Source organism: Homalodisca vitripennis, unplaced genomic scaffold (genome assembly GCF_021130785.1).
Source record: "Homalodisca vitripennis isolate AUS2020 unplaced genomic scaffold, UT_GWSS_2.1 ScUCBcl_758;HRSCAF=3428, whole genome shotgun sequence".
NCBI lineage: Eukaryota > Metazoa > Arthropoda > Insecta > Hemiptera > Cicadellidae > Homalodisca > Homalodisca vitripennis.
The window spans coordinates 147,870-219,958 of record NW_025776925.1 but is presented as its reverse complement, the minus strand read 5'-3'; the positions used below and the strand labels follow the sequence as shown (position 1 = coordinate 219,958).

Here is a 72,089-nt window from a genome sequence, read left to right as displayed (position 1 = left end):
ATAGTTTTCAGTCGCGAGATGCTGTGTTGCTGAGAAGCGGAACTGAAGGAAGAGTTAAAGGATTCTCTCGTCACTGATGTGGTGAGAATAACGAGGGTCGAGAATGGTGTACCAACACCCACACCAGGTCACATTTTGACCTTCGCCCTCCCTCACCCACCAGCCACGATTAGAGCAGGATACCTTTCTCTTCAAGTTAAACCTTCAGAAATCCCCAAAAATGTTTCAGATGCCAACGTTTCGGACATTCGAGCAAAACATGCACCGGCTTAGAGACATGTAGCCGATGTGGTCAAAGTGGCCACAATGACAAAGATTGCACAAGCGGAGAAGAGCACTGTGTGAACTGTAAGGGCAAGCACTGTTCAAGCTCTCGCAGTTGCAAGATTTATTTGGAAGAGAAAGAGATATTAGTTAGTAACATTAGAAAAACTGTCTTTTGGCGACGCCCGTAGGGAGTATAGGAGACGACTTGGACAAACTGCAAGAAAAGACATCTCCTACTCTCAGGCCGCTTCTGCACCTCCAGCCCAGCCCGCACAGTGCTCCTCCTGCTCAGCTCTGGAGGGCATGGTGCGAGAACTCACTCAACAGGTCGCTGTCTTGGTGCAGCAGTTAAATGCCAAGGCCTTGCCGCAAACACAAGCGAGTAGTCATACGACTTCTGCCCCCGTAGCAAAGGGACCCCCGAAACAAACAGGAGCCATTCCCAGGCCAGTTTCTGTGTCTGTGGCACCCGCTAAAGGAAAAGAGCGACCATGTAACCATTCCAAAACGGCGGAGGAAAGGAAGTCTCTCCAAGAGAGACTTAAAACCCAAATCCGATCGAAAGCTCAGGCGAGATCAAAGGGAAGCACTGGTTCACCCCCCACTCCCTGCTCCTCTCAACTTTCCATAGTTGATGAGGATGAAATGGGAGATGACCTTCTGCTTCGATCAGAATTTCAAACAACTCAAGGTACATTTAAACTTAATAAAAATAAAAACAGACAGAAAATTACATATAATTAAATAAAACATGAACGAATTTAAAATTATCCAATGGAATATTAACGGTTATCGCGGACATTTGGAAGATGTAAAACATCTTTTACAAACCAAAAAACCTCATATAATTAGCATCCAAGGGACTAAACTCCACCCGGGATGCCAAACCCCCTTGAGGGGATTTGACATCTTTCGTAAAGATTTCCCTCACGACGGGCATGCCTGTGGTGGTGTTGCTCTATTCGTGGATGAATCCCTAGGTGCCTCTGAGGTGCCCCTCCACTCCAATCTCCAATGTGTTTGAGTGTCAATCCAGTCCCGATTAAACTGTATATATGTACCGTCTACTTTCCACCAATCCCAGTCACCCTCTGTCAAGGTGATCTCGAGGCACTGATCGGCCAGTTACCGAAGCCTTTTCTTCTCCTAGGCGACTTCAATGCCCACCACAACATTTGGGGGTCAGACCATTCCACACCAAGGGGAAACTTGGTCGCAAGAGTCCTCGGAGATCAAAATATCTTTGTCCTTAATGACGGATCCCCAACGTACCTGTGTCCTAGGACGGGAGGTTGGTCTGCTATAGATTTTTCTATATGCAGTCCAGAACTTCCTCATAGATTCGATTGGGAGGTCCTCTCCGATACATTCGGGAGTGATCACTTCCCAATTCAGATCAAAATACCTGATTCTTCGTTGAATATCACTAGAAGACCAAAATGGATCCTCGACAAAGGTGACTGGGATAAATTCCAAAAACAATTTATATTACTAGATATAAATACTCCATTGGACATAAATACTGTAGTAGAACTTTTTACAAACTCTATAATAACTGCAGCTCAGGACAGCATTCCAAAGACATCACCCGAACCAAGACGAAAAAATGTTCCTTGGTGGACAGAGGAGTGTTCGAAAGCATTGCGAGAGCGAAGACGCGCCCTGCGAAGATTCAACAAACGGCCAACCCAAGAAAATCTTGAAAGCTACCGGTTCCATAGAGCAAAAACGCGACGAGTCTTCAGAAATTCCCGAAGAACCACATGGCAAAATTTCGTGACCACAATATCTCGAACAACTCCAAAGGGCGAAGTATGGAGAAAGATAAGGTCGGTGTGCGGCAAACCCCAACCTTTGCCAATTTTGGGACTCAAGTCGGGCGGAGACGTTGTGATTGATCCCCGGGATGTTGCCAACCTGTTGGCCTCCTCCATATCGGAGGTCTCAAAAAGTTCGTCTTACTGTCCTGAGTTTTTGAGATACAAGCAATATTCTGAACAAACAGACATATTACTCAACAATCCAAATCCATGTCCCTTAAATATAAGTTTTTTCGATGCAGGAGTTGGACTCCGCACTGTCATGTACTTCCAACTCTGCTCCTGGTCCGGATGACGTGCACTATGCCATGCTTAGACATTTGCCCTCAGAGGGCAAGGGGGCCCTCTTAGCGCTCTACAATAGAGTGTTTGAGGAATAGGAATGAACCTTCCCACTAGCATGGCGTAAATCCCACGTCATCCCCGTATACAAACCGGGACAGGACAAACTATCTCCGTCTAGCTATCGGCCCATCTCTCTTACCAGCTGCCTTTCTAAGGTGTTGGAGCTGATGGTAAACCGTAGGTTAATCTGGTTCCTCGAAAAGAACAATCTCCTTTCGAGAGAGCAATGCGGCTTTCGCCAAGGACGATCGACGTTGGACCTCATGGTTTCCCTTGAGACAACCGTACGTGACGCATTCCTTGAGCGAAAGCAAGTAGTCGCTGTCTTTTTTGACCTGAAAAAGGCATATGACACAGCGTGGCGAAGAGGCATCATTAACACTTTCTAGGCATGGGGAGTGAGTGGTAATATGCTCGCTTTCATTCAGGGGTTCATGTCTGACCGTACATTTCAGGTAAGACTAGGGACAAACCTTTCCAGCACAACCAATCTGGAGAACGGGGTACCACAGGGAAGCGTTTTGAGCTGCATGTTATTCGCCGTCGCCATAACGGCATAACGGCTTGTGTTCACCGTCCTGTGCGCTGTTCTTTGTTTGTGGACGACTTCGCCGTTTACGTCTCTGCAAGAAGACTTGCTGCGGCGGAGCGTTCCCTGCAGCTAACCATAAAGCGACTGGAGGAATGGAGTAGGCGGACGGGATTTTCGTTCTCTACTTCCAAAACCCAATGTATAACATTCTCCAGACTAAGGAACTATTTAGAACCGTCACCTTGAACAGATCCCGAATAACATCAAGTCGGAATGTGAGATTCTTGGGCCTTACATTCGATTCCCGACTTACATGGATCCCTCACTTAAAATCCCTCAAGGCAAAATGTTTACAAAGAATAAATATGCTTCGAGTTCTTACTGGGACCAAGTGGGGCGCGGACAGGACATGTATGCTGCGTTTCTACAAAGCTTTTGTCCGTTCGTGCCTTGACTATGGTTCTCAGGTTTATTCTTCTGCCCGGCCAAGCGCGTTAGGAATGCTTGACTCGATTCACCACTCTGCGATCAGGTTGGCTACTGGAGCTTTTCGTTCAAGCCCTACACCTAGCTTATTAGCGGAGGCTAGTGAACCAATGCTGGATATGAGACGCAAGCAACTTGCCATAAATTATTTTCACTCCCTTAAAGCCAAGCCCGAAAATCCGGCATATGAACATGTATTTGAAAGTGACTTGCTCGACGTCTATGCTAATCGCCTTAACATCTCAGCTCCCTTTGGAGTAAGGGCTAAAGCGCTCCTCTCGGACCTTGGTATCGAGGAGTACCAAGTAAGTCAATTCTACCAGAGTGATATTCCTCCCTGGTTAGTATTAAGTCCCGAAGTTGTCCTGTCACTTCACAAGTACAAGAAAGAAAACACTTCTAATTTAGTGTTCACGCAGGCTTTCCGGGAACTCTTGAGTGCTCGGGCACCTTGCGACATAATTTACACTGATGGATCTAGATCTGAGGATGGCACCGGATGTGCGTTTATAACGGCGAGTCGTGAGTATAGATTCTGTCTGCCCTCTGTAGCGTCAGTCTACACGGCAGAACTGACCGCTATTTTTAAAGTATTGAACATCGTCTGCCCCAGGACCAGAAGACTGGTCATCTGCTCCGACTCGCTTAGTAGTCTGCAAGCAATCAAGGACGTGTATCCAAAACATGTAGTGAGGGTGGGTCCCTTTACAACCTTATTTTCACTAACTTACCTGGTTTTAGCATTAGATTGTTGTTATATTTATATCGTTATTATTTATCTGACATATTTTAACTATTGGGCCCCTTTACAGCCTCTCGGCTATTTTTGTTATTTAGTTTTAGTCCTCTGTTCACTGCTGTTGTTTTTCTTATTGTCTTAATGTGATAATTTTCTTTGACACAGCGATCCGCTGTCTATTCTTTGTACTGATAACGTGACACCATATTGTAAAGTGCAGGTGTCCGTTAACCCTACGGGCATTGATAACCTCCGTGTTTTATGCCCTTATAAATAGCAAATAAAAAACAAAATGGGCCGAGACGACGATGCGGCCTGTTCCACTGAGACAGAGAAAGTTCTGTCTGCTAGGTAAGACTGGAGAAGTCGGAACAAACTGCGAGGAAGTGGATTGTGGGCCAACTTGTACAGGAGCCCTTGATGCCAGACGCGGTCGAAGGCCTTGCTGACATCCAGGGAGACTGCGGTGGTGACCAGTCCCTGGTTATGGGAGTCAGTGAGGTCTGAGAACACTCTAGTCAGTTGGAGGGTAGTGGAGTGACCCCGACGGAAGCCGTATTGCTCTTTGCGGATTTCCGTGTGGAAGTCCTCGGGGAAGCGGGCCAGTATGAGTCGCTCTAGGATTTTCGACAAGGAAGGTAAGAGGAAGATTGGGCGGTAGCTGTCTGGTAGAGTGAGGTTTTTAAGAGGCTTTGGGAGTAGGATAAGCTTTGCTTGCTTGCAGGGTTTGGGAAAGTGTTTGAGTCGGAGGCAGAAGTTGAAGAGGGAGGTTATCCATTTCACGATCCATTCTGGCAGTCTTCTGAGGGCTGGGGTGCCCACTCGGTCTGCTCCCGGGGCCTTCTTCGGTCGAAGTCTAGCGAGGGCGCCGGCAACTTCAGCCTCAGTGATGTTGGGCAGTTCGTCCGGTTCCAGCAAGTCGTCTTGGTCGGTGGCTTCCAAGAAGCCCTCCACTGTACTAGAATGTTCTGGGTCGTCAATGTCGTGGCTGGGAGAGAACTGAGCCTCCATGGTGTCGGCGAAGACTTCAGCCTTCTCCTCGGCTGTGTAGACCAGTCCGCTCTGTCCTTGGATGGGACAGACAGTCCTCTTATCGCCTCTGAGGGTTCGGGTGATCCGCCAGATAGAGCCGTCATCCGTGTTGAGAGTGTCAACAAACTCCCTCCAGTGGCTCTCTCCATGTTGTAGCAAGTTGGCTACTCTGTGTGATTGGCGATTAAAGGCTGCCCTGTCTCCAATGAACCTTGTCCTCTGCCATCTCCGTCTGAGTTGCCGTCTCAGTCGGATCTCGTCCATGAGATGACTCGGGAGGTTACGGCGGTAGTCCGGCCGGTCAGTGGCCGGTCTGGCAGAGCGATCCATGGCTTCTTGTAGGCAATTGTGTAGTCTTGAGACGCCAGGGTCTAGTTCAATGTCAGTTATGGGAGGTCGGGGAGAGAGTGGTCTGTCGGCCAGATAGTTGTACTATCTGGTCCAGTCTACGGTCTGTCTCTTCCTTGGGGGTAGAAGTCGGTCAAAGTAGTCGGTGAGGTGTATAGTGATTGGGAGGTGGTCAGATGACAGATCCTTCACAGCAAAGACGTCGAGTGGGGCGGGAAGATTGCAGTGAAGTGCAAAGTCTAGTATGTCTGGGCGGTGTTGTTGTTGGCCGGGGAAATGAGTGGCTTCCACCGGTGCAGTCAGGGAGACGTGGGGGCGAATGTCCAGGACGTTTAATAGTTGGCGGCCAGCGCAGTTGTTGGCAACACAACCCCAGGATGTATGTTTGGCGTTGAAGTCGCCAGCTCCGGTCGGAGAAGTTGGTCGAGCTCGGCGAGGTCGAGCCGTGTTCTCGGCGAGCTGTACACGGAGGATAGTTCCATCTCTGGTCCTCCGAAGCAGGCCGCGATCGTAGTAACCTCCGTGGACCATCCGAGGCGTGGGAGGACCCAGGACCCAGACATGACGTCGGTGAGGGACCCGGCGGTGAACGAGTATGGCTGTTCCACCAGCCGGGCGGTGGTGTAGGGGGTGGGCTGGTCGGTCTGTTCTGTAGACAAAATAGTTGGGGATTCTGAATGGTGTCTGCGGTGTCAGGTGAGTCTCCTGCAGCAAGGCGATGTCAGTGTCGAATTCGCCTAGGAACTGCAGAAGCTCGTGCCGCTTCCCTCGGAGGCCGTTGCAGTTCCAGGAGACATTGGCTCCGTCCCTAGTGACGTCTGCCCAGGACCGGGCGGTCGTGGCCCAGTTGGCTGGTGTGCGAGGTGGCCGGTGTCTTCGCCTGGGCGCCGACTCGGTGAACTCTTCCTCGGCAGGTGGGCTCCGGCTCCTGGGTTGGCTGGCGTTGGAGTGATTTTTTGTTTGTTAAGCAGAGGGAACCTTCAAAAGGTACCGGCGTCCCGGTTATGTGGGATTCTTACCGCACTAAACCACTCTGCTGCCACGACCTTCGTGGCCGTACAGCACCTGAACTCTAGGTCCACTGGCTGTAGATTGAAGCGCTGTAACATAAAATTTTCTAAAGTCGCCTAATTAGAAGTCGTTGTTTTTGAAAACAAAGTAATAATTTAGAAAGAAAAAATTGAATTTAACAATTGCGTCTCAATTTGGGATCGCAGGCTCTCTCCTATGGTTGAATTTTACTACGGTGGGTCGTCCAGGATGGTGATGGGGCGCCGCCTGTAGTCGTCCGGACCATCGTACGGCGCTGTGATTGCAGCTATGTGTTGATGTTCCGATGCTGTCTGGAAGAACTTCTCAGCCGATGTTCTCGCAACACTTCTAGGGTTGGAACTTCTAAGGATTTTCTTATGGTTTCATTTCGCACGAACCATGGTTGACGGGTGATGGATCGGAGGGCCTTGTTTTGGATGGTCTCGAGTGTCTTGCGGTTAGATCGGCTGCAGTTGGTCCACCACGCTGTGGAGGCATACATTATGACCGATCTAACCACAGTGAAGAAAATTGTGGACTTGACGCTCATAGGGAGGGACGAGCGACGGTTTATTAGTGGTCCTATTGACCCTGCTATTTTCTTCGCCTCCTCTGCCTTTTTCTTGGCGTGGGGTCCAAAGTTTAATTTAGAGTCTAGTGTTACTCCTAGATACTTTGCATGCGGTTTCCATGCGATTGGATCGTCATCCAGAGTCACGGGTGGCGGGAGTCTCTGTGGCATTTATTCTGCGCTTTCTGAACCAGACAGCTGCACTTTTCTCAGTGTTGATGGAAATGCGCCACTTTTCCAGCAAAGGTGAGATTAAGTCCATTTGTTGCTGCATAACATCAGCGGCTCGTGTCGGCTGAAAACTTCTGCAGAGGAACGTCGTCTGCGTACAGGGACAACGTTACCCTAGGTACCAGTGGCATGTCGTTGGTGTAAACGAGGTAAAGTACTGGTCCTAGGACGCTTCCCTGTGGTACGCCTGCCTCGATCGCCCTTTCCGTTGATAATTCGCCGACCACGCGAAGGTCCTTCCTGTGAGGTAGGAGCGGAGGAGATGAACTATGGTAGACAGAACTGGTTACTCTGCAAGCTTGTACAGGAGTCCCTCGTGCCAGACTCTGTCAAACGCTCTGCTGACATCTAGAAACACCGCAACTGAGCATAGGTTGTAGTTCATATTGTCAACTAGCATGTTCACAACACGAACTAGTTGTTGTGTCGTCGGGTGATCCCTTCTAAATCCAAACTGTTCTGGCCGGATAAAGTCATCTAGGTAGGGAGCTATTCTGGACAGGAGAAGCTTCTCGAAGAGCTTAGAGATAGTGGGGAGGAGTGGTATGGGGCGGAAGTTCTGTGGGAACAGGCGGGATTTCCCAGGTTTGGGAATGGGATGACTTTGGCCACCTTCCAACTAGCCGGGAAGTGATGCAATCGGACGGCGTTGTTGCATATACTAACCAGGCAAGTGGGGGCTGTAGTCGCTCCCTCAGGAGGCTACTGTAGCGTTCCCAGTCCGTCCTAATTGACAGGCCAGTGGGTGGGGTTCTCGAGACTGGGGATGTTGCTATTGCCGCCAGTACGGGTACGTGGTCAGATGACAGGTCATTAGCTACACGTAAATCCACCTGGTGTTGGAGTTCCTTGAACAAGAAGAGGTCTAATACGTCAGGGAGGGCGTTGAGTCGCGGTGGGTAGTGCGTGGGGTCCACAGGTGCTGCCACCAGCGTATCTCCCTGCTGATCCACATAGGCTCGAAGGCGTCGTCCCTTAGTGGCCTTCTGCTGTGCCACGATGCGTGTTTGGCATTTAAGTCCCCACCAATGATGACGGAGTCTCCACAACCAAACAGAGCGTCTAGCTCGGCCGGGCGAAGCACTGAGTTCGGAGCGCCGTAAGCAGAGAAGATACATATCTCGGCTCCACTTGCATTGACTGCTATTCCTGTAGATTCGAGGTCAGTAGTGGCAACGGTGATTGGTCTGTGGACAACTCTCCGGTGAACCAGGATGGCAGTGCCTCCGCCAGGGTTTCTTCTTCCACGCGGTGGCCTGTCCGTCTGGTATGTTTGGTAGACTGGAACGTTGAACACAGAGCCGGGCTGAAGGTGCGTTTCAGTCAGGAGCAGCACGTCCACGTGGTGGTCGGTAGCAAACAAGTGGAGTTCATTTTTACGGGACACCACTCCATTCGCGTTCCAAACAACCAATCTTAATTGTCTATCCATAGACTAGGAGTTCCTGGAAGGAGACGAGAATGGCTGCAAGCAGCTCATTCGGTGTTTTGCTGGTGTCGGTCACGATTGTCACTAATGACGAGATCCACTTGAAAACTGCCGCGTGGGATAAGTATCCTGGCTGTTTAGGTGGCTCATCAGCAGTGCTACTCCGTTGGGTGGGTTGGTCTGCGGTGTTGTGTCGATCTGCAGGTGCAGGCTGGTTTTTTATTGTCCGCTCTTCTGCCTCTTTGGGCTTCTCTTCTTCGCGGTTTTCACGGGTGATTGATGGTTTACGTCGGCCGGAACGACCTCTATTTCTCCTCCTCTGCGGTTTGGGAGCTTGGGGGATGGCCAGATCCAGTGGTGCAGCTGGGGCTGCAGTAGATTGGGGGGGGGGTTGGTGGCAGTTGAACTCTTTGCGGCGGGGATTGAGGGCTCTACCACAGATTCGGGTGCTACATTTTCGCGGTTTTGAGGTGCCGGCGTGTCAGGGCGGAGCCGCGGGCTGGCTAGCACTTCCACGTACCTGCGGCCTGAGACGTAGTTTTTAGGACGGGTCTGTGGTTTTCCTGTAGTCGGGCGTGAAGCTGGACCTCTCTGCTGGCGTTGTGGTGCCTCTCGGCGGTGTAGCGCGCCCAGGGCGCGTTTGTGCGCCGCGCAGCCCCTGTAGCTCGCAGGGTGGTCGCCTCCACAGTTGGCGCATTTGCAGCGGTTTTCCTTAGGCAGCGTGCTGGATTTGACCTCATGGCCTCCTCCACACCTGACGCAGCGTGCTGGTAGGTGGCAGTTCCTGGAACTGTGATTAAACTGTTGGCAGTTGAAGCACTGCGGCAGACCTTGTCTTGGCGCAAATTGACTTACTGTAATTCTGACGCCCAGCAGTTGAGTCAGCTGCCAGATCTGTGTCCAGCTGCCAGTCTTCCTAAAACGAATGTAAAAACTATTAGTTTGGTGGCGACCAGCCTGGTCACGGCGCTGGAGTGGTGCGACATGAGTTGGGGTGAATCCTAGATCGCGGAGCTTATCCGCAATGTCTTCAGTGGCGGTCCAGGCAGGCAGCCCCCTGACAACTGTCTTGAGTTCCTGCTCCTCTTTTAGGCTAAAGGTGTGAAAGGACAGTTTGGAGTCCAGCAGTTCCCTCTGAGCGGTCCTGAAGCATAGCTCGCTGGAGCACAGGATATGGAGGCGGGTGCCTACATATTTGGCTTCAAACTGGCAGCCGGCGTCTCTTAGTCGGCGAAATAGCGGCATCCATGTGGTTACGCCTTGGACAACTAGGGGAAGAATCCTTTGTTTACGGCACTTGCCGACAGCAGGTTCGCGTGTCTGTGGTAATGTGCAGGCGTTTGATGAACTAGAGGCGTTTGAGGCGCGTCTCCCTCTCTTTCTGGTGTGTACGGCCTGCTATTGCTCGTCGCCACCGTTGTGCGGATCGGAGGTGGCCGGCGTGTCTTCGCTAGGGTGGGGTTCCACTTCCATCTTGGAGTACCGCAGTTAGTAAGTCCCGCCAGGCAGGGCAGCGGTGTGGGTAGGCGCTGAGTATTGATCGGTGGGTGGGTGGGCGTTCGGGAGCCCCGCCACAAGTTCCGTTAGCTTCCGCTGGCTCCGGACCACGTGGCGACCAAGAATGTTTTACACACTAACAATTGATATAACACATAACAGTTGATATAATGGTTAATCTTACAAACTATTGTATGTACACAAAGCTTAACATCACTTTTAACAATTCTTATGCGGAAAACAAATTACAAGATTACAATATTAAAATATGTTGATTAATAAGAATAATAAATAAATAAAGAATAATAAATAAGTAAACATATTTATTTTTTTACTTATACTTTTAGGCGCTTCGCCAAAAGACAAGTCTGATGTTATTACACTATATTAACAATATTATAATATGATAATAGAGTTTCTTGCTGCATTAAGAAATTATTTAGGCCATAATTTAATTGTCTTTCGGCCAATGTCTCGGATGCAAGCAAACTGTTTCACTGGGTTAAGATATTTATAAAACAAGTTTTTAAATTAACACTTTTAAATTAACACGCCGGCAGGGCAGCGGCGCGGGTGGGCGCAGAGTATTGATCGGTTGTTGGGCGGGCGAGCGGGAGTACCGCTACAAGTTCCGTTAGCTTCCGCTGGCTCCGGACTACGTGGCGACCAAGAATGTTTTGCACACTAACAATTGATATATTGGTTAATCTTACGAACTACTGTACTGCACACAAAACTTAACTAACATTGTTGCGAGGCGGCCGGTGTCTTCGCCTGGGCGCCAACTCGGTGAACTCTTCCTCGGCGGGTGGGCAGGTAGGCAGACAGACAAGCAGGTGGGCTCCGGCTCCTGGGTCGGCTGGCGTTGGAGTGACTGGGCGGCTCGGCGGCAGTCACCTCCTTCGGCTCACGCGGGGGGGGGGGGGGAGCGCGGCACGTTTTGGGCTTTTAGGCGTTTGAATGCGTCACAACCCTTGTAATTTGCATAGTGGGACTTGCCACAATTGCACCAAGTCCCCTTTTCGCCGGCCGGTTTTTGGCACATTGTCGCATTGTGTGGCCCGCCGCATCGCATGCAGCGTTGCTCCCTGCCGCAGTTGTCACTGCCGTGGCCGAAATGCTGGCAGCGGTGACACTGTATCGGCCCGGGTGGTTTTCTGTACGGCTTTACTTCAACTTTCACGTAAAGCAGTGATGAAAGTTTATACAGGGTGAGCCAGTCAAACCGGCGATTTTTAATGAGGTGTAATGACTTGACCTGCATATTGGAAAAATCATTTAATACTAAAAATCTAAAGTACACAACTGGAAATTTTGTTTAAACTCACCCAAACGTGATTTACAGTTTACCTTTTAAAAATTGTGTCACTTAAGTTATGCCCATTAGAATTTAGACATTGATCCAGTCTTGAACGAAAGTTATTCATAGTGTCTCGGAGCATTCTCAAAGGAATAGCATTCACTTCATCACGAATTCGTTGCTTCAGATCCATTACAGATGCTGGTCGGGTTTCAAAAACTTTTGCTTTTAAATAACTCCACAGGAAATAATCGCATGCGGAGAGATCTGGCGATCGTGGTGGCCAAGAAATGTCCCCATTCCTGCTGATAAGACGATTCGGGAACAAAGCTGACAGTTCATTCATAACCACTCTTGCCGTATGACTGGTAGCTCCATCTTGTTGGAAAAACGTTTGTTCATTCACTGGAAAGTTTTGAAGTGTAGGAAACAAAAAAGTGTTGCAGCATATAAAGGTAACGCTGTGAGTTAATTGTAATTGCATTCCCATTATCGTCCTCAAAGAAATATGGGCCAATTATTCCTCTTGACGATATCGCACACCACACAGTGACCTTAGCTGAGTGGAGAGGCCTTTCATGCATGGACTGAGGATTTTCTGGTGCCCAATACCGGAAATTTTGTTTATTTACAAACCCGTTCAGATTAAAGTGCGCTTCATCACTCATCCAAAGATTATGGATGAGCTCTGGTTCATCCTCAATCAACTGTAACATTTGCTCACAAAAATGCAACCGAACACCATCATTTTGTACGTTTAGAGCTTGCACAATTTGTAATTTGTAGGGATGATAATTCAAATCTTTATGCAAAATTCTTCTTACCGAAGTGAAGGAAATCCCTAATGCTGTGCTATGGGCGTCGGGCAGATCGACGTGGACTTCTTTCCACTGCTGTGCGCACTGCATTCACATTCTCAGGTGTTCGCACTGTTTTCATTGATCCGCCTTTTTTTGGTTGTTGAACCTGACGATTCAAAATTCTGAATCCAGCCTTTAATAGCGTGGGCTGATGGCACAGGAGCACGAGGAGGCAGGCGGAAATGACAGCGAAAAGCACGTTGAGCACCGACGTAACTTTCACCGCCAGTGTAAAAGGCTTTAACAGCGAACGCACGCTCTTCGCCGGACCAACGCTGCATGGCGCGACTCCCTTCCCAGTAGGGAGGACAAGAATAGCGGTGACCTTCACTTCTCCCCCCTCCCATCACGCAGCCGGACTCGTCTACAAATCGCCCGTTTCACTGGCGCACCCTGTATATGTCCGCGGGGGTATTTGATGTTTCAATGTCCCGGTCACTGTCTGGCTGGAGTGTGACCACCCACAGCCTGGTTTCGCCTATGCTGGTTTTAAGCTTGAAAACATCGCCCACGGCAAAGTTCCTCTCAAACAGAGCATCGGCGATGAGCTCCGGTGTAGTAAATGGCGGTAGGCCTGATATTGTCACTTTCAGGGGGCGAGTACCAGGTAGGGACCGCGTGAAAAAATTCACTTTATTATCTAAAGATATTTCTGAATGGAACGGAAATTGTCTATGGTTTTTGTTTTAACAATTATTTCACCTTTTGAACTACGGGCGTTTAGGTCACCATTCACAAGTTGGTGAATGGCAGTCGCGTGAGTGTACCAACTTGGGGTAAAATAAATATAAATAGGGGGAATGTGGGGCAATTGTACGGGGGGAATTTCCATGTCTGAAGCCGATGAGGCGTTAAGCCCCCCACAGACTGACGAGCATGTTCGCGAGCATGCTGGCGTACATGCTCGCGAACATGCTCGGCGTTGCCCACACACGACCGGACATGCTCGCGAACATGCTCGCCGTCGCCGCTCAGTACTGTTGCTTCTCTACGGTGTGATAGTCAAGTTTTGCAGTGCGGGTGCGAAATGGATGCAAACGCTGTGGTGGCCCTTTGTGGGGGTTTCGTTTGTTTGGAGGAGAAAAAAAAAACGCAAGGTACGTAAAATATGGTGCAAGAATTGGCTTAAAAATAGGAACCAGTTTAGCCACATGTCACTGTTGCAAGAATTAGCATCAAATGAACCAAATGATTATAAAAATTACCTGAGGATGACTGAAGATTGTTTCGAAGACATTCTTAGACGTATTTCTCCAGATATTGTGAAACAGAATAGTATTTTGAGGGAGCCGATCAGCTGTAAAGAGCGCCTTGCAGCGACACTTCAGTTTTTAGCAAGTGGCAGAACCTATGAAAACCTAAAGTTTAGCTGCGCCATTTCGCCTCAGTCGCTGGGAAAAATCATACCAGAAACCTGCACTGCAATTTATAATGCTCTACGTGAGGAATACCTGCACGTAAGTTTAACATTTGTTTTTTAAATCTTATACCGTATACGAATTGAAATGCAGCTAATAATACAAGGCCTAATAACTATCGAAGTGATCAGTTGAGTAAAACGGTGTGAAACGGGTGCAAGTAAAATGACTTAAAACAAAGTTTAATAAGCAAATTTATTGAAACAACTTAAAAAAAGAAATAGTATTACTCAATATGAACTATAACATTAAAATTAACGTTCAATAAGTAATTGGTTGTGAACTTTAGTTGAATTTTAAGAACTGTCCTAAATTTTCTTCATCTACTTCAGTGGTAGTAGACCCCTTGGCGGCAGTAGATTCATTGACAAACATTGCATTGTTTGCGGCCTGTTGTTGTTGTGGTTGTGGTGGTAAGTATCGCTGGGGAAAAAGGGTAGTTCTGTTGCCCGTAATTGTATTCCTGGAATTGATAAGTGGTAGGTTGTACATTAGCGAATCCACGTGAACAATTTGGTCCGTAATTGTCAGGGTTCTGTATGTTGTTTAAGTGAATGACTGAGTTTTCATTTAAATGTCCTAATTTACCATGAAAAAGTGCATCTGAAATAAGTTTTTGTGCAAATATCTTTTGGCGTCTATCCATGTCTTCCAGCTGGAAGGCGATACTGTTCCCAAATGCTTGATTTTCATTAACATGTTGATTCAAAGCGTTGGTTGCTACGTCCAAAAATGATTCTTTCTTTCGATCATACTCCGAGACATTTTTTCTTTTACGCTGGCGCCGTTGTACATTGCTCGCGGAGTCTGATGTTTGTGATCTGATGTTCTGAGCAGGTGTTTGTGAGAGCGAACTAGTAGGCGTAGCAGGGGTGGATGAACCTCCGTCTGGACTGGCCAGGATACTGGGCGAGTTCTCGGCCTCCTGTGAAAGAACAATGGAAATAGTACACTTATAACGACACATCTTCAAAACATAGTAGTATATATTTTTTTCTTTTTCAGTTGCCTGAGAATGAAAGCGACTGGATGAATATTGCTACAGATTTTAAAAAATACTGGCAAGTAGAAAACTGCGTGGGGGCTCTTGATGGAAAGCATATTGCCATCCTTCAACCTCCTGGAAGTGGTTCGTATTTCTTCAATTACAAAGGTTTCTTCAGCGTTGTATTATTGGCTGTGGTAAACGCAAACTATGAATTCATGTACGTAAATTGTGGAGTGAATGGACGGGTGTCTGAAGGGGGAGTTCTCTTTGAAACCGATTTTGGGCAACAGTTGGAAAAACGGCCAGTTGAATTTGCCATCACCAACGACCTTTCCAAACAACAGAGATGTATGTTTACCTTTTATTTTTTTGGGAGATGAAGCTTTCCCCTTAAAAGAAAACCTAATGAAGCCATACCCTAATAAGGGAATCACCCACGATGAAAGGATTTTTAACTATCGTATTTGCCGTGGAAGAAGAGTTGTTGAAAATGCCTTCGGCATTTTAGCAAATAGGTTCCAAGTATTGCAAACAACAATCAGGACGAGCTTGGAAACCACTGAAGTTATTATTTTAGCTTGCTGCGCACTCCACAATTATTTACGAAGGAAAAGCTCAACTTATTTGACGCCTAGTTCGGTAGACTGGGAAAACACGGAAACTGCAGTTCTCACTGAAGGCGAATGGAGGAAGAATGTTCGCCAACTTTTAGGCATGAAGCAACGCAATCGGTCCGGGAAAGAAACATCACTGGCTGAACCAATCCGAAAATACTACAGGGACTTCTACAACAACGAGGGACAAGTAGAGTTTCAAGAGCGCATGATAAATCGCCGCTAATGTTATACATTCTAAAATAAACAACAGATGGGCGTAATGTATATGTTGTAGCCAAGGGTAACCCAATGCATTACCTCTTTAATGGTCCACTGTAAATAATTGAAATGGAAAATAATGACGATGTGCTTTGCTTTTAATATGTGTTTAACTATAAATATATGCACATTTTACTACAGTTGGTTGTACTTTCTTGGTAAGTATATGTTTCAGTTTTTGTTTGTAAAATTATTTGAGTCAAATCTGACATTGTCAATAAAATAATAAAGTAGTTCAAATGTTACTTTATGAATTTAATTGCCCTACACTACAACTTAAACTAAACTAAACTACAACTTACGTTTTCGTCCGTCATCTCAGTGTTATCTTCTGAATCTTCGGGCGGGGCAACTATCTTTTGCAGCGAAGATAAACCTTTCCTCGCCGTTTCCACATCTGTTGTAAACATAAGTAACTCGAAATACCACAATGATGGTTCATACACTTCGTCAAGTCCCTTCCCTGTGCTTTTCGAGGCATTTAATTTTTTTAGTTTTCGTCGAAACGACGCACGCAAAGAGTCAATTTTCGCTTTGACGAACTTCTCATCAGCTTTCACAAATACTTCCTTACATTTATCTATTAACACGTCAAAACTTTACTTTCGTAAATGTTTGTTACAATAATTTGGACTTTTCACGTCCCACAAACACCGCTGTTCCCTATACAGTTCTATAAATTCAGTCCAAAATGGTTTGTTATCGCTGAACGACATATTGTCAACTAGACAAATAAAAAATCACCAATACTGCACTATAACCGCACAAGCTACACTTCGCCACCACTTCCTCAACAAGAACAATAGCCTACAGCACACTGACCTCTTTCTCCCGCCCTCCGACGCTCCGACTGACAAACATCAGTGTTGCCAACCGAAATAAACAACAATTCCCACCAACAATTCCCACTGACAACATGACACCGAGACTTCCAGCTGAGGGTGACCGGCGAGCATGCTCGCGAACATGTTGGTCATCACCACAGACGGCCGAGCATGTTGGGCTCGGCGCTCGGCTCGCCTGTTCCGACGAGCCGAGCGCCGAGCCCAACATGCTCGCCGGTTGGAATGCTCGTCGACCCCACACACGGGCGAGCATGTTCGCCGCCAACACCGTCACGAGCATGCTCGCGAACATGCTCGTCAGTCTGTGGGGGGCTTTAGACATGCTGCTCTCGGGCCTAGAAGCCGCGGGGGAATTGGAAATTGTTGGCCTCATGCGTTTAGGCGGCCGGAGCGGTGATGGTGATGGGTGGGAGGGTGGCGGGGCGATTCCCGCCATAATTTTGTCGTTAACAATGGCCAAAGTTCTTAATTAAATTAATAAAGTCTAATATCTTAATAATATAAAAAGTCACAAATACGGTAATATAGTCTAAACAGTCACATGTACTCATATAGCACAGTCACAGCTCACATAAACACTTAAAAGATTCATACATATTTGAAAAATAACGGTCACTCTATAGCACAAAGAAGAAACAAGATGGCTAAATTGCCAGGAAAACAACAAGCGTGGTTTCCCCTGGCAACTAACAAACAACACTACTGAAGGAATCAACTCCTGCGTATTTCAAAGAAATAAATTTAGTGGTTGCGAAGCAACGTCAATATAAAAAATACGACTTCATCAGTAAAGGGACAGTAAATGAGTCGTAATTTATGACTCATATCAGTTGTAGGGCTAATCAAAGGCAGTTAGTGACCCACCTGCCGAGCAAGACATCAGCCTTCAGAAGCTGGGCTGCAAACTACGCACGAGTGTGCTCTCATGCTACATGGAACAGCATTGTAGGCTCCAAGTAGTTCAAGACCTTGCCAATTATACGTCTTCCGAGATTATATGTATATACCCAAGGTCAAGGGAAGATCCACAATTACCAAGCTCATTCCACAGAACAATATAATTACACCGTGCGGGCATACCAACACAGTTCAAAATATCTTTTTTTTTAATAAATGTTTATTTACTCGTTAACTAAAAATTCGAAATATTTCAATTACTTATTTATTTCATGAACACAACATTGATCAGTCTACTAACCTATAAGGGAGCCGGCTAGTCGCAATCATTTTGCAATGCGCTATAAAATATTTTAGTGTGAATTCAAATGAAGTCCAAATATAATGAAACTTTGCAGGTATGCTTAACACAGGTCTTAGTTATTTTTAGAAATATTTTGGAAGAATAAACTTTTTTTAAGTTTTCATAAATTTATAAATAAAGTTATAGTTTATAAAAAAACATATTTCCGTTTCCCTAATATTTTCTGGAATTCTTCTATAAAGTGAAATATGCAATTATATTCTTGTTCCTAGATGCTTATTGTACAATATGAACTATTTTTAATAAATTTCTTATAATAAATAAATTTTTAAAATTAAAATTTGAAAAAGTATCAATTTATTTTAAAATGCTGTTTATTATATAAACATTTTTTTACTCACCCTTATGATTGTAGTTCACATTGCAGCTATATTTGTCCTAGTAACTCGCAACAATTTTGTAGCTGTAGCACAAATAGCTTTTGAGTTATGAAGGAAACGGTAATGTAAATCACAGGTTTCGGAAAATCGCTGTCAAATTTTTTTTAACACTAATATTTGCACTAAAATTGTTTAAAATTCACCAGCAGCATATCTAACTCCTTCTCTTTCCTTGTCTTTTTGTTCTTTTTCAATCCTTAGCTTCCTTCTTCCTCTTCTTACTTCCAGTGTTCCCAATTTTACCTTTTTCTCCGAGTATCCGATTCAAATGTGGTATTAATTTTAGAAAACCATTAAACTTGTTTTATGTTAGTTCTAACGAAGAGGGTGTAGTTTTTTTATGTGTTACTAGATGGCAAGGTAAGTTCTTTCACAAATTGAAGATTAAACACTTACTATAAAGTAATGTTTTCGTCAAAATAATACACCTAGAATACTTATGTGTAGTGGTGTATGAGGTTAAAGATGTTTCATCGTCATATTGAAATTATACGAGTAATTAAAAAATAATTACTCACATTTGGGTAAATATCAATTACCTCAGTTAAGCACAAATCAAACTTTTAATTTAAAAGTAATTCTATAAAATCCAAGAAATAATAAAACACAGTGTACGAAAATAATATATCCTATTTACTGTTAATTTTACTACATTTTTCTTTAGTAGCAGACAATTTGACCTCTAAGTTTTTGTACCTATCTTAAGTAGCTTTCTTATTTCACCTAACGTAAAGTGTAGTAATACCGTTAGCGGGGGGAGGAGTGTGGAGCCAGGCGATTGTGATCTACTGTCGGCAGTAGGAGGAGCCTAGCAGCTATCGCAACCTTGTATCCCTCCATGACTGCCCCCTCCTCACGATTCGGCGTTGACGGAATGGGCTGTTTTCGACGTTGGCGGACGAGCTGATTCGGCTCTGGCGGACTGGTATGAATTCGGAGTTCGTGGACAGTTGAAGATTCTACTTTAAAGTTTCCTATAGCGGCGATAAATTCTACTAATCTTCCATCAAAATCGAAGAGTTTCTACATCAGTCCGCGAGCTCCGAATTTATTTGACTAAAGGAATCTTTAACTTTCGGCCCTAAAAGACACATGAGTCCGCCAGAACTGAATAACGAGACAGTCCGCCAACTCCGAATCCTCCTAAATTCCGTTAGTGCCGAAAATTAGAATCGTCCGTGAGCCTCGAATATTTAATGTCTTAGTCCGATAGCTCCGAATAATTTTCTCTCCAGTCCGTGAACGTTTTCGGTCTTAGCGGACGATTTCACTATTCGACCCTGGCGGATTCGGTGCTAACGGACTCCACCCAACAAAGGTCAGATGTTGCGACTACGCAATAGCACACGTCACCATAAAACAAAAAGATATTACAGTACGCGTGCTGGAGGTTCGGCCCTGTCGTTGCCCTACTAACCAAATACAGTAAAAAGCCCGCTAATTCGGCACTTTCGGGGATCGAAGTGTTCCGGATTATTGAAAATTCCGGATTACCGAGCGTCATATGAAAATGCCGGAAAGTTCGGTTTTTAGCCGCTAAAATCGTATCACACTAAATTAAGAGGAGTGAAATCAAGTGATATTGACTCAGAAAAGCTGAAAACCCAGCCAAAATACAATCACTCTTTAAAAATAGTGGCTGGGTTTTCAGTCCCAAAGAGATAATGTACAGTAGCTTGATTTTACTTTTTCTACATCACACAGCAACCACAACTTGACAACAAATCTGTGGTGTTTTTGGGCATATACTGCATCAGGAGATTGTGACATTTGATAAGTATTATACTCTCATCAATAGATAGAAATTTGTTGGGAGTGTAATGACGCTTAGAAATTTGATTCATGTGGTCTATGAGAGGTTGTACACGAGCACAAGGATCATAATCTGGTTCCTTCGGTTTTGGAAGGTTTCTTGTGTCCACCATATGTAAATAAGCCAGTATGTCTTGAAATCGATTTCGGCTGAACATTCTACTAAACCTTTCAGTAAACTGACTGGAGGATGTCCACCAATAGTAGCCTTAATGTGCATTATTAAGATTAATTTTTTAAGAGGTTAAGGGGAGATGGACGTCCCTATCTCGCCTATGTTAAATTGGTAATACAAATGCCCCATTATCTCAGGAAGTATATAATGTAGACAGCTAAGATTTTAACCTAGTATTGTAGGCCTAGTTATACATACACCCTACCAATTTTATCTAAATCACTCAAAAACTTACTGTAAAAAAAATTTTTTTTTCCTACAAAAAATTCAAACTTAAAAAAAATCATTTTATATTTTCAAAGTTTATTATTATATTTCAATAAAAGTGGTAGGGGTTCTGTATTACATCATAAACTACATGCTGTAAAAAATTTCATTACTGTAGCTCTACTAGTTTCTGAGATAATAGGTCATTTATAACAAAAATTGCGTTTTTCGGGAAACTCACGGAAACTGTAAAAATTCAACAAAAAAACAAGCTGATTATGAAAAATGAGTTTAATTTACCAAACATCCCAGGGTTGTAGTCTGTGTCATTCTGGTTTACTTCTTCATCTTGCTTTTTCTTCTTTAACATCCTAGCATGTTTTCTTGCCATTTTCTTGACGGGCTCGTTTGCCTTCTCTGCTTTTAAAACACGCTGGAAATCTAGCTTACTAAGGATGTCAGTGCAGTTTTCCCAGGATTTATACCCATTTTCTCTTAACACCTTAACCCTAGCCTTATTTTCTTCATTGTAAGTCATCACAGCATCATATGTGCCACACTCTAGAGTTTTCAACCCTACAAAATTTGCCTTCGGAATTCTCGTCCATAAAACTGAATTGAAACTCTCGTTGGCATTTTGAGTCTTCCCATGAAGACATTTCTTCAGAAGTTGAGGGTTAGCTAGATGCTGATAAGTTGGCTTGATTACAACAATCACTGCTGGGTCCAAGGAATTGTTGTGGTCATATGTTAGGTTAGGTACATCAAGTGCTTGCAAATACTTACACCACGATTTATCACAGAGGTTGTGTTGCGGTTTTGCATTCGTAGAAGCTTTATGGAAGAATGTCGCCCACACATCTCTTTTCATGCTATCTAAATTGTTTTTATTCCTTCTTATTGCTTGTCCATAGTAATTTTGTAAAGATTCAATTGCAGAATTATTCAACCTACCTTTCCTTCCACCCAAAACTTTGCCATCTTCAAGTTTTTTTCCCCGATAATCACGTCGCAATTTTCTCAGCCAAGACCCCATTCTCTTTTGGACATGGCCAACGCATTCCAATTTTCCAATTATAAAATCATCACCATAAGGCTTTGATTCTAAGACTTTATTAAACCCCTTCGAATCACCGTCCCCCAAGTAATATTTATATCGGACATTCCTCGAGGCCTCAGATCGGGCGAAAACTTTGAGGGCACCTGCTGCTTCCATGCTTCCACTCGCTCCAGTAAAATTCTTACATTTATGGGGAGATTTACTTTTTGTAGCACATGAATGACAGTATTTTGTAAGTACTTCTACATCTAATATCTTACTGGTATCTATACTTGAAACAGAAATAACTCCATTGAGTGACGTATGCCCCCTTTGTTGCCACGTTCCGTCAATCCCTACGCTAAGATCACGACTAGGTAGGCCTACTTCATCTTCATTTTCTGTGCAAAGATTTAGGCTTACAGACTCCTCAGTTGCTGAAATCATTGTTTCAGTGGCTACACACAGCAATTGTTTTGCTTTTTATCAGGAGTTTTTTTTCAAAATACATGGATGATTGATCAGCGTCCCCTCCACCTTGCTTTTCTTGAACAATGTTATTGAAGTCTGCAGCAATCGCGGGTCTTTGTTCTTTGACATCAAACCATTCTTCTGACAAACTATGTACTAAGGTGACTGTAAATTGAAGTCTAGACATAGGATTGACGGTGTTTTCCTTGTACAAAACATAGGAGTTTATAATCATTCTAGATAACACATTGAGAGTAATTTTTTTCCAAAATTTTGCTGACTTACGGTCACCCACGTATTGATGCGACATCTGGTCATGGCTGTCAACTCCACCCATGTACTTGTTGTAATCACTGATTACTCTGGGTTTACTAGTTGTATAGATTTTGTTTCTCCTTTTTTATTGTTGTTGTTATCCAGCCTTTGCATAAGTTGACAGCAAGAGGACAGGTGTTTTCTGAGTTTTCTCTGTCTGTATCCTAGCAACATTATATTTTTTCTTTTATATTTTCTCTGGCCAATTGTATAATTTCCTTTCATTTCTAGAGGAATCCCTTTCCCATTCATTCGGATTGTACCTGTAATATGTGTAAACTTTTCATACAAAGATTTAGCTAGTCTAATGGAGGTAAACAAATTGTCCACAAATAAATGGAAATCTTTCCACAAACACCCTCCAACATCGAGAAGTTTAGTGACAACATTGTAACCAAGTCCCGTTTCTTTGACTTGTCTTTCTGTATTTTTGGCTCCCTTGTAGACAAAATAATGGACACAATAGTGTGTTACTGCATCACACAGCAACCACAACTTGACAACAAATCTGTGGTGTTTTTGGGCATATACTGCATCAGGAAATTGTGACATTTGATAAGTATTATACTCTCATCAATAGATAGAAATTTGTTGGGAGTGTAATGACGCTTAGAAATTTGATTCATGTGGTCTATGAGAGGTTGTACACGAGCACAAGGATCATAATCTGGTTCCTTCGGTTTTGGAAGGTTTCTTGTGTCCACCATATGTAAATAAGCCAGTATGTCTTGAAATCGATTTCGGCTGAACATTCTACTAAACCTTTCAGTAAACTGACTGGAGGATGTCCACCAATAGTAGCCATAATGTGCATTATTATGATTAATTTTTTAAGAGGTTAAATGTAAGAAAGGACCATATGGTCCGAACTTCACCTCAATAAAGAAGTGTTTCTTTCTTTCTTTACCCCTTTTATGAGCGTGTGAATAGGACAGTATATCCTTATACGCCGTAAGGTCGTCATCGTTGTAGTATGTGTCGTAAGGAATACGATGAAAGAGCAGTTCGTTAAGTCCTTGTGTGGGTTTGTAAGTCCTATCACCCACAGTTATGCTACCGTCCTCACCAAACGATAAATTTTATTACCTACCATTAACGCCTGATTCTCATAACGAGGACCGATATCAAGTCTACGTTTACGTCTTACATGTAGGCTGTGGTTGTCATCTCCTTCGTCAGATGAGTCTTCTGATTCTAGGCCTATATGAGGAGGTGGCGGTTAATCACGGGCCTAACAATTTTCAGTATAAGCAAATAACTGTTTCTGTCATCTGTGAAGTAAAAACTCAATAAAACAATTTTATTAAGTTTCCTTTGACTTAATAATTAAGATTTCCAATGCATAAGTGCTAAAACAAGAGTAATAATTTAAATTTACCTTTAATATTGTTGGAATAAGTTGGTTTTGTTTGACTTTCTAGGATTAAACTTTTTTGATTGAACTGGAAATGGATTAAACTTTTTTTTGATTGAACCGGAAATGGATTAAACCTTTTTTGCATGGCAATAAAGATTTTGTGATCAAACTAACTCAACTTTTATTATTTTTACTGTTAGATCTTTTTTACATTTTGAAATTTTATTTTATTATACTTCAAAATAAATAATGTGTATTTTTTTCAGAAAAACCCCTCCTTGAGATCTGAGCATTTTATATGACAGTTTTTCTGGGTAAAATATTACCAGACAACGTAGGCTAATTATTTTGTTTAACACTTTCGCTGCCACAGTAATTTGGCCAATTCGTATCGAAAAACGCAGCGCGTAGTTTGCAGATGTGTGCCGTAAACCGCCGGCGCTGTATCGCATGTTACTCTCCAAAACTGCCGCGTCCGATATTGACAAATTGTAAGGGTTTGATAAAACTTCAATAAATCAGTCAAAAATTTAGATATCTGCGTAATTTTTGTTTTGTTTTGTAGACAATAAAATTCTCCGTAATACTGTGAATCAATAATAAAACAAAACTGTTTTTTTTTAAATCTTACTTTATTCGTTTTTAACTTTGAAATGTTTGTAATTTTTTATTCTACAATTAGATCAAATATTTTTTTTATATATTTTCTGTTATAGTTTATGCGTTTTATTGAAGAATATTATGTTAACATTTCCTGCAAATTTCAGGTAAAAAAAACTAGAAATAGATTTTGTATAGCATTTTAATTAAAGGATCATAATCTGGTTCCTTCGGTTTTGGAAGGTTTCTTGTGTCCACCACACATATTTTACAAAATATAGGCATAGAAGAAATACTAAATGTTTACACTTATTTTACATAATGCTCTTCAAGAAATCCTATACAACAGGTTGACATAATAATAGTAACACTAAATAAATTAAATATACCTAGTAAAAATGAGTTTTATAATGTAATTTTGTAGTAATAGAGGAGAAGGTCCAAATTTCGACTACCACTTTCTTTTTCACTTATTACATATTCAATACCAATTTAAAAGTAGTTTATGACTGACAAGTTATAGCTGATATGGTTATAAATGAAATCCGATCACTTACATAATATAAAAATATAACACTTATTAAAAATATGTTTTTTTGTTACATGCGATAGAACTCTTAGTATTGGAACTGTGGTCTAAATTTCGACTACCTGCTACAAAATGCAAGGAAATGAAAATAACAATGAAAATTCATAATATTTTTATTTATTATTTCACATAACACGAAAACTTTGAACATTGCTTCAAACTAAGACTTTGCATACCGATATTGTTAATGGTAGAATATTATTAATGTAATGAACCTTTCACGATTGACATTTTATTTACAAAAATCACAGACATAAATGTCTTTGTCTGCTCCAGCACATTCGTTATGTGCCCAAACGTGACACATGACGCACATAACCCAGAGCTCTCCTCTGTGGTCATCGGAAAATTGACCTTGACAAAACATACATGTTGCATCATCATTTTTTGGTTTTTTGACTCCAACGGGGAAATCAAAATCACTCATGTTGTCGTCGACAATAGAGACACCATCAGAATCTTCAGAAGAACCGACCTTAACAGGTTTCAGATTTCTCTTGTGACTTTCCTTTGAATTTTGTTGTAAGTAAATCCTTACCCTTTTTGGTTTTATTCTTCTGAAAATCTAAGTCTAATCTCTTTTTAGCTGAATTTTTTTCCGGATTAACGGTTAATGATTGTGTCAGGGCTTCTTTGTACGGTGTGCCAGTTATGATGCAAGCACCTACAGCCTTACGCCCTCTGTTGCTTGCTTTTCGTTTTTTTGATGGCACAGGGGTGATATCATAAGGACTAACACTGCTTTTTGAAGTGCTAGGTTGAGGGTCATTGTAAGGATCAGCAATCAACAATTCGTGTGGCTTGCCTAATGAAGGAGTTGGTTCAAGAGATGAAGATTTTGCTTGAACTTTCTCATTTGGATTTATTGTGTGAGGACTGCAGGTTTTAGCAGATTCTTGAACTGAAGCTAAGTAGTCAGCATCTGTGAAAATATTCTTGTTCATTGGGAAAATGCCTGTCTTTTCGAAACCATTCTTTGCTATCTCCCCAGTTTGCACTTTTAAATATGCCTTTCCAAACAGTTCCATCATGTCATAAGTAGACAATGGTTTGTCTGAGTGAAGTAACCGCTGTCTTATTTCTTCACTATAGTGAGATTTTAGAGGACCCATAAAGGTTTTGTCCAGCGGCTGTAACTTGTGTGAACAATGTGGTGGCAAAGACACAATTGTCACATGGTTGTTTCTGGCTGATTCTATCAAATCAACATTCCTAACATGGCTGTAATGCCCATCTAAGATTAAAAGAACTGGAGATTCTTCAGTAGGTTTTACTTTATCTACAAAATGTTGAAACCAGTTAGTGAAAATGTTGGTTTGAACCCAACCTGATGGGTGAGCAACTCCAACGGTCCCCGGGGGAGCTCCTCTCATTAGCAGATCATTCATATTCTTACGTGGGAATATAACTAAAGGAGGGACAAAATGTCCAGAGGCACTCATACATGCTATGACTGTCACCGTCGCCCCTCTCTCTGCTGACGTAAGACTGGCGATTTGGCGTTTGCCCCTCTTTCCTACTACATAAGGAATTTTACTCTGCACTACAGTCAGATCAGTCTCATCGACATTATAAATGCGGTCAGCTGGATATTTGTGTTTAACATAGGCTTCTTCTAATAGTTGGAAAAAAAGAGTGACGTTTTCTTTATTAAACCCTAAGGCACGTGAAAAAGAAGTTCCACAGGGTTTTCTTAAAGACAGGGTATATTTGTGACGCAGCAAGAATAGATCAACCCAAGAACGGCCTGCTGCTCCTTGCTTGAAAGGATGATTTACTCCATTTTTCACCGCAAGCTGGAATGCCATACGCCGTAGATCCCCTAAGGTAAACCCATAAAACTTTGCTTCCATATGAAGTAAATAATTTACAAGTTGTTTTTCGAGATAATCTCCTAGTACTGGCTTCCTCCCTATTTTAGCAACTACCAGTTTAGAAGGGGACTTGTCAACCTTTTTTCTGAGATCTCGCAATGTACCACGAGGAACGTTGTACGTTTTACTAGCTTTCAGGGTGCCCATCTTTTTTTCCCTAACGGCATAAATGGCTTTTTTCATGTCCTCTTCTTTCCATTGAATCTTTAATTTTTTGGAACATATTTAGGCGTTCTTCTAGGCATTCTGAAACAAAAACGGCGCAGGTTTAGTTTCTAGCCTTGTTTGTCCAAATTTCGACTAGTCGAAATTTAGATCAATACAGTAGTAGTCGGAATTTAGACCACCGCATTGCTCAACTTTTGAGGTTATGTACGAGCTTAAACGAGAGGGAAATGATTAAACTAAAACAAAATTAAAGAGCCTAAAACCTACTTAATACGGTAATTTAACAACTTTACAGCTGGCATTAAAATACTATGAGTAAAACAAATTAGAAAACATACCTGAAAAAGTTTACAACATGACCAAATCGAACTTTTCACTGGTGCACTCCTACTCGTGGGCAGGCGGAACTGATGTCTCTACCAAACAATGACAAGGTATTGGGGGGATGTTTTACATTTTTTCCGTAAGACTGCAGCACTCCCCAGTATGCGAAACCCTGCTAGGCGGAATTTAGACCTTAGTCGAAATTAGGACCTTCTCCTCTAATAAATTACATACGACTTATCTTATAAATGCTTGCTGTACTGTAAAAGCTTGACACAAACAAACAAAAGATTTTTCCACACAAAAAGAAACAAATATTCTAAATTGCACACTCTATATAAATGATATGTATTTACAAGTTTTTTTTTTAAAGTCTACACAACATAAAAAACCAAGTGGCACAAGTGGCATATCTTACCAATTAATGTTTGCACTGGTGCTGCTATAGGCAGTCAAGGTGGCAGCCAAGCTTTCACGCTACGCAGATGGTTTTGATCCTCCTCCTTTTATTTTCAGGATTGTTTTTTTCCGCTGCACACAGAACAGATTTTTTCTTTTGTTCCTTCCAACTTCATGAAACCTGTTCTATATGAAGTTTGTGGGCCGTCACCTCCTCCATCAACATCTTGTGCTGGGATTTTGTTATCAAGCCAGTTCCGTGCTATGTCTTCAATGATGAAAATAATAAATTGCAGTCTTGAAAAAGGTTTGTCTGTATTTAACTTATAAATAACATAGGCATTGAGAAGCATTCTACCAAAAATATTCAAGATTACCTTCTTCCAATGCTTCATTGTTTTCCTCTCATCGAGATACGTGTATAACATCTGGTCTGTCCCATCAATACCTTCCATTCCATGATTATATTGGTATACAATTTTGTGGTTTGCTTTTAATTAAAATTCGACCACTTCTTCTCATTGTATACAATACGTTTTTAGCCTCACAGTTTGATGAAAGTAAAATGAATTGATTTTTGTTAGTGGGTTTTCCCGCATAGCCATCATTAGAATAGGTCCCTTCCTAACGTAGGTTTGTTGACCTACTTTATATTTACCTAAAAACTCTTAGGCATTCCTTGTCTGTTTAATCTGACAGTGCCTGTAACCCAAGTTGAGTTGGCATACAGGTATCTGGCTAGTTTTTTTGTAGTGAAAAGGTTATCCAAGAAAAGATAATACACTTTTTGAAAGAAGTTTCCCATCCGCATTAGTTTGTCCACAACAGCATACCCCTGACCAAACCTTTGTAAGCAGAGACCTCCGTTAAAGATGTGGCTGAACAAGGTCAAGTCCTAGAATCTTTAAGTTTCTGCGATCCATGGTAATTTGTAAATCGACTGAGTTTAGAATGACATCCAAGAGACCAAACCATAGTACTTGGGACCAGCGCCGAATTCTTCTTTCTACAGAATAAATAGCACATTTCTGATCCAAGCAGTCGACGCCTCCTTTCGTTAAGTTGTAAAACTCGATGATTTCTGACTTGTTTTGATTTTCTATGTCAATTTTCTTATCATGATGCATAGTTGACAGCAGTGTAACGCTTCTGATTTTTTTTTTCCGGTACATAAGAAACCAAAGCCTTGTCCCTAGTAAAGCCAAACACAGATGATTGGACGGGTCGGTCTTTGTCAGGTTTAAAAGCAACCGGTATATCCCTTTTATTTTGTCGAATCGTTCCAACGTATGTTATTTGTCTTTCCCTTAACGTATCAACAAGTTCAATGGAAGTAAAATAATTGTCAGCAGTCACGTTCCTTTTTGAATTAGTAACTGGTTCAACAAGGCTCAAAACAGTAGCAGTAGTAATGAGCAATCTTTCTGGATTCTCAACACTGTCCTTGAGCCACAGACATTCGGAATTGCTTCAAAATCATTTTTTTTCCTGGATTGCCTACGCCATATGCAATAGACGCATTTACAACAGTGACGTCAACAAATTGCCAAAATATTCTCAAATACCATCTTTCCGGTTGATTTGGTAGCATGATTTGAGGTGATCTGCTTTATCTACGAACCCCATGTGACATTGTAATCTTTTACCATTTTTAGGCAGGGGATTGTTACTCGAGTCCCATCATTTTTCTTTCTTTGGGCTGTAGTTACTTCAGAAGGGTCATGGTGGTTGCTAATAAATAAAACACCTTTATTATCCATTCATTTGATGCAGGTAAGTCCAGTAGTACTACTCCTGAATTCAAAATCCCCTCGATGCATTTCCTTGTCTTCTTTAAATATATTTGGGGTAAATTTTCTACTTTTCAGAATAGTACCGCAAGCATATACTTGCTTTCTTTACAAACAGTCGAACAGAGGAATGGAAGTAAAGTAGTTGTCAATATAAACTTCATATCCTTTCCCCTCCAAAGGCTTGCATAAGCGTTTAACTACACTGGCACCCAAAGCCTTTTCAACAATACCTACAACTTTACCAGTATAAATATCAAATTGCACAATGAAACCTCTTTCATCAGCCCTAGTTCAAACTTTGTATCCACGTTTTATTGGTTTCATGGGCATATATTGCTTTAAACTTGATCTACCCTTAAATTTAATCATAGACTCATCAATAGCTTGAATTTGGGTCGCCTTGTACATCTGTGAAAATGTTTCAGACAGCCTACTCAAAACAGGTCTTATTTCGAACAAATTGTCATAGTTAGGTGAGTCCCTAGGATGCTCTCTGGTATTATCAACAAAATGCAAGTTATTGAGAAGCCAGCCAAATCGATTAACCGACATTATATTAGAAATGTAAGGATCTCTTAGTGATGGATCCGAAGACCAGTAGTCTCTATAAGTTGGAAGTTTCTTTATTCCCATAAAATATTAATTGCAATGAAATTTGTTATCTCTTTTGTGTTTGTAGGGTGTCTACATTGACCATAATTTTTTTGAGTGTTGTACAAGTTAGTTTGAAATACCATTTCATCTATTAGGTCATGAGGAAAATATTTTAAAAACATATCAGTTGGCGTGTCAATATCCTCAAAGAAATTTGTGGTGTCTTCCATAAAAGGAACCTTATAAACGAAATTGCGAACAAGTTTCCAAGGAAACTCTGTTTTTCTATGTGATCTATAAATTAAGGGCAGACCATCCAACTCATCATCGGCATCTAGATTATCACTAATAATGGTATTATGTTCTACCGTTTCTTGGGCCTGCGGTTGAATGTTTTCAGAAATGGGTGATAGATTTGGAAACAACTCAAAAAGTCCAGGACTTTGAAAATCACCAGAGGTCGATGGCCCAGCTTCATTAAAAGGGGACTTGGACAAAAAAAAATTATTTTTAACATTTATTTTTTTTATTTTTTTTTTTATTGTAGTATGACATTTTCGGAATACAATGATATTAATATTATCACTCACAAAAATTTCTAAATGCTTCAAATAAATTTTTGAAGTTGCCTCTGAAACGCCATTGACGGCTGTATCCAGTGTTGAGCTTTCTTATAGTGCTGATTTTACTGATTTATTATTTACTTACTCTTAGGTTTTGTTTCTCTATGACCTTAGCAGTTTTGACAGCTGTCTGCTTGTTTTGTTATTGTCAATTGTTTGTAACCTAGCAAACTTTGTTTTTCTGACAATATTTTGTTATTATTGGAAGTTGACTCAGTGTTTATAGACTTTTATTTCAAAGTGATCTTTGATAATATAATGACTAGACCTAAAGGAATCTTTAAAAAACGTACCAATAAAGGTAATAGGTTTTATAAAAGGTTACCTTCAGTTTCACCAGATGAAGACTCAACAGTTAGGCCTCGGCCTACTACTCCAAAAGTTGTAGTGCCACCCAGTTCTTCTGAGAAGAAATTAGGTAGTAGTGATGACTAAGGAAAGTCGAGTGAAGAAAAGAAGGAGAGCTCTTGGAGAAGAAGAGGAGAATGATGAACATTATGTTCCTGGAGGTTTTTAGAGCTCAAGTATTGTGAAAAATATACTTTTTATCTAAATTTTTTGGTTTTTTGCGTTTTTCCCGAAAATTTTGATTTTTCACACAAATGACCCGTTTTCTCTGAAAGTACTAAAGATAACAAGCTGAAATTTTTACAGGATGTTTAGTACTTATCTATAATGCTACTGATCTACAAAGAAACAATTATAACAAATATTGACTTATTAGGCCTCATTTTACTGAAAAATAGTCTATATTTCAGGGTTATTTTGAACTCGCTAGATAAAAAAAATCATAACTTGGCCAAACAGAGTTATAAGTTCATAAAAATAGATCAGTAGCTTTGTATAGGACCACATAGTAAGTGATAAAAATATCAGGTTGGTATCTTTATTACTTTCTAAGATAATGGGACACAAAAGTACCTAATTTAACATGGGTTTATATGGAGCGTTCAAGTCCCCTTAATAAAGGTTGTACGTGTTGCTTCCCTCGAAGGAGATTTGATTATTGAAGGGGAAGATGGAGATCTTAGTTGGCCACTTACTTGTGATAGAATTGGGTCATCCTCCAAAATAACTTCAGTGTTTTCATCAATGATGATAGAGATTTCCGTAGGGATAGAGGAAATGCTGTTACCTTCCAATTCGTTGTCTGAGAGGCCAATTTCATCACAAGACCTTCCACTAGGAATTTCTGCAAGTAAAACATCTTCCGTCAGCTCGTCAGCCAGCCTGAATTTTCTGCGAGACATGAAAAATACAATATATTTACTAAGGACTAATGTTTAAAGTTTTAATATAAAATCAAATATATTGGTTTTGATTTGTCTGCTAAATAAATAATATGATATTAAAATATACTATACAGGTTATGTTCCTTGCCAAGATAACTAGGCATGGTGGTATTATAGGGGTACCACGCATATTTTACCTATAAAATATGCAACAATGACAAACTAGGTATTTTACAAGTGCTATAAACCTTCTTGAATATATTCTTTTGCAGGAAATGATATAGCTTACCTTTGATATTAAAATATAACTGCATTGAAAGATGACAAAGCAGCAGTAATCCACCCTCTACGCAGTGCCGTGTCTTCCCGGCTTGCAACTGCTTTGTTCCACTAAATAATGCAGGCTACTAGTAGTTCTGCTGAAATCCGCTAGGTTACATCACTAATCAGATCAGTGATGCGGTACAGTCACCATACCACAATGCAGTGAGCCAGGAAAAATAATGTTCTATCTGGTATTCCTGTAATATCACTATGAATCAAAGGGTTAAGCTTACTGCACCTACAGTCTGGCCCTGTCAAATGACTTTGTAAGCTCAGTTTCTTACTCACCTCTGACATACGACCAAACGTCTTCCTCTTTTTTTGTTTTCAATGCACCAGAAATCACTTGAAGTTCCTCTCCACGATCATCACTATCGATTTCCATCACTATATTAAATAATTACGTAAAATGTAAACAACACAGCCCTAACTAACTAGAGTTACACAAACATAACCTCAAACACAGCGATAATGTCCAAGCAGAGTGACAGAACTGATCGCGAATGGCGGGCTTGTCACTGGTCACGTGACTAATGGTTGACTTGCCTCCTTTTTTCCCTGTAGCTAACTTACTTAGCCCCCTTTTTTCCTGTACGCTGTTTTTTCATTAGCTAATTTGAAGGGACTAAGCTCGTTTCTTCCCTGTAATATTTTTATACAAGAAAAGCTATCAAGCGAATCTATCGAATGGCATCATAAACCAACTTTGAAAAAAATTAACTTAGCTCCTTTTTTCCTTGTACCCTTCAAATGTTAAGCGCAAGTGTTGGATTCATCCTATCAATCAAAGCAGAGAATACACGGGGACATTTTACACTCTTTTTGAAGAACTAAGGCTTGATAGTTGTAAGTTTATTAACTTTTTCAGAATGTCCACTGAATCCTTTGACAAACTCCATGATAAGTTGAAAAATGAAATTCAACATCAGAATACTAAAATGAGAAACTCTATTCCTTCAAGAGAAAGGCTTGCTCTAACATTGAGGTAAGTAGTAACTCAAAATATATACCTGACACTTTTCATTGATATTTCAAATGTAGGCCTACTGAACATTAGTGATTACATATTTTTGTAACATTTATTTATAATCTATAATAAATAAAACCAAAAGATTCTTACAACAATAAAACAAGAAGTCCATGATTCCGAGATTTTTTTATCTATGATTTTGGAACTGATTTTTGAAACAACTTTTAGGTAAGTAGGTAATGAAAAGTGCAATTTTTTTAGATATCATTTTAAAATGGTACAGATAGCCATTCAAGAAAGTGTAGAAAACAAATAAACGCACAAGTTATTTTTTTAATATTAATTTAATTTTTTTACATGTTACCTTGAAACCGAATACTTTAGATATGATAAAAACTTGATGTAACTAATTAATTAAAGTCATAACTGGCTTCTGAATAGGAGATTCAGCTGGAGAAGGGCTCGCCGATGGATAGTTCTCTGGAGATGTGGTTGCTGACGTGTGGCCAAAATCTTGATAGTATTGTGCAATTTGTTGTTGATGTTCAAGTGGCTGTCCTTTCGAAGAGCGTGCCTGCTGGTGGTTTGAATCACTGTTATTGGGATTTTGATTTCGATTTTCGTGCAATTGATGAATTTGGGGATTGATGAATTTGGGGTGGTTGTGGGGTTGTTGTGATTGGAGGCTGTTATTTACGATGAATTGGTTGGGATAAGACAATTGGGAAGTGCGACATGATTGATACTGTGGAAAGGGATAGTTGTTCGGATAATAAGAAGATGTTGGCGGGGGAAGTAGTTGAAGTTAAGCAGTTTGTTTGCGTTTATTGTCTATTTTTTTCATTACTTCCAAAACACCCATTTGGAATTCAAGAATTTCACTGTCATCGAACTTGTGCAAATGCGGCAGAAGTACTTGAATATATGAAATATGAGGACTTTGTTCTTCTAATGTTTTTATCATTTTGAGTTCAACCTCATCAGGCTGACGACGTCTTTTGTTTTCTCGTGGTTTGGGCTCCGTAAAGGTAGGCTTCTTGGGGGTAGTTGGGCTTCGGGTAGATTATTATCAGCTTTGTCTTCATTGTTGTCTGTTCTAAATTCTAAACTTTCTGCAACTTCCCTTGACTGGTATAATTTATTTAAAAATTGCATCTGGTCAGCGTAGATGTATTTCTTAATATTATGGGCACTAGCTCAACTTTTCTTACACTCTGCTAGTTTCTTCTTCGACTTCGAGAATGCGTCCCGAAGATTGCCCCATCTCTTTATTACTTCTTTTCCTGAAACAATTAAATATAAATGTAGACCAGGACATTTGTACAAAAGAAACATCAACCTGGATTTTAAATAACAGGCTGAAATTTGGTGAAGATGGTAGGTATACCATCCAATACAACACACTCAAAGTATAAAAAAGCCACCGAGGACAACGACCGTGATTTAGGATATTATAAAATATCTGTGTGATGAAGCATCTTATTGTAGGAGGAATAGTTTGTTTCGCTTTAACCTCCTGAGTCCAGAGTGGCTAATACTAGGCACTTGTCTTGATAGTACTTGAGACCTGAGGATTTCAATAAGATTTAGCAACTATGACCGAAGTGCCTTTTATTAGGCACTCTAAAAAATTGGCCTTGAGTCCCGAGAATTTTTTTCTTTAAAATATCATATGACATGATAATAACTTGTCTATAAACAAATGAAAAGAGCCAAAAAAATATTTAAAAAATTCTGTTGTGCCTTATTCTACCCTTTTTGATTGTCCTAATAATAGGCACTTCGGACTGAAATGGGTAGAAATGGTATAAAAACATAGTACATCCAGTTAAACCATATATTTTATTGAGTGTCAATTAACATGAGTACAAAAGAATTAAAAATACTGCACTGAGCTATCGTAATCAGACTTCCATGGTTTCTGTTGATTTTTGAGTTAATTAAAAATACTAAGTTAATTAGGATTTTTAAATCATGACCCTCAAATTACTTTGTGTGGTATTTAGCAAAACAGTTCCTTCCATCTACAAGGCAAAGATAAACTTTGCACTGTGTACAAAAAACAGTAGATTTTTTTAAACACTTTGGAAGAGCACACCTCTTTTGGATTTTCTTTGTCACCTCCGGTAAGTGGGTGGCGCCTTGCAGTCTTTTCTCTAAACATGGGCCCGCACTCTTCCTACGATCCAAAAATCCTTCTTCTTGGTGTCCTTGATCTTCATCCCCATTTTCATCAACATCCAGACGAACACTATTCTTCTCAATCATGGATTTACCTAATTCCAACTTGAAATGCCTGAATTGAACAATGTCCTTGGGAGATACTCCTGACGATTTCTTAATCTCCCTCATCTGAAGCCATGCATTTCCTAGGGCTACATCAAAAAAGTGCAATAAACATCTAACTGTCCATTTTTTAGTTCTAGATCTCGAAGGGCAATAAGATAGTATTCTGTCTATCAAATCCACCCCTCCCATATTTTTGTTGTATGACTGCACCACACTTGGTTGGGACACTTGAATATACCTCTTCTCAGCCTTTGACCACCTTTTAACCTCACACATGGGCTCAACGGACTCATTAGTTGAGATCATAGTTACGGATTTGTTATCCAGCCACTTTGCTATCGCACCATCGGCGCGAACACTGACAGTGGCTGAACCCCTACTTTGGCTTTTCTTAAAAATCTTGTCGTCAGGAAGATCATTATCCTGGGGAAGCCTATCCTTCCTTAAAGTCCCTGAGCATCTAATTCCACGATTAAGAAGTTCTTCAGCTAATCGTACAGTATTAAAATATCTGTCGATGTAAATGACATGACCAGGAACTAAAGACCGAGTTAGATAAAGAACGGCAGACTCACATTGCCAAAAGCTTCCAGCAATATCTTGAGTAAAGGTGGTCTGATTCTGGTAAACCACAAAGTCACATATAATCCCAGTAGGATTAGCCAAAACAAATACCTTAATTCCTAAGGGGTTGGGCTTGTTGGGAATGTACTGTTTTAAGTCACTTGTGCCACTGAAGGGTATCATCATCTCATCTATACAGATGTGTTGATTTCTGGTTTGTTTTAAGTATCCTAACAAAACACGGTCAATCAGTGGTCTTATTTTCCATAGCCTATCGGCTTTCCTTTGCTCTTCATTAATGTCATCATCAAAGACAATTTTTAGTGAATTTCTTATTTGAAAAAAACCTGTCCCTAGACATATGATCAGCAACTACAGCAACTCTCCATTCCTTGTCCCAATACATACGTATTTGGGGCAACTGTAGGGATGACATTACAAAATTTACTCCCAACCAAACTTTGAATTCTCTCAAAGATAAGTTCAAACTTTTACCTGTCTTAAGTACATAAGTCTGGTTGCTTTTCTCCACAAATTGTAAAAGAATATCATCATCATAATATAGTTCAACAAACTTCTCATTACTCCAATTCGTACAGTCCAGTGGTATATACGAAGGTTCGTGAAGAGTCACAGGATCAGGAGAAAAAATGCCTTTTCTCCATGGTTCGGCAGTAGGTATGTTCTTTGTTCTCTTGATTGGTGGTTGCAGTTTAGTATTTTTCTTCCTTTTGGCTAGTTGATTTTTCTGAAAACAATCAATAAAATAAAATAAATCATGTACTCAGTTAAAGTATTTCGTTCATTCAGAAGAAAAGTGACACAACTCAAAAAAAGTAAATTTTACAGGAGAGCGATTTGAAAATTGTGCTTTTTGTAATTAGTTTTTCGTTTAACAGAACTGCAACCTTTAATCCAAAAGTCATTTTATTATTTATATCAGTTAAATATAGGGCATTTAAATTAGCTTAATATAAACCATGAAGTTTGTGTTTATTATTTTTTTAATTATTTATTAATTTAATTTGAGTTGTGTCAATTTTCCTGTAAAACCGCTTTTCATTAAAAGGTTAACTTTGAAGATGGTAATGACACAAAAATAAGTCAACGGGTTTTTAATGACAGTTAACTTTAATTGAAACAAAAAAATCAGTTAGTTACTTAGAACTAAACCTCCAAACATCATTGGACCTATTTTAGATGTTTAGAAAAATAGTGTTTTCAAATATTAATAACAAAATACATTCATTTACTACCACTAGTTACTACCAATAGTTTGGTCTTATATAAAGTAACTAATGCAGCACTTTTTAATATTTAAAGAAGTATTTTCTAATGGAAATAAAAATCATTAACACAAACATAACATTGTTGTTAAACACAAACGTTACTGCAAAAATTTAAAGTGAGTTATAAAATGGTGCATAGCAACTTGGAATAACATGTTTTTCAAGTAAGTATTGTAAGTCTTTTTTCTTGTTAACTGAAATTCCCAGTCTTTGCTCGTATAATTTTTTTAAAGCAACATCTGAACAATGCACAGGAAAAACCTGTTGTTTCTTCTTTGAACTTCTGGTTTTCTTCTTAGTGTGACTCTTCTTGTTGTCTCCGAATAAATCCTCGTTTTCTTCAATATCAATCTGCTGGATGAAAATTTCTTGAAAGTCAACTGTGTCATCATAAGTTGTCTTGTACTTGATTTTAAAGGGAGAATCTTTCTCAACTTTAATTATTTTGATGTCATTCATTGCAACAGTACATCCTGAAATGAAAAGATAACTGTAAAATGTTTAATTATTATCTTTTTAGATAGAATAGGATAAAAAGTTGGATTTAAAAGTTTTAGTATGTTAACAAAGTGTAGGAAATTAAAAATAATCCGTTCGAAGTAGTTAAATATGCGTTTAGAAAAAATATTTAAAACGTAAGAAAATGCAATTCTTCCATCTTGATTGCATATCTATGTGCCATAAATAACTACTCTTTAACATACATTTTTCAGATTAAATATGAAAAGGAAAGATGGTTTAAAAACGTAAAAGAAGATAGTAAGTTTAAAAGATTCTTAAAAATTGTGTAAAAAGTATTAAAGTTAAATTATTGGTTTCACATGGTAAAGGCTGAGTAGGGTTAAACTATGTTTGAACCGGTTGAGATTGTTTTTGCAGTGAAATAATAGATGAAATCCCTTTATTGGTCTGCTCATCACTAGAATTATTTTATAACTCTCGTTTCATAAAAGTGTCTAAATTATATTATAACAGTAAGCAGCTTACCTGACACATTAACTGTAGAGTTACATCCAATGTTTGCCCATAGGTCTTTAAAATCCAAGAAATCTTCATGACTTAGTTCATTGACTTTATACGGATTCCCAGTTTTTTTTGCAGTTTTGATCAATGAAATGTATTGAGCCGGGTGGTAAATTGGTCCAGACTTCAGACATTTCTTAATCTGCTTCTCAATCATTGCATGTACATTGTCCCCCTCGTTTTGACTATGCCCTTTTATTAGGAAATTGTGAGTTATAGACTTAATTGGCAGTTTGTCCACTGCATATAAGTACATAGAAAACAAATACTTGTTTTTCTGTTGGCCGCTGCAATTATCAGAGTAAAATATAATTTCAATATCGTTTTCGCAATTTTTAACTTTTTCACTGAGGTATTTGTAAATGCATGTTCCAATTTCGCACGAGCCTCTGGCTCCTTCGCCTTCATGCCAAGTATAGCAGAATACGGCATCATTTTTCAGCTCACAGACAGTCAGGTTTAGCATATTTAATTTAGATTTATAATACATTAGGGACACTTCCCCCTTTGGACACTGTAATACAGCTTGAAGGTCATAACAGGCAACAATGGTGTTGACACTCACTGAGTCTTTGTCAGAATTTTTTTTCAATCGAGATAGATCTTTTTCCATAATATGCTTTTCATATTCCTCTTGCAAACTGGTCTTTCTCTCACCTTCAGCTGTCTCATATGCATGGCACAGCTCACAAAGGTCTTTTTTTGGAACAAAAAAAGAAATATTATACTCTTTGGTGAATTATCGTAATACTTTTTATAATTTCCATGAGGTTTTTGCAAGCTTTTACAATGTTCAACATAATCACGATGTAAATCACTAATTGTTTTACCACCTTCTATGAATTCTCTGGTTGTGTTTGCCCGTAGATAGTGGCTCTCAATTTTAGGAATAGATTCTATATGACGCCTGATGCCTTCATTTATTAACTTGTCTTGATCAGTTTGATGCTTATCATGTTTACCCCTCAGATCACCAGCAACAAAGCCACTTGAGGCGTCTTTCTTATCAATAACGGTTCTAATTGGTCTGTCATTGATCCCTAGGGTGTTTCTGAAAAAATCTTTGCATACACGAACTCGCTTATCAGCAACATCAAAATAAAAGGCTTGGTTTGGTTTTCTCTTATTTCCCTCTCTCTTGTACTGGTAAGTTGGTTGTATGTTCTGAATATGTGATGCTATGAAATCTCTTTGGCGGGAAAGGTCACCAAGTGCCCAATAGTTTTTGAAAATTGTTTGACGTTCATCAGGGTTTATTTTGGTTTTACACTGGATTCTACATCTATCATTGCATGGTGGTTTTATTTCCTTTTTCTCAATTAGTTTTCTGGACTTAGATGATGATTTATATTCCTCTCCAGAATTTCTCAGCTTTTTTGCTTTACATTTCAACCAGTTGTCTTTGTTTAGTGACCTTTTCTTTCCTTTTTTCTTTTGGAGATCAGTGTTATTTTGTTCCAAGAATTCAAAAACATTATCATTTTCTTCAAAGATCTCAGGCTCCTTTTCTTTAGTATTTACAACAACTTTGTTTCTTCTAGGTATGTTAAATATTTTGTTGGATATTGTTTGTTTTTTAGGGAAATTAAGGTCATTTTTTGGCTCGTAATTTGGATCTTCGTCAGAATCATCCACGTCATAATCATTTTCACTGTTAGGGTCATCTGAAAAAAGATCTCCAGTAGCTTCGTTATCGGTTTTACACTTTCGTTTGGGTCGAACATTTTCTTGGTTAGACTGAGCTGATGTCGTTGGCAAATTAAGTTTTTTAGGCACACATTCCCTGCTTTTGTTGGTATTTTGTGAAAATTCACTAACACACTGTTTTGATGTCGAAGGTTTATGATTTTCTTCACTGTGAACTTCTTTAGAAGTACATTCTTTAGGAATGACATCAACATAACCCTGAGTTTTGTCTTCAGGTTCAGCTTCCCGGGTTTGTAGGATCGTTGAGATTGGCTGGGTTTCAATGTGTTCAGTTAAAAGTTCATTTGTAGTTTGAAATATGGCTTGAACCTCATTATTTGGGGTTGTATTTGGAATTTCCTCTTCATTAATCACTGTCCACTCATTACCACATACAACACTATTATGTGAATGAGGAGTAGGCCTATAGTCTGTAGAATTGCCTTTTTGTTTGGCTAATTTTAAAATCAGGGATGTTCTATTGCTCATTCCTGAGACTTAAACTGGCTGTTGTGATGCCTTCACTAGAAAAAAATGTGTAACCTAAAAAAGTTCATAAATGAATGGCACACACAGGCAAGGCATTTTGTCTGTATGTGGCATTCATTTATGAATAAAATGTATATTGTTTACTGATAGTTTAACAAGAAAATAAATCGTAATAGTACTAACAGTGGAATATTTATAATAAATTATGAACTATTTTCGCAATACAAGTGTCACAACTCAAAATATTGCACTGTTGGTATAACATTGTGATTTAGTTTCTTGCAAAAGTTCAGAGTTGTAATGACACATCTCAAAGTCTGCCACTGTGGAGGTATAACAAAATGAAAAAAGTACAATGATTTTCAAGGAAAAGTGACACATCTCAAAATTTGGACTTGTGGATGACAAACAAAATTGAAAGTCAAAGCTATATTCAAGGAAAAGTGACACAACTCAAAATCTGTCATTATTCTAGTAAACAATATAAACATGTACTTACAAAATATTACAACCAAACAGGCACAACTCAAAAAGTGTCACTTTTGCAGAGAAATTATAGCACTTCACTCCTAGACAGTCAAGTCACAACTGAAATGTGTCAGTTTTGCTAGAAAAAACATAACCTAGAATGTTCTAGAAGAAAAGTGACACTAGTGCACTCTAGTGGGAGCAAGCAGAGTTTGAGTTGTGACGTTTTTGCAGTGAAAAGAATAACTTATTTCAAGACTATTAAACCAATAAAACCCATTTAAAAAAATTTTGAGTTGTGACACTTTTCTTCTGAATGAACGATTTAATAATTTTCAACAGAATTTTAAGTAGAATGTGTAACCATAGTAATTACATGTATTTTGTTTGTATAAGTTAGATTACATTAGGTTAGGTTAGGATAAAGAAATTTGATGATCAAGTTACCTTTACTGCTGTTGATGTTGTGGGTTCGTTATCGCTGTCACTAGTTGAGGGATGATAGTCAGGGTCGCTGTCAGTATTGTCACTCCAATTCGCTTGAAATAAAGATTGCTCTCTTGTGCTGGCACTGAGGACATTATCTTCATTTTCTTCATCATTGAAATCCTCGATCTCAGAATCATCAGTCCCAAACAGACAAGCATTGATTTTTCTTGGTGTCACTGTAAAAAAGTTTATACTGAAATTCAACATAATAAAGACCGAAGTTACTAGTATTAGGTATTAGTAAAATACTGCCTTTTGGTCTTTAGCCCTGTGTGCCTAATATTAGTCACTTAGATTGCACAACAATTTGTCCTATAAAGAAACTGATTATTGTTGCATTTAATACACTACATAATAACCTTGTGATGTGTTTATGACATATAAATATAACTTATAAAGTAAAACAATGGTTTTATCTACTTACATCGTTGATTTGTAGAGGATGATTTTCTGGGTGGTGTTGCCATCTTGTTTGTTTCAATGCTGTGTCACACTGACGCACCCTAGCGGTGAGTTGAGGAACTACATCAACAAGGAACATTCTAACCTATACAGTGCTACCCCCTATGGGGCAGTCTGATAACCAGCAAGCCATGGAGAGAATTTTGAAGTTAAGTGACTAATACTAGGCACTCAGGAATTTGTTTAAGTATACATCAGTTTACGCTCAGGACTCAACTGAGTTGTAGTTAATGGCCTAGTATTAGTCACTTAGGAGTTAATTAGAAAAAACAACAAAAATCCCTGGGTCTCAGGAGGTTAAATGTCAGGAAATCCATGTTGAAATGCAAGGCACCAGTGTCACGTCGATAACAAGATTTTTTTTTATTGGATTTGGCAATCGCATTTCTATATTCCTCTGGCGTAAAGATGGTTTCATGTTTGCGCAGGTTCTTTTCGATGATACCAAAATCTCGGTCTGAGTCCAGATATGTGTGCCCAACTTCTGGAAATTTGTGATCGATTAATTTAAATGTACCATTCTGCACCAGGTGTTGGTATAAGCAGATCTGTGAAAAAGTTTTTGTTTTAGCCACTGCATGAGTCAGACCAAATAATCAAATGATCTTTTGATATTAGGACTTCATCAAATTCCAATGCTATTAGAAATATCTTTACTCACCCTTCGCCGAGCAATGTTCACCACCTTTGTGCAAGCGTTGGCTAAAAATGGTGTTTGTTTGTTGTAGTCCAGCTTGTAGAACTCCACTAACAGCTTCTTCTTTTCATCGTGGGTAAGTTCACCACATTGAAATTGGCATGAGCAGACCCTTGCCTGAAAAAAATCGCATAACTATATTTTATACGATTCATTTCACAAATTATTATTTAAAAATATGATTTTAAAATTTTTTTTAACATTCTTGTATGATAATATAAGCTTACAGGAACAATAACTTTTGTACATTTTCATACAAATGTAAACTGAAGAGCTATTTTTACAGATATGCGATTTGCAGCGTAATCTTAGGTATTTTTTGCTCTATAAAATATATAAGTATAATCTAAATCGTTAGAGAAAATTTTATTTTAAAAATTAAAAACTTATTTTTATGGGTGGTTTGCCCAAATTTGAAGAAAATCGGTGTGGTAGTCTTGGGTTAGTTTTTCCACATACATTTTTCAGCAGCAAGTGCTTTATATCGAGACAATGGCGTTTAGAACATTTTACAACTTACCTCGCCTGGTGGCAATTTTCCAGGGACAGGCTTCTTGTTTTTTGAAATATACGGCTCCCCGTGGTCCTTGGCATCTTTACGTACCTTACTCTTCCAACTTTGAACGTTAAGTTTACGTTTCTTACCACTTTTCACATGATTAACGTCGCCGGGCGGCCATGGCGCGGCGGTTAGAACGTTTTGTACCCACGCGGCGCGTGGCGTCTTCAAAAAATACCTCAGTTCAGCAGACGATTTTTGTGGTACCAACCTAAAATATTTCAACATTAAATATACCGATGTGTAGAGGATGTCGTCTAGAACGTTTTACACTGAAAAACTCCACTTTGGATATTTTGTCGCTTGGAACGTTTTAACGCGGACCCATTCAAATGTTTTAAATACTGTTTCTGGCTTAAAGTAGTATTTTGTGTATTTTAAAGCAGTCAGTTGAGTTCGGCCTTTGTGCGAAAATTTAAATATAATAACCAAATTCATATATCAAAACATTAAGCATTAGACTGCATCAAAATATTAGACATCTTCCTTCTGTTCTTGAATCATTGCAAATCAGACTAGAAAATCTTAATCCAGACTTAGTAGTTCTCACCAAACATAAATTGGGCTCAAGTCTAATAGGCCATATCAATATTCAAAATTATGGCATATAATCTTATTACACTAGAGAAAACTTTCAAGGAAGAGGTGTAATGATACTTGCAAAGAAAAACCTTTTAAAATTTAAGTCAGTAAATCTTAAAATAGTTTCAGAGCAGATGGAAGACAAAATTTTTGAAGTTTGTATGTTGGCATATGTAGAAAAGAATAGAAACATGCTGTTCTTGGGATTTTTTAGATCGCCAATTACTTTAAATTAGTGTATTTTTGTTAACAAACTAAATTTAATATTGGAAGCTCTATGTTCTAAATATAATGATATAATGATTATTGGAGATTTTAATATAGATATGACGTCCTGGGTATGACGTTAAACTGCCTCTTCCCACCTAACCATTCCCTAATTCCTACCAAATCCCCCTCCAGGGTCTTTTAAGTACCCGTCCTCTGACCGTTCCAGTACATGGCTCGCTGGGAGTGCTTAAGCCGGTACTAGATGCCCTATCTGGTGTCGGTGAGAGCTGATGTGAGCTTGTCTCTGCCGAGGCGTAAGTCATGTACTGGTTCAGAAGCCAGCCACTTCGGTCCTTGGTCAGGAAGTGTTCAGTAGGCAGGGGTGTCGGAGCCCCTGTTGCCACGTGCGAGTCCAAGTTGTGCGCGTATTCCCGACTTGGTAATCGATCGAAACCGGGCCTCGGGGAACTGAGGTAGGGTTGTCCCCCAAGCTACGGTTTGTGGGACACCCGAGGGCATGCCCGCTCCCGGTGAATCGGCCCGCACTACTAAACACGATGCGCTGGTGACCTTATGTATGGAAACTCAAACCACCCCACCCTTAGGGCAAGAATTCGGAGTAAGAGACAACGATCCAGAGAAAAAGCGACAGTTGTCAGATTCTGAAAATGAATCGTATATCAAACAAAGGAAAGTGGAAGAAAAAGTAAGAGCTGAAAATATGAACGTTCCAACTCCACTATATCTAATCGTTAGTCACAAGGATGAGGGCAAAACTCTAACGAAGGTTAGTCCTTTCCTTATTAACAAAGCGTTTGTTTCCTCAGGCGGTCAACCTAAAGCTGTGAGCAAATTGAGGAATGGAACTATCTTGGTGGAGGCAGCGAACCACATCCAAGCCAAAAAATTCCTTCAGATGACGAGTTTTTTCGATCAGGTGGAAGTCGTCGTTCAACCGCACTCCTCACTGAACACCTCCAAGGGGATCGTCTTCTGCCGTGACCTGATGGAGTGTAGTGAGGAAGAAATCAAGGACGAGCTGCAGAGTGAAATGGTTACCGATGTGGTCAGAATGCTTCGGACCGAGAATGGGAGAAAGGTCCCTACTCCTGGTCTAATTCTGACCTTTGCATTTCCCCAACCCCCAAAAACTATTAAGGCTGGGTACTTATCCTTGACGGTACGGCCCTACTTCAAAAATCCGCAGCGGTGTTTCCGTTGTCAGAGATTCGGGCACTCTACTAAGACGTGCTCGGGACCCGAGACATGTTCCCGTTGCGGCGATGAAGGCCACCAAGAAGACGGATGCAAGAACGACGTCAGATGCGTGAACTGCAAGGGTAAACACGCGGCGACCTCTAAGGAATGCAAAGTTTACTTAGAGGAAAAGGAAGTATTGAAGATTGTTACTATAGACAAACTTTCCTTTAACGAAGCCCGTAAAGAGTATAGGAGAAGAATCGCTCCAACCCCTAAAAAGGGAGTCTCGTACTCCGAAGCTGCTTCAGCCCCAGTCCAATCCGCACAGTGCCCGTCATGTACTGCTTTAGAGGGTATGGTTCTCAAATTAACAGAGCAGGTTGCCGCTTTGGTTAAACAGCTTGCAGCCGGTACCGGACAACATCCGTTGGCATCCACCAGTAAGCCTTCCCAAGCAGTCCACACGCCCCATTTTAAGTCCAACACACAGACTCAAGCTCGCCCAACAGCTACTTCTACTTTCAGAGATAAGGTGCAACAAAATACGAAATCCACCTTGTCTTTGGAAGAGAGGAAAAAACTCACCGACAAACTTAAAAAGAACATAGAAACAAAATCAGAAAATAGATCAAAATCCCTAGCAAAAAAGACTAACTCATCCTCGTCCAGATCCTCACAATTATCACTCGATGATGATATGATTGAGGACCCTTTGGAGATGCAGACAGAGTTCCAAACTGTTCATGGTAACTTCCGTCCTGTATCTAAGCAAAGAAAAAAAATTACGATGAACTAGCACAAAATAAAATATATAATATAATATAAAATGCTGTTACAATGGAATATTAATGGTTTGAGAAGCCACTTTGAAGACTTAAAACTACTTATAAAGACAAGAAAACCTAAATTTATTTGCCTACAAGAGACTAAATTGTCTCCTCTTACTCATTTCAAACAAAATGGTTATGACATCTTTCGCCTAGATCATCACCAACAAATTGCCTGTGGAGGTGTGGCTATTCTAGCAGATTCTTCTGTTAATGCTAGAGCCTTGACCATCGTCACAAACCTCCAGGCAGTAGCAGTATCAATTGATGTTCCTTTTAAATTAACCATCTGCTCCATATATATTCCACCTTCCCCTTTTGATTTATCTCTTGATGATCTACGTGATCTGTACAGCCAACTCCCTTCTCCTTTCTTGATGGTTAGTGATTTCAATGCACACCATCGCTCTTGGGGTTCCAACCATTCTGATCGGAGGGGTAATATGGTTGCGGGATTGTGGGATGAAGTGGCAGCGGTCGTTCTTAATGACGAGTCGGCCACTTACATGTGCCCTAGGACTGGCATATGGTCGGCAATCGACCTGTCAATCTGCAGTCCGGTCGTGGCAACTCGAGTGCATTGGTCCGTACTTCCCGACCTGTCAGGGAGTGACCATGCGCCCATTGCCGTGGCTTTTCAATCCTTTCCGTCTTCGACAGGCAGGTGTCCCAGGTGGAAAATTAAGAGGGCTGACTGGAACGAGTACAAAAAGAACATAGTTTCTCAAACTACTAATATAGAATTAAACGACATAAATACAGCCACTGAATTATTTACATCTAATATTATAACATCCGCAGAGCGAAGCATTCCAAAATCCTCAGGTTCACCAAACAAACGCCAGGTTTCTTGGTGGTCTGAAGAATGTTCGGCGGCTCTAAAGGAACGTCGAAAATGTTTAAGACAGTTCAACAGATCACCGAATGAAGAAAATTTAAGTAGGTACAGAAGAGCACGGGCAAAAGCAAGACAGGTTTTTAGACAGAGACGGCGGCAGTCCTGGCTGGACTACACAGATCTAATAAAACGAACAACTCCTGCATCTGATGTTTGGAGGAAGCTTCGATCTGTTTGCTGCAAGACCTCCCCACCTTCTCTTATTGCTCTGAAAAATGGTACCGATGTGGTAACTGATCCCTTGACAGTTTCCAATTTACTCGGCTCACATTTTGCGGAAATTTCAAAAACGTCATCTTACAATAGGGAGTTTCAAAATTTCAAAACAAATACAGAAAGACATCCTCTAAATTTAAATATTAATAACAACTCTCCTTTAAACCTTCCCTTTACCATTGATGAACTTGATTCATCACTAAAGGCGACATCAAATTCTGCTCCAGGTCCCGATAACATACATTATGCCATGTTGCGGAACCTGACGGAGGATGGAAAACAAGATCTTCTGAAATTATATAATAGAATATATTTAGAAAACACATTCCCTAATTCATGGCGTCGCTCACACATTATCGCTCTCCAAAAACCGGGCCAAGATAGAACTTCTCCAGGAGCCTATAGACCAATTTCGCTTACTAGCAGTCTCTGCAAAGTATTCGAAAGGATGGTTAACAAACGCCTTGTTTGGTTTCTGGAGAAAAATAATCTTCTTTCACCTTCCCAGTGCGGATTCCGACAAGGCCGGTCTACAAGTGACCATCTACTTGCCTTGGAATCGGCAATCCTGAATTCTTTTATTGAAAGAATAGAGTTGATCGCGGTATTCTTCGACATTTCGAAGGCTTATGACAAAGCTTGGAGAAGGGGGATATTAAATGCTTTAATATCTTGGGGTGTAGGGGGCCACATGGTTTCTTTCATACAGGGCTTCTTGTCGGAAAGAACCATACAGGTCAAACTTGGGACAACCATTTCCGATTCCTTCACGCTGGAAAATGGTATTCCACAAGGTAGCGTTCTAAGCTGCACTCTGTTTGCCATTGCAATCAATAACATATCGTCCTGCGTTACCCCTCCTGTGCGCTGTTCTTTGTTTGTAGATGATTTCTCTATTTACATCTCTACAAAGAGGCTAGCGGTGGGGGAGAGAGAGCTTTACAGCTTACCATCAACAGGCTTGAGCAGTGGTGCGGAGTGACGGGTTTTTCTTTCTCGCCACCTAAAACAAAAGCAATAGTTTTCTCCAGAATGCGTACCGTTGAGCAGCCAACGCTCTCTTTGCTGGGTCAGAGAATCACTACTTGTGACAGTATCAGATTCCTGGGTCTCACATTTGATACCCGGCTAACTTGGGTGCCTCACCTGAAAGACCTAAAAGATCGATGCGTGAAGCGCTTGAACATACTGAGAGCTTTAAGCGGAACAAAATGGGGGGCTGACAGGACATGCATGCTCAGGTTCTACAAAGCCACCATCCGTTCCTGTCTAGATTATGGATGTCAAGCATATGGGTCCGCAAGACCCAGTGCTCTCAAAATGCTTGACCCAGTCCATAATTCTGCTTTAAGACTGGCCACTGGAGCTTTTCGATCTTCTCCTATTAACAGTCTTCTCGCAGAAACGGGAGAACCCCCTCTTTCGCATAGACGACAACAACTGTCCCTAAATTATGTTCACGCTCTTTCAGGGAAGCCAGAAAACCCTGCGTATGAACCGGTCCTGCGAAATCCACTCTATAATTCTTTCCTAGCGAGACCAAATCTTCCATCACCCTTAGGCGTTAGGGCCAAATCCTACGCTTATGAAATAGGCCTAAACGATTACCAGTTTAAAGTCGTTCATCAATGTGATATCCCACCCTGGAGCGTCTCAATGCCTACAACTATTTTAAATCTCTCTAGGTTTAAAAAAGTCTCCACTCCAGAAACAGTCTACCAACAAGAATTCCGTCAAATACTAGGCAGCCTCGCACCTTGCGATGTTGTCTATACTGACGGGTCAAAGGAACGTTGTAAAACTGGATGTGCTTTCGTCACTGGGGTAAGACGATACGGATTCCGTCTCCCCAACGACTCTTCCATTTTCACGGCCGAATTAACAGCCATCCAAAAGGCCCTAAATATAACGTTTCCTATGACTAAAAAATTGGTTATCTGCAGCGACTCCCTTAGTGGTATACAAGCCATCAGCGATATGTATTCCAAACACATCATCATCCGCGAAATATGGCATTCTTTGTCTTCCCTTCAGTCCGAAGGTGTTGCTGTCTTTCTTGTCTGGGTACCTGGTCACATTGGAGTATCCGGAAACGAGCTGGCAGATAGAGGAGCTAAGGAAGCATTACAACTCCAGCCTTACACCGCACGGATGATTTCTTCCGACATTACCCCGGTAGTGAAGGGCAAACTGAAAGCCAAATGGAATAGCGATTGGCGGGCAGTCGTCAACAACAAGTTACGGCTTATTAAAGACTGCGTTGGACTCTGGGAAACAGCGAACCGCCCGAGTCGTCGTGAGGAGGTTGTGTTGTGTCGCCTGCGGCTAGGCCACACGCTTCTCACACATGGCTTCCTCATGAGTAGAGATGATCCTCCGGTCTGCGACACATGCGACACTGTTATTACAGTTGAACATATGCTTGTTGACTGCCCTCGCTACTCGGTACATAGGCGCAACTCGAATCTGCCGGCTTCGTTGAACGATATCCTTTGTGATGACGAGACGGCAACTCAAAGACTACTATGTTTTCTAAATACAACGTCGCTGATTAATAAAATATAGTATTGTGTTAAGTTTATTTATTCTGATTATCCATTGTTGTTAATATTTATAAATTTTATTGTTTAATTTTTATCTATTATTACAGCTGCCAAATTAGCCCCTTTACAGCTACCTTGGTGGCAGTAAAATGTGTTAAGTTTTTATAGTTTATTTAATTAATGTTATGTTCCTTGTCCTTATTTATGTTCTATTTATATTTTTAGCCTTTATATGGGTTATGACCTCTCTACAGTCTTTCCCTTGTTATATTTATTGTTATCTAGTTTTAAGTTTAAATTATTTACTCACCTACTTGTCGTAATTCGAGTTTTTGTTATCTACAATGTAATCTTTATGTACCTAATTGACACTACCAGATACGAGTAGGTGTCAATTCTTTCTTGAGGGCAATGATAACCTCAGCGTTTTTTGCCCCTTATAAAAAAAAAAAAAAAAAAAAAATAATATAGATATGACTAAAGCCCCCCACACACCTTCGAACATTTCACCCAACCTGACCTGGCGTCGTACCCAACGCCCAACCTGTCAAGTTAGACGTTTACCCCCACACTGTCGAACGTGCGATCGAGCAGGTTGGGTGTCTTGTCAGTTGTATTATGGATTTCGAGACAAGTGTAGCTGTTTGTGCTGGCGCTTTTTGTCTGAAACGACAAAAGAAGAAAAAAGATCGACGCTTGTGGTCTAAAAAATGGTTTTTTGGACCGGAGTAAGTTTAGCCATATGTCGCTTCTTGCTGAACTTGCCATTAGTGAGCCTCAAGACTTCAAAAATTATCTAAGGATGAGCGAGGAAAGCTTTGAATATCTATTCGGAAGACTGTGTGAGCACATAGAAAAAGAAGATAGCCTTTTGAGAACCTCAATTCCTGCAAAAGAACGTCTTGCAGCCACTCTCCAGTTTCTAGCCAGTGGTAGGAGCTACGAGAATCTGAAGTTTAGTTGTGCAATATCTCCGCAAGCACTAGGAAAAATCATACCAGAAACTTGTGCAGCTATTTTTGATGTTCTAAAGGAAGATTTCTTAAAGGTAAGTACAAATATTTGTTAATTAGTTTTAACTCACTCTTTTCTTCTTACATTATTATAATCCATAATTTACACAATTGTTTTTTGAGCGCAAAATTGGTTATTGTCGCGCGAGAATAAAGCAGGAGGGTACGAAATGAGTATAACCATCTTCCGAGAGCGACAATAACCTATTTTGCTTCAAATTTATCCTATTACGTTATTACTTATTTTTTAGGTCTAAAAAAACACACATAATTTCAGAAAAAAAATTTATTTTCAAATCTATCTTTTATAAACTTTTCAAAAACATCAAATTTAAAGTCATCAAATAACAAAAAAAAAGCTGTAACAGAAGATGCTGTTGTCAATGTAATAGCCTATTATAAAACAAAACGAACAAACAAAGATGAAAAAGCAACTTATTATACATTGTCCTCGCTGACACCGGGTAGATTCAAATACTGTTTGAGTTCATTCCGAACTTCTTGTTGAGCAGTTTTTTCTTGAATCGCTAGTGCTTGACCTGCGGTAGGTTTAGTTGCTGCCGTTTGACTTTGAGCAGGTTCTGGTAAAGAAAAATTCTTAGGACAACGTACAGTTTGAGGTGAAATATCTACTTTTTGTTGCTGTACATGTTTTTGCTGTACTTGTTGTTGTAGATGTTGTCGTTGTACCTGATGTTGAGTAGGGTTGATTTGGCTTTGCACATAATATGGGTCAAAACTGAATGTCTGATGTTGATAATTTTGATCTTGTAAGAAATATTCAGCGTCAGCCGGCCTATACGGATATGGATTGTTGTTTTGATTAGTGTCCATAAAATGGTTAAGTGATGGTATATTCCGTTGGGTTGGCTGTTGTTCTGTCAATATGGCCGCAGATGCTTTCAAACTGCCTAACTTACCGTGGAACAAAACATCAGATATAAGCTTTTCTGCAATTACTTGTTGTTGACGGTCCATATCTTCCAGTTGGAAGCCCACGTTGTTTCCAAAAGCCCGGAACTTATTCTGATTACATAGGACAGACGTAGCTGTATCCAAAAATCGTTCTTGTTTCTTTTCAAAATCAGATATCTTTTTTCGGTTTGTTCGAGTAGTTGATCCTGGGTTAGACCTACTTGATACTGATGGGCGACTTACTGGTGTACTTGATGGTGATGGGCGTATATCAGCGTGTATCCCTGTAGATACGTCATCTTGAGCCTGTAAAAAACACAAAAACTGGGTTTAAAACAGTTATATATAACAGCACGTCAATCAATATTACCTCAATATAACATTGTTAATTTTAATATATTATAATTTTAACTTTTATGTTTACTTTTTGCAGTTTCCTTGCAATGAATCGGACTGGATGAACATAGCTGTGGACTTCAAAAAGTACTGGCAAGTTGAAAACTGTGTCGGCGCTATAGACGGAAAACACATAGCGATTCGTCAACCTCCGAAAAGTGGGTCATACTACTACAACTACAAAGGGTTCCACAGCATTGTTCTTTTTGCTGTGGTCAATGCTAATTATGAATTCATCTATGTAAATTGTGGTACTAATGGAAGAGTATCCGATGGTGGCGTACTTATGGAAACTGATTTTGGAGAGTTGCTGGAAAATAAGGAATTGCACTTGCCGTCACCAACAAGCTTCGATGACAGGAGAGACGTTTGCCTCCCTTTTACATTCCTTGGAGATGAAGCTTTTCCTCTGAAGGAAAATCTTATGAAGCCCTATCCAAACAAAGGAATCACCCACGACGAAAAGATTTTCAACTATCGGATGTGCCGTGCTAGGAGAGTGGTGGAGAATGCGTTTGGCATCTTAGCGACTCGATTTAGAGTCCTTCTTTCGACAATGAATGTTAGTGTAGAGAGGGCAGAAATCATTGTTTTGGCGTGTTGTACTTTACATAATTTTCTACGCCAGAAAAGTCCAACCTACCTAACTCAAAGTAGTGTGGATTGGGAGGACACTTCAGCAGGCCAGTTAAATGAGGGTGAGTGGAGGCAGAACACGCAAGAACTTCTTGGGTTTAAAAGAATGAGGCGGGATGGCAGAGAACAATCAATTGCCAATGCAGTTCGAGGTTGGTATAAAAGTTTCTATAACAACGAAGGAAGTGTTGATTTCCAAGAAAAAATGATTAATAAGCGTTGACAGTTCGGTATTGAGTGTAAACAAGTGCGATGATATAGTTAACAACAACAAAAATTATAAAATATGTTGATTTTGCTATGTAGTCCTATCTTTTTCAATTTGATAACTAAATATTGGTGAACTTTGTACATTTTTTCTAATTCGTTTAGATACCATAACTGTGTCTTATTTATATTTTAATTCGCTAACTTTGGAAAAAAGCAATGTTGTAGTTTATTTAATTATATTGAACTTAGAAAAAAACTAAAGTGTATTTGTTTTCCCTTTAACGTATGCCTAAATATTACTGTATTGCAATTATATATTGCAATTTTGATTAATATATTCATTCTTGAAATTTAACTTTTATTATGTAAACTTATTAGATAAAAAATTAACTTATATTACCCTTCAAACATGTGCCAAAGAGCTTTTTGTCACCCACGATATTTTTAATATTGAGGTATGTTACTCTGAAGACAGTTCTAAGTAAAAATAAATAGGAAGGTAGATAGAAGTAAAACCAAAACAGATGAAATTCCTAGGAAATATACGCGTTTATTCATCACCATGAGCAATGCTCAAGGCTACACCTCTGTGGGGTTAAGTTAAATGACTGAATATCTATAAATGTTAGAAAACTTGCACAACATTAACACGCAAAGGATATGAGTTTTATCCTAATTATTTATTATTATTTATTTATCATAATTATTAAATAGTTTTTATCTTGGGGGCAAAATTATAGTCTATTGCAACGTACTACGAAATTAAGGAATAAAGTTGAATTTTTCAAACATCATTGACATAATGTTATACTGTTTATATATATAAATTAGTTTTGTGCTGTTTTTAACTTTAATATAATTTATTGTAATCTAACAACCGTACGAGGTGTTGTCCAAATAATGACCTAGCGCTCAATCCTAAGTAAAAATAAGGAAAGTAATAAACAGTAAATTGGTAACAATTAAACTGACACTTACTTTGGTTATTTCGTCCTGCGTTTCCGCTTCCACGTCGTCCACTCCTTCTTCATCTTCTTCAAGGGACGCAATACTTCTGGATCTTTTGCCGATCGAAGATACACCTTTCCTGACTACCTCTTGGTCTGTTATGAAAAGCAGTAAATCAAAATACCAAAGAGATGGTTCATACACATCATCCTGACCACTTCCGGTAATCTTTGATTTTTCAACCTTTTTCAGCTCTCTTCGGAACGATGCCCTCAAGGTTTCGATTTTGGATTTGACAAATTTCTCGTCGCAATCCGGATTAACTTCCTTGCATTTTTCAACGAGAACGGAATATCCTTCTTTTCTGATATTTTTGTTGGAATAATTTTTACTTTTTATGTCCCATAAAGCTCGTTGCTCCCTATAAAGTTCAATAAACTCACACCAAAATGGTTTATTATCGTTAAACGACATTATGAAACTGGCCTCGCTCCGAAAAAAACAAATAACAAATCTAGTACTACGCCACTGCACTAGGGAAACTGAGGTCTAGCCAGTCGAGCCGCTCGACAGTTCCCCCACACACAGCCCAACATGACAGGCGCGCGGTTGGAGTTGGGTGGTGCTGTCGTACCCAGCATCCAACCCAACAAAACCATCGCGCATGTTGGGTTGGAGCCCACACACTCTCGAATATGTTCGACAAGACGTTGGGTTCCCAACTGCTCGACCAACATGTTCGATAGTGTGTGGGGGGCTTAAGAATACATGTACTAGTAGGGAAGTAAGTAATATACTAACCAACTACGGCTGTTATTATCTTGTAGATTATCCAAACCGTTTAACAGAACAATAAGAAACTGTTATTGATAATGCTTTTACTAACATTGGTATTTCATTAATAAAGATAGTTGGTATTAATACACAACCATCCGATCATGATGCTCAATTAATCGAAATCAATATAGGTGCTCATGAGAACAAAAAAGAAAAAAATTTATTTTTCAATATTCTTGACATTTTTCAGAAGAAAATATTTCAAATTTTCTGATAGCTCTGAGTAATGAATATGGTTTGATGTATATACCTCTGATGTTTGTAATAAATTTGGAATGTTTAACAACATTTTCCTATATCACTTTAATATTTGTTTTCCCAAATTATTAGTTAGTAAAAATGTCAACCAACAATCTTGGATTACAGATGACCTGAAATTGGATAATGCTGACTTAATCACTCAAAGTAATTTGGCACGACTACCAAAAAAACAAAAATATGTAGGATAGCATAAAACAGAAAAACATTGAATTTAAAAGAAAAATATTACAAAACAAAAAAGCATTCTATGACCACAAGATTCTAACATCAAAAAATGTAATTGGTGATATTTGGAAAATTATTAATAGAGAGGTTGGAAATAATGACGGAGAGCTTTACACTAATCCTGATAAAATAAGTGAACTTTTTCTTAATCATTTTACAAAAAATTAAAATTTACAAAAGAGCTTCCGCTCTCAAAACACCTCTGGGGCAGACCACAGTAATAGTAAGCTGTTCCGGTGCAAGGAAATTGATTACTAGACCCTAGATAAAATCATTTTAAGTCTGAAAACAAATAAAGCTGTGGGTATGACGATGTACCAATAGCCATTATTAAAAAAGCTAAGACTCTCCTGTTACAACCACTATTGCACCTATTAAACTCCTAATTAATTACTGGGACATTTCCAAAACAATTAAAAATAGCTAAAATTATACCAATTCACATAAAAAATGTAAAAATGAGATGGATAGTTATCGTCCAACTGCCTTACTGCCAGCATTTTCAAATGTATGAACGCACTATGTCAGACCAATTACTTGATTACTGAAAAAAATCAGTTGCTGGACTCTTTTCAACATGACTTCGGAAAAGGCAAGTCAGTAAAAAACAGCAGCATTGGAATTCATAGAATCAGTAATAGATTCCATTGATAACTCAGAAAAAGGTCTGGATACTTTTGGATCTTAGCAAGGCATTTGACAGAATTTCACATGATTATCCATTCTTGGATTTATTCTGATTATCCATTGTTGTTAATATTAATGAATTTTATTATTTAATTTTTATTTATCATTATCATGACAACTGCCAAATTAGCCCCTTTACAGCTACCTTGGTGGCAGAAAAATGTGTTAAGTTTTTATAGTTTATTTAATTAATGTTATGTACCTTGTCCTTATTTATGTTCTATTTATCTTTTTAGCCTTTATATGGGTTATGACCTCTCTACAGTCTTTCCCTTGTTACATTTATTGTTATCTAGTTTTAAGTATAAATGATTTACCCACCTGCTTGTGATTCAAATTTCTTTTGTTATATACAGTGTAATCTTTATTTACCTACTTGACACCACCAAATACGAGCAGATGTCAATTCTTGCTTGAGGGCGATAACCGCAGCGTTTTTTGCCCCTTGTAAAAAAAATGTTTTTTGTTCGTCTACTCATGGGCCCACGAGTATACAACAACAAAATATTGCAACAAAGAATTGGAGATGGCCAATGAAAGTACAACAAATTGGAAAAACTACCTAAGGGAGGTTTGTGTAAACTCCTTACTACACAACCCAATATAGATTGGTAGTCCAGGTTGTACTGTAGAAATTGATGAATCCTGTTCTCCAGGCGCAAACATCAAGTTGGGAGAGTATACCCACAACTGTGGGTTTTTGGTGGTATTTGTCGCGAGACTCTAGATTGCTTCTTGTATGCAATACCTGACAGAACAGCTGCAACATTGGAGTTTTGTATTAGACTCGATTTTGCCAGGTACGACAATTATTTCTGATTTATGGAGATCATACAATGGTATACCAAATATGCCAGGTATGAATTTCCAGCACCTAACTGTTAATGACAGTGAAAATTTCGTCGACCCAGTTACTGGTGCTAACTCGCAGTCTGTTGAATGTATGTGGGCGTCTGCCAAACGCAGCAACAGGTGGGAATGTGGAACGAGCCGTAGTCACGTTGATTCCTATCTATGTGAGTTTATGTGGAGGAAGAGGAACAAAGACGTTGATTTGTGTGATGCCATTTGGAGGGATATCAATTGGTATTGGCCTCCAGAACAATAAGTTTTGCTCTCAATTACTTGAATTTTTTCATGAGTTAGTTATACTTTGTTTTTCTTGTTCAATAAAGCGTGGTGAGTTGATCTGGGCTTGGACTTTGCAAGCTTGAGTTAATCTTTTTTTCTAAAAAAACAAACGGCGCAAAGCGCTGCGAAGCGGGCAAGCATCGCGTGATCTGAGTTTTGAATAGGCAAGCTGGGGTCTTTTGTGCTGGCCCTTAAACGAAAAGAGTCCCGATACCTCTGTAACACTGCAGTCTACGTCCATGTTTAAAACCTCTGCAACACTGCAGTCCATGTCCATGCTTGAACCCTCTGTGAAACTGTAGGCCACGTCCATGCCTGAAGCCTCTGTGACACTGTAGTCCACGTCCATGTTCGAAGTCTCTGTAACGCTGCAGTCCACGTCCGTGTTTGAAGCCTCTGTAACACTGCAGTCCACGTCCATGTCCGAAGCCTCTGTGAAACTGTAGTTCACGTCCATGTTTGAACCTTCTGTGACACTGTAGCCTACGTCTATGTCCGTAGCCTCTGTACTAGTGACACTGTAGCCCAGTCCATGCCTGAAGCCTCTGTGACACTGTAGTCCCACGTCCATGTTCGAAGTCTCTGTAACGCTGCAGTCCACGTCCGTGTTTGAAGCCTCTGTAACACTGCAGTCCACGTCCATGTCCGAAGCCTCTGTGAAACTGTAGTTCACGTCCATGTTTGAACCTTCTGTGACACTGTAGCCTACGTCTATGTCCGTAGCCTCTGTACTAGTGACACTGTAGGCCACGTCCATGCCTGAAGCCTCTGTGACACTGTAGTCCACGTCCATGTTCGAAGTCTCTGTAACGCTGCAGTCCACGTCCGTGTTTGAAGCCTCTGTAACACTGCAGTCCACGTCCATGTCCGAAGCCTCTGTAACACTGCAGTCCACGTCCATGTCCGAAGCCTCTGTGAAACTGTAGTTCACGTCCATGTTTGAACCCTCTGTGACACTGTAGCCTACGTCTATGTCCGTAGCCTCTGTACTAGTGACACTGTAGCCCAGTCCATGCCTGAAGTCTCTGTAACACTGTAGCCTACGTCCATGCCTGAACCCTCTGTGACACTGTAGCCTACGTCTATGTTCGTAGAAGTGACACTGTAGTCCACGTCCATGCCTGAAGCCTCTGTAACACTGTAGCCTACGTCCATGCCTGAACCCTCTGTGACACTGTAGCCTACGTCTATGTTCGTAGAAGTGACACTGTAGTCCACGTCCATGCCTGAAGCCTCTGTAACACTGTAGCCTACGTCCATGCCTGAACCCTCTGTGACACTGTAGCCTACGTCTATGTCCGTAGCCTCTGTACTAGTGACACTGTAGCCCAGTCCATGCCTGAAGTCTCTGTAACACTGTAGCCTACGTCCATGCCTGAACCCTCTGTGACACTGTAGCCTACGTCTATGTTCGTAGAAGTGACACTGTAGTCCACGTCCATGCCTGAAGCCTCTGTAACACTGTAGCCCTCGTCCATGCCTGAAGCCTCTGTGACACTGTAGTCCACGTCCATGTTCGAAGTCTCTGTAACGCTGCAGTCCACGTCCGTGTTTGAAGCCTCTGTAACACTGCAGTCCACGTCCATGTCCGAAGCCTCTGTGAAACTGTAGTCCACGTCCATGTTTGAACCCTCTTTGACACTGTAGCCTACGTCTATGTCACTATAGCCTCGTCACTGATGTGGTGAGAATAACGAGGGTCGAGAATGGTGTACCAACACCCACACCAGGTCACATTTTGACCTTCGCCCTCCCTCACCCAACAGCCACGATTAGAGTAGGATACCTTTCTCTTCAAATTAAACCTTACTTCAGAAATCCCCAAAGATGTTTCAGATGCCAGCGTTTCGGACATTCGAGCAAAACATGCACCGGCTTAGAGACATGTAGCCGATGTGGTCAAAGTGGCCACAATGACAAAGATTGCACAAGCGGAGAAGAGCACTGTGTGAACTGTAAGGGCAAGCACTCTTCAAGCTCTCGCAGTTGCAAGATTTATTTGGAAGAGAAAGAGATATTAAAGTTAGTAACGTTAGAAAAACTGTCTTTTGGCAACGCCCGTAGGGAGTATAGGAGACGACTTGGACAAACTGCAAGAAAAGACATCTCCTACTCTCAGGCCGCTTCTGCACCTCCAGCCCAGCCCGCACAGTGCTCCTCCTGCTCAGCTCTGGAGGGCATGGTGCGAGAACTCACTCAACAGGTCGCTGCCTTGGTGCAGCAGTTAAATGCCAAGGCCTTGCCGCAAACACAAGCGAGTAGTCATACGACTTCTGCCCCCGTAGCAAAGGGACCCCCGAAACAAACAGGAGCCATTCCCAGGCCAGTTTCTGTGTCTGTGGCACCCGCTAAAGGAAAAGAGCGACCATGTAACCATTCCAAAACGGCGGAGGAAGAGACTTAAAACCCAAAATCCGATCGAAAGCTCAGGCGAGATCAAAGGGAAGCACTGGTTCACCCCCCACTTCCTGCTCCTCTCAACTTTCCATAGTTGATGAGGATGAAATGGGAGATGACCTTCTGCTTCGATCGGAATTTCAAACAACTCAAGGTACATTTAAACTTAATAAAAATAAAAACAGACATAAAATTACATACAGTTAAACAAAACATGAACGAATTTAATATTATCAAATGGAATATTAATGGTTATTGCGGACATTTGGAAGATGTAAAACATCTTTTACAAACCAAAAAACCTCATGTAATTAGCAACCAAGAGACTAAACTCCACCCGGGATGCCAAACCCCTTTGAGGGGATTTGACATCTTTCGTGAAGATTTCTCTCACGAGGGGATTATCTGTGGTGGTGTTGCTCTATTCGTGGATGAATCCCTAGGTGCCTCTGAGGTGCCCCTCCACTCCAATCTCCAATGTGTTTGTGTGTTAATCCAAGTCCCGATTAAACTGTATATATGTACCGTCTACTTTCCACCAATCCCAGTCACCCTCTGTCAAGGTGATCTCGAGGCACTGATTGGCCAGTTACCGAAGCCTTTTCTTCTCCTAGGCGACTTCAATGCCCACCACAACATTGATTTAAAAATATCTGCCAGCTCTAAAGAAGAAATTTAAATTCTATCTAGTTTAAATATTCCCACCATGAATAGTTAATTTAAAAAGAACAACCTTTATATTAACCCAAATAAAACTAATTTTATCACTTTCTCCACTCGAAAAGGAAAATAATATAACCCAATAATAAAATTAGATGACCAAAAACATTTCACAGGTCAGAGGCTCAAAATTTTTAGGTTTGGTAGTAGACCAACACCTAAGTTTAAGTTGGACACATCATGTAACAATGATATTTCCAAGAATATCATCTGGTTTGTATGCCCTTCGCAAAATGTCCTTGATATGCAGCTCAAAAACACTGAAAATAACTTATTTTGCATACATACATTCAATAATTTCATTTGGCATAAGTCTTTATGGTGGGACTACAAATAAAAATATGGACTCTATTTTAAAGACTCAAAAACAGGCCATAAGAATTATTTTAAGATTGGGTCAAGTTGTTCAGTTAAACAGCATTTTTCTTCATTAGGAATACTAACTGTCTATATATAGTCTTTACGTTTTTGAAACTACTGTTTTAAGCATAAAAGAAACATTTTATAACCATTTAAAACTAGGACACCATCATCAATATTCAACAAGAAACAAAAACAAGTTGTGCTTAGAAAAACATAATTTACAATTTTATTTCCAAAAACCCTCATACATGGGTGCAAAATTTTATAATCTGCTTTCTAGTATTCAATCAGAACCACATTTAAATAAATTTAAAGTCCTTCTGAAGCAGTTTTTAATAAAAAGAGCCCTCTATAGCCTGGAAGAGTTTTTTGAGCCGTGTATAATACTTACTTAACTTTCTTTAACTTAATTAGTCGCATTTAATATAGTCACATTAGCAAAAAATAAACAACTTTGATATTTTTATACACTTAACATATAAATAAATAAGACAATATTAACTAAATAAAAAGCTAACTAACAATTTTATATTAGATAACTGGCACTATATTTTTTATTATTCTATAAATATGTACATTATGTGACACAATAATTTTGACACTATACTATGTACAAATCCTGTACTGTCTTATGAATAAAGAAGTTTTGAATTAAATTGAATATTATTTATTTGACCCTTTGACTAAAGTTTTGTAGGTGTGAACAACAACGAGGAACGTAAACTCTTGCGTACTTTACTTGATAATGAGGAGAAATAAATTTAGGAAGAAGAAAGAGTTTATGAATTGTAGCTTTTGCTACATTGAATAGAGAGCTTTTGCGTCAACAATTATTTGAAGATTGTGAAGAGGCTTGTGCCAATATTGAAAATGTTCAGGAAGAGAAAATAGAACGCGAAGAACAAGATCAGTTAGATGATTTGGAACATAGTGATCGTAATACGGAAGAAAATGGAGAATAATAATTTATATAAAACTTGTTTTGGTAAAAAATAAGGTTCTTGGCCATCCAATTCCCCATAAGCACTGTGGGATTAGTTGATTTTGCACTGTTGAACGAAGCTCTCAGCGGATAGGCGCGATATTATCATATCGTTTTCTTTGCCTCCTCGTCCTAATATCATCAAACCCTATTTGCTCTTAAAAAAACTGGAATCTTTTGATTGGCATTGTTACTCGGAACATTTCTATGCCAAATCCATCTGAAGACCATAGGTCTTCTAAGTTTGTTCTTACCATTTGTTTATTGAAGGTCTTACCATTCCTGCTAAAAGCAGTAATCCAAACATAGCGTTTATTTCTGTGCTATCAGTGTCTCTTGCATCTCTCTCCCTGTTATAGTTATTTAGATTCTTATCTATCCAAATATTGGTGTATTCAATAATTTTCTCAGTAAATTCACCCGGAAAATATAATTTCCAGGATTCTAATGTAGTATTAACATTTTTGGCAGCTCCTTTTGGACATGGTAACTGAACATCACTTCTTTCAGCTGTAATTATGTTATGGCGCCTTATACGTCCACGCAGTGATTGCTTTGACATGTGAACATTCCACTGAGTTTCGTTGTCTCTTCCATAAATAACATTCCTTTGTCGCAAGTTGTTTATCTCATTATTTATATTTTCTTCATTTTAGTTCTTTCCTGAATCGTAATAACACTGTGTCTTTGTTCGTTTGATTCATTAGCCCTGCGCTACTCGCGTTATGTTTTGTTACGCCAATACTCGCATGGGCTACAGTTGTAGCCCACGACTTTTTTTTGTACAGTGACATCTAACTTTAGCACTGTTTTAGATATTTTTTTATTATTTCCAACATATATTCTTACTTAAATTAATATTTCAATGTATTACACAACAACATTTTTAAATAAAAAAATAAAATTGTAAAGTTGCGTTATTTTGTAGTTTTCTGGTTTTGAAAATTGCCTATCTTTAACCCTAGACCGGTCGGGCAGATAAAAGTTCCTAGAATGGTCGGGCTGGGCCTGTGAGACCCAAAAATAATAATTCAAAAATTAATATTTTGTATACGTACATTTAATATATTACATTATAATATATAGCTAGTACATTATCTCCTAGCAACTATAAAAACAACAAAAAATTTAAAAGAAATTATATTGATTTTTAAATGAATTGATGATATAACATGTATTTTGTTGCATCAAACTGTAAACATTACAAATACAGGTTACTTTCTTATTTTGTAACTAATTTTAATATTTCTTTATACCTATATAGTGTAGAAGTAACTTGTTTCTTTACTTAAATGTAGAATATTTCAAAAAATTAGAGTAAATATAAGAAACTGGATATCGCTAAAACCTTTAGGTTTCTAGCAGTCACCGCACACCATTTCTGCGTGCGTCAGGCATAACCAAACTTTACAAGACTTGCAAAAATATTTTGTTTTTGTATCCTTGCACTTTAGACATCACGATAAACTGTCCACCCCCCACCAAACCATTTCCCTAATTCCTACCCAATCCCTTAAACTGCCTACCCTGTGTCCCTTCTCTTCGCACCAGGGTCTATTCTATGGTCTGCGTTTTTTTTCTTTCTTTGTGCAGCCCTCGTGTTTTCTTACTCCTTTCCTATCCACGTTCTATCTTCTTTTTCCATTTTTCTCCGTAGCGGAGCGGCCTGCCCGGACGCTTTAAGGTTGGCGACCTTTCGTAGCCCTGAGCTGGTGCCAGACTATTGTCCGAACCTGGCACCTCACCCTTTCCAACCGAAAATTCCTAATCGTGCCCCGACTGGGTCGTGTTGTTGTTTGCTGGGAGTGCCGGAACTGCTACACAGATCCTCGAGCATGCCCGTGTTCGGGGCTGTGTAGTAGCAGAAGGCTGATGTGAGCTAGCTCTACCGAGGCATAACAATATGCATGAATCCTGGTGCCAGCCACTACGGTCCCTGGTCAGGAAGTGAGTAATGGACAGATATGTCGGAGATTTCTGTTGCCACATCGACTCCAACTTTTGTACGATTGTAGACTGTAACTATTTCTGGCTTTTTCAACTCCCCACTGTCTAGATCAATGGTTTGGTCATTGTGCATTGTCGAGAGTAGGATGACTGCCTTATTTTTCTTCGGGCAATAAGATACAAGAGTCTTTGTTTTGTGGTGTGCAAATATTGAGGAATTTAATTCTCCGCTTTTATTTGCCTTAAGATCTTCGGGTATGCCAATTCTGTTAGACCTCATCATACCAACAATAGTCAACTGTTTTTCTTCAAATAATTTTTCAGCCAAAGGTATTGAAGTAAACCAGTTGTCCATTGTAATATTCCGATTTGTTCCTGCAACTAGCTCACAAATTCGAATTGTTACGTCCTCTGCAGACTGTGACACATTGAAAGGTCCTGGAGGCTGCTTAGCCACATAAACTTCTAAATTACACACATACATAGTTTTTGCACAAACTAAGGCAAAAACCTTGATCCCATATTTTCCTGGATGTAAATCTTGAATTGGCAGTTGTCTCTAAACTTCAACAATTGTTCGTCAACAGTGCAATACTCACAGGGTGTGAAGAACGTCCTAAATTTCTGCACAATCAGCTTAAAAAACGATCTAATAGATGCTAGATTATCTGGAGATTTTCTTTGTGGACGATCTCGAATATCATCGAATCGCCGCATACACCTCATTAGAAAATGAAAACGATTTTCACTCATTGTCAAGTAACACGATTCTACGCCACTTCCACGATTATTGTCCCAAATGCTTGGTGTGTTTCCTTCCACTGCCCAAACAACCAGAGAGAAGTAGAATTACTATAAAAGCACGAATTTCAGTCTTATCTGTTGGTCTTGCATCTCATTCACGCTCAAATTGGTCTTTTATACCTGATATGTAAATGTTAGTTCCATTTACTATCATTTCTATAACATCATCATCAAAATATAAATTAAAACAATCAATCTCAGTTTTAGTGTTCCGCGCCTCACCTCTAGGCCCGCGCAATCGCAACACAATGTTTGATGCCCTTGTACGAATGTTAGATGGATCAAGCGGACACTTATTCCACTTCATCACTCTCTTCTGTTTGTCCTTTGAATAAAAAAATATTACCTAAAGGAGTATATTCTTCATCATCACACTCACTCGTGTATTGTGGACTGGAAGGGGCAGAAGGCGCCATTTCTGCATCTTCTTCATCGGATAAATGGATTTCTTCTTCCACATAATCTACTTCTCCATCATCACTGTCCACGGCAACGTAATCCTCCTCATCAGAACTTAAAGGATTGTCAAACTCATCAAGAATATCTCGTTTGGTCAACCTGGCACGCTTCGGATTTTTCATGACACAAACACTCGCGCGGGCTACAGTTGTAGCCCAGATCACTTTGAAGTAAAACCACGCGAACACCTTTACTCTATGCAGTGCAAGAGCACACTGACTGGACTGAGCAGCTATTAGTTTGAAGGTACTGAGGCTCCGCCCCTCCTAGGAACACAGCGCTCCTAGTAGTAGGTGAACAAATTATGTCACTATCATGTAAATATTGACCTATCCATTTCTAAAGATACGAACACAACATAACCACTACAACACGCATATATCAGCGAAGTAAAACAGACGACTAGCCTGTAAACATAGAAGTCCATTGCCACCTGTATAAAGCTGTTTGCCGACAAACTTTTTATGTCCTAATGTAAAAAAATCTTATTAATAATATAATATAATCATGGTTTTTATGTAAAAACATATGTGTATAAAGAAGAAAATGTGTCTAAATAAATGAAATGTTTATTTTTGAATTCTTAATGATTTCTTTCGTGACGTCCGGTAAACAGGACGTTGGCACTTTATGCATAGTTTTTAAGACGTCCGGGTAATAGGACGTTGGCACTAAAAGGGTTAAATACTTTTTTAATAATGGTATACAAATTAATGGAAAAAAACTAAAGCAATTAGATTTAGAAAGCCAAGAGTTTTAATCAATGTTAATATTCGTAGAGAACTGTTATTGTATCGTCATAAAATCGAATGTTTACAAATAAACAATAATGCGTTTAAAATTTTCTACCGGGGAAACTGACATAGCCTATGCGCCACCCTGTATTTATTAGTTATTTGTAACGTAGTACCGTCAAAGATTTTTTTAAATCATTTTACAGCTTTCGTCATATTTTTATTATACGTACAAAAAACAAAAACAATGCACAAACAATAAATATATTTATTTTTTCAAGCACTAATACTTAAACTTACTTGTGTATGATGAAACCAGCATCCTTCATGTGTAGATATGGGAAACACTCGTTTCACTGCCTCATTGATGGCGTTTTTGAAAGTCAAGATATTATCAAATGTGGGGACAAATCTTGATATTTGCTCTTAAAAAACTTAAGAATTGTTTAATATGCATGAGATGTTTTACTTTTCATCAAAGCTATAATAGCAGGAAATTTCTGAAATAAATAATGTTTTCAGTATATATAACTTAGTTAAAACGAACGTACAAATCGGTAATATACTAATTGTATAGAATGTATAAAATACAAATGAAGAGCAGAATTATCAGTCTGATAATAATTATTATCTATAACTTTATATTTTTAGTTAGGGCATCCTCTTGGTATCTATACTTACCTTATACGTTAAAAGTAGATATTATTTTTTTATAAAGGCACTTCAACTTAGATCATTTTATCTGACACCACAAAAATTAAGTAGTCTTGATTCTTTATAAGAAACATTAATGATATCGACCTTAAATATTCTACTTACGAGATCGTTTTTCATAACCAGAATTGAAAACAGCTCACGACTGTCAGGAATTCTTGTAACGACTTTAAACGTTCCGTCCAAATCAAATTCTGTGCGTTCCTTTAACAAATGTTTAATAGGTTCTACAATCAGATCAAGCACATACCCTGTTTCACAATCACATAAAACATATGTCTTTATCCCGAACCTACTTCTTTTAGACAGAATAAACTGTTTAAAGGCTAATCTACCCTTGAACAATAGCAGACTCTCGTCTATACATAGATTGCGAAAAGGGATGAAGTTCTGTGAAAAGGATTTTCTAAACATGTCAACTAGTTCATTTACCTTGGTGAATTTACCATAAAGATTTGGCTGAGAGTTGTCACTAAGTGAAATAGTCGCAATATTGTGTAATATCTGTTTCTTGACATGATGTTTGGGATGTAATTTTGATGCAGTTTATCGGTATACCAATAACTTTACAATACCATTTTTTTATTGTGTACCATTAGCAACGATACAGCAAAAAAAAAAAACTTCAACTCCCTTACAGTCAAAGGTTGCCATTGTTGAAACCTTGATTTAGGTGTTAGGGCCTGGAATGCAACAACAAATTCGTAATGCCTATTCATTTGTGCAACAATAAATTCTAAGGTCTCAGTAGGGAACATTTTATCAAAACAATCTATCTCACGACAAGGATCAGGATACAAGTCTCTACCAACTACTCCACTATTTGTTTCGTTATAGGGATGATTGACTGGAACAAAATTTGACATTCCATTCATGAGGATATTTTGGTTTCTTAGATTTTTTGGTTTTAGTTTTAGTTTTCTTTTCTTCTTTGGTTTGAAGATTTTCGGTTTAGGTTCTTTCGTTTTTCTAGCTCGTTTAGATATATTGGGACCAGTCGCAGGGACCTCAGGAACTTCAGGGACCCCAGGACCATCTATGTCTGACCCCCGACTCTCATTGTCATTATCTGAATAAACAACGTTACTTAGCTCTGTGAATGTATCCAAATCAGCATGGTCGTCAATCGAAACATCACTCATCCATCCGCCGTCATCGGATAAATCGTCATTCATAGGACCAAACTCTGAACTTGGCAGTTCCAGTAAGTGTAACAACTCATCGTCAGCCTTTATATAATATAGTCACAACACACTACTATCAAGGTAAAGAGGCAACAGTGCATAGTATACATAAACAAATAATATAACATGAGCACAATGTAAAACTACGGACTCGTATTACAAACACGAACAAATAACACTACCCGGACACAGTCGAACTACTGACACTTTTGGTAAAGCTGAGCACGTGCAGTGCAAGTAGTTTCGGAAATATCCACCAGAATACAGCACTAACTGAGCGACAGTATTCCAAGACACCAGTGCAGCCAAATATAGCATAAACAACTCGGATACGGCTGATAACGAGTAAACAAAACAGCTGATTACGGCAAAACGAGATAACTCGGGCATGGCGGTTGCTCACAACACGCGTACTGCACGAGATATCTCGGTCGTGGCGGTTTTAAGGGGTTAAACTACATTTACCCCTGAACTTGGCGAGCATTTCATCAACACAAGTGTAACATCCCAAAGAAAAGCTCTTTTGGAAGTTCTCTACCGACTCATTGAACAGTTTTGAGACCGCTGCAGCAGGAGCGTTTACTTCTTTTGCACAGACTCATTTTCAGGATCCTTTACTGCAAGTAGTGTGCTAAAAAAACCCGTGAGAAGATCTAAACACGTAAAAACGTCCTCTAACCCTTAGGTTGAGCCAACACCATACAACACAGATCTCTTGAAACCTATGTATGCTGGCCCGTTACTGGTAAGCCAGGCTGTTTCAGGACTTGATGCATCTGAAACGCTTCTGCAATCCAATGGAAAAGAGTTTTTGGAAAATCTTACCCCCGCTATTCAAGTTGAGAGTAAATCCGAAGTGGATGACGAAGACAACTAACCCTCCAATGGTTCACTGTATTATACCTGGTGGTTCAGCCTATTTTGTGCATTCTGCAGACGTTTTTTAAAAAAATTCCAAAAAATATATTTTTTTTATTTGGGTAAGCAGTATTATATATCATTTTGTTCAGGAAATTCTAAAGAATTATAAAATATGGTAAAAAATTACTTACCATGTATTTGTCATTGTTCATTTCTGGAGAGAAGAAGAAGAATTGCAAAATGTAAAAAAAACTTTTTACTTTTCACTCTTACAAAATAAAAACTAAACACTTTTTAGTATTTCTGAAATAGCCAGTTTAACACCAGTGTATTACTGAATAAGAAAATATCAACTTTTATGAACTTATTTACAAAAACAAAAAATATATGTACAAAAAAGTAAATATGTGCACGTTGTGGAAACCGTTCATTCTGACGAACTCCCACTGCCAGGTGCTGCACTTTTCCTACCTCCCTTCTTGGGTCTCCAGAAGTGTTGTAGTTGGTGGTAGCACTCCCTGTGGACTCCACAATTACAACCTGGACACCAGAACCTGGACCTCCCCCTTTTTTTTCAGTGGTTTGCAAACCACACAAGTCCACTCTGACTTGCCGGGCAATTTATCAAGTTTATGGCTTCCATCTCCAGCAGGACCAGGAGCATGCACAGGATCTTCTTCGATTGCTGCCAAAGATTCCACTACACTAATTATAAAATCTCTGCGTTGTATAGGCTTGTCCGTGTTTAGTTTGTAAAGCACGTACGCATTGAAGAGAGCAATGTCAATGATGTTGAAAAAAATCTTTTTCCAATATTTTGTAGTGTGGCGGTTGCAGGAGTTATGGTACACTGGCATCCACACCACCCATATACTGATTGTACTTGTGAATAACAATAGGCTTTACCCCTCTAATATTAGTTTTTTTACTCTGCACTACTTTATCTTCAGCATGGGTAGCCGTAGAAATGAGAATGACAGGTTTTCGCGTTGCTGTTTGTCTAAAGTTTACAACTAACACATCTCCTTGCCTGAAATATAAACTTTCCCTAGCAGGTAACTTGGCTTTTTTCACAGTTTCTGGTAAATATTTAGACCTAATATTTATAGTTCCTGTTAGGTAGGTATTTCTGTCCATGAGTTTGCGAGCTAGTGGTATTTTAGTATAAAAGTTATCAGTAAATAAGTGATGACCTTTATCTAGCAATGCACTTTTTTCCATGACCTCAAATATAACTCTTTCTGTAAAAGGCTGGTCATTCTCAGTTGCTAAATAACCTTTTCCACTATAAAGCTCAATGTGATGTACATAATTTGTTTGGCTGTCGCAACACTCAAATTTTTTTATGCCATATTGTTTGTGTTTTTTATTTGGCATGTACATAATAAATGGGCATCTGTTTTTCATACCTATAAGACTTTCGTCAATGCAAACATTTTGCCAAGGATGAAATAATTTTTTAAAAATACTGTTGAAATGATCCAAGAAAAATCTTACTTTGATCCAAGGATCATAGCCCGGCTCACCTTTGCGAACTCCTTCTCTAGCTGTAAGGTGAAAGTTAGACAAAATTAATTCAAATCTGTTTACATCCATTGTTTTGGAAAAGAAGGAATTGTGTTGAGAACGCCTTGTGTCCCAAAAAGCCCTCCTAGGCTTAGTACTGTCACCATTCAAACCCATGTTTATCAACAGAGAAAAAAACTTTTTCATTTCAGTGTGTGACACATCAAACCATTTTTTAATCCTACTAAACCGTTTCATCGTGCCAGAGTTTCTTTTTCTTTCAATAATTTTATTAGCATACTTATTAGTTTGGTCAACAACAGTAATCCAAAAATTAGCAGTAAAAAATAGCAATGCATAGGAGATGGGTGGACTGTTTCTGGGTAAGGTATGCCTAGGACCTGGTTGTCTCACTCTAAAATTTGGGCCTATATCTAATTCTGGCTCAGGTGGATATGCTCGTAACCAAGGAGTCAAAACAGGAATGTTTTGAGGGGTAGTAGGCCTAGACATCAAAGGGCTTGGAGGATCATTAGTCACATCTTCCCTATCTGAAGTTTCCATTTCATCAATATCCGGAACGTACTCCTCTTCACTTCAGCTCCAATGTCACTTTCACCATCACTCGAAATCAATTAGATGATTATCTAACTCTCTGTCAATCTCACTTGTATGTAAATTATCCATTTTCAATCACTATGAACACAATACTAACCTCAACTAGTCAACGTGACCGCGAGAGCGCATGTAAACAACGACGGCGCGAACAGCTGGTAGTTTTGTATTGTAATATTTTTGTCTAGTCACCGTCAGGAGCATAGAATGTTCACTAAATGAAGAGCGAAATCAGCTGTTTTTAACGATACCAAATACAACATGTTTAGAGAAAGAAGGACACATGAAATATTGAAAATAAACAATTGACGACGCATCGGCAATGAACCACCGCAGTTACGTTAATGCTGCCGACGCGTCGGCAATAAACCATCGGAGGGCTAAAAGAGGTTTTGTCTATGTGTTTAATTCACTGAACATTTGATAGTCTTTGACTTGATTTTTACACTATATGACAATATTAATTATTCTTTCTCTAATGTTATCATACAGACTGAATTTTTCAATACAACCAGGTCTATGTTATTGAATTAACCTAACCTATTAACCAATTTAATAAAGAATACGATAGACTATGATCGTCTTTTGGTATTTTTTCATAGACTGTGATCGTTTTTTGCCGGTCTAAATTGCAGTTTGAGAAGAAAATGCTGTTTTATTCGGCTCTTAAAGTGGTTTATCAAAAATGTATTTATCTTTTTTTTGTAATAAAAAGATATGTATATATATAATTACAAATTTTACCACTAAAGTACGATTCAAACAAATGCAAAATTTTAAATTCTTATTTCTCAAAAACTACTTTCGGTGACTATGATCATTTTTCCCCTGGAGCCTTCAAATGTTTTACAGCAACAAGAGACCGAACTGGCATCTGAAAATAGTTCAGAAGACAACCCAGAAGAGAATAAAAATCAAGACAAAGAGCCTGCCGTATACTACGAGGGCCGTTCTCCCGTACACGGTAGTAGTTCGCGTTCCTGCCGTAACGAGCGTTCCTCCCGGCATTCCTAGCGAACAACTTCATGTCAGTTGCAGCTCTGTAGCTAACCTGTATGCATTACTGTGGATCTTTAAAATGTTTAAGATTATCGAATCACCCGCCGCGTGTGAGATTCGGTGAGTGATACGATTTTTGACTGCAAGAAACATGTCGGCTGCTGACATTCACCGTCAGTTTTGTGAGGTGTATGGTGCCAAGGGAATGAGTGAAGGTAAAGTGCGGAAATGGGTCCGAGAATTTAAAGATGGCCGCGAAAATATCCACGATGAAGATCGCTCAGGCCGGCCATCTGGGATCACGGGAGATTTGGTTACTGCAGTTGACGCAAAAATTCATGAGGACCGACGGTTCATAATAACCACTCTCTCTATGGAATTTCCTCTAGTGTCCAGGTCAGTAACGTACAAAATTGTGTCAGAAAACCTAAACTTTAAAAAATTGTACTCAAGATGGTTACCCAAACTCCTCACTGAGGATCACAAAAAAAAGAGATTAAGCAGTTCTTTGACTTTCTTGACCCGCTACGACGAGGAAGGAGACGACATGTTGAGTCGAATTGTCACAGGAGATGAAACATGGGTATCCCATATCACTCCTGAATCAAAGCAACAGTCCTTGGAATGGCGGCACACAACATCTCTAGTCAAAGTCAAAGCCAAGCAAACGCTGTCGCGGCGCAAAGTTATGGCAACTGTGTTCTGGGACAGGCGCGGTGTTTTGCTAGTGGACTTTATGCCGCGAGGAATGACGATTAACTCAGAAGCCTACTGCGCAACCCTGGCCAGTCTCCGACGCGCCATTCAGAACAAAAGACGCGGCATGCTGACAAAGGGAATTCTGCTCCTCCACGACAATGCAAGGCCTCACACCGCTGCTCGGACACAGGAAATGATCGACTCTTTTGGCTGGGAAGTTTTGAATCATCCGC

General features: G+C 39.7%; 4 protein-coding genes and 1 pseudogene across 4 annotated transcripts; all 5 read right to left on the bottom strand.

Moving 5' to 3' along the window:
• Positions 1-14,268: 14,268 nt before the first annotated feature.
• LOC124371000 lies at positions 14,269-15,086 on the bottom strand. The gene has a single exon (XM_046829310.1). The coding sequence runs from the start codon at positions 14,872-14,874 to the stop codon at positions 14,269-14,271; it is 606 nt and encodes a 201-aa protein (XP_046685266.1). The 5' UTR covers positions 14,875-15,086.
• An 18,405-nt stretch (positions 15,087-33,491) lies between these two features.
• LOC124370999 lies at positions 33,492-36,161 on the bottom strand (annotated as a pseudogene).
• A 47-nt stretch (positions 36,162-36,208) lies between these two features.
• LOC124371003 lies at positions 36,209-41,966 on the bottom strand. The gene is made up of 3 exons (XM_046829313.1): positions 41,844-41,966; positions 41,378-41,595; positions 36,209-36,723 (listed from the first exon to the last, which is right to left on the bottom strand). The coding sequence occupies exons 1-3, from the start codon at positions 41,884-41,886 to the stop codon at positions 36,283-36,285; spliced, it is 702 nt and encodes a 233-aa protein (XP_046685269.1). The 5' UTR covers positions 41,887-41,966; the 3' UTR covers positions 36,209-36,282.
• LOC124371002 lies at positions 36,780-39,021 on the bottom strand. Its single transcript, XM_046829312.1, has 2 exons — positions 38,252-39,021; positions 36,780-37,737 (listed from the first exon to the last, which is right to left on the bottom strand). Exons 1-2 carry the CDS (start codon positions 38,898-38,900, stop codon positions 37,376-37,378), a joined length of 1,011 nt encoding a protein of 336 aa, XP_046685268.1. The 5' UTR covers positions 38,901-39,021; the 3' UTR covers positions 36,780-37,375.
• An 8,931-nt stretch (positions 41,967-50,897) lies between the features above and the next one.
• LOC124370998 lies at positions 50,898-54,219 on the bottom strand. The gene is made up of 2 exons (XM_046829308.1): positions 53,717-54,219; positions 50,898-51,847 (listed from the first exon to the last, which is right to left on the bottom strand). Exons 1-2 carry the CDS (start codon positions 54,203-54,205, stop codon positions 51,065-51,067), a joined length of 1,272 nt encoding a protein of 423 aa, XP_046685264.1. The 5' UTR covers positions 54,206-54,219; the 3' UTR covers positions 50,898-51,064.
• Positions 54,220-72,089: the final 17,870 nt, after the last annotated feature.

What these genes read in the sequence shown, in the direction of transcription:
- LOC124371003 (XM_046829313.1), bottom strand. Translation starts at nt 41,886, where the DNA reads ATGGCAACACCACCCAGAAAATCATCCTCTACAAATCAACGAT. An exon ending in ATCCTCTACAAATCAACGAT is followed by an intron (nt 41,596 to 41,843) that starts GTAAGTAGATAA and finishes ACTTTTTTACAG; the next exon opens with TGACACCAAGAAAAATCAAT. An exon ending in CAACATCAACAGCAGTAAAG is followed by an intron (nt 36,724 to 41,377) that starts GTAACTTGATCA and finishes GATTGTTTTCAG; the next exon opens with AAAAATCAACTAGCCAAAAG.
- LOC124370998 (XM_046829308.1), bottom strand. Translation starts at nt 54,205, where the DNA reads ATGTCGTTTAACGATAATAAACCATTTTGGTGTGAGTTTATTGAACTT. An exon ending in ATTTACTGTTTATTACTTTC is followed by an intron (nt 51,848 to 53,716) that starts CTTATTTTTACT and finishes TGTTTTTTACAG; the next exon opens with GCTCAAGATGACGTATCTAC.
- LOC124371000 (XM_046829310.1), bottom strand. Translation starts at nt 14,874, where the DNA reads ATGTGTCGTTATAAGTGTACTATTTCCATTGTTCTTTCACAGGAGGCC.
- LOC124371002 (XM_046829312.1), bottom strand. Translation starts at nt 38,900, where the DNA reads ATGGAAAAAGATCTATCTCGATTGAAAAAAAATTCTGACAAAGACTCA. An exon ending in CTCTACAGTTAATGTGTCAG is followed by an intron (nt 37,738 to 38,251) that starts GTAAGCTGCTTA and finishes TTTTCATTTCAG; the next exon opens with GATGTACTGTTGCAATGAAT.